The 72,089-nt window shown below is 38.3% G+C and overlaps 2 long non-coding RNA genes across 3 annotated transcripts in view; both read left to right on the forward strand.

Moving 5' to 3' along the window:
- Positions 1-31,179: 31,179 nt before the first annotated feature.
- LOC109258881 (uncharacterized) lies at positions 31,180-39,408 on the forward strand. Of its 2 annotated transcripts, XR_008424157.1 has the most exons (4): positions 31,180-31,414; positions 31,721-31,812; positions 38,529-38,688; positions 38,951-39,408. It is a non-coding gene; the product is annotated as an uncharacterized LOC109258881 (long non-coding RNA). The 2 variants fall into 2 exon arrangements; XR_002076465.2 differs by lacking the exon at positions 38,951-39,408 and having other exon boundaries at positions 31,185-31,414; positions 38,529-38,769.
- Positions 39,409-69,610: 30,202 nt separating this feature from the next.
- Positions 69,611-72,089, forward strand: part of LOC109258882 (uncharacterized) — a 4,659-nt gene continuing 2,180 nt past the window's right edge. Inside the window, exon 1 of the long non-coding RNA XR_002076466.2 lies at positions 69,611-69,750. This is a non-coding gene — a long non-coding RNA (uncharacterized LOC109258882). The remainder of the gene's footprint in view (positions 69,751-72,089) is intronic.

Consider the following 72,089-nt stretch of genomic DNA (forward strand, 5'->3'; position numbering starts at 1 on the left):
TCCATACAAGAAGTGTATATCAGCACAAATGTAAGCAAACGTTGAAGCCTAAAGTATCACTGAAAATAAGCATCTTCATGCACTGGAGTCACTTTCCTACTGCTTTCACGCTTTCTATTATTCTTTATTTTCACATATTTGAAAATATTCTAATGGAATTTTACTCAGCCTGAATCCACATGCTTGCATTTTATGTGCACAAACTAAAGCAAAAGTGTTAATATCTAGCAAGTAAATTGTAGGACGCTTATCCTTTCTTTGTGTGTCAGCTGCCGATAGCCATGACGATACTTCATAACAAACAACCACAAAACCTCAGCAGCATATAAAAATTAATTTATTTTTGCTCATGGTTCTTTTAATTGGCTAGATATTCTGCTCATCTGAGCTGTGCATGGCACTGCTCACCTGTGGTCAGTGGCCAGCTCTGGGTTGAGTAGGCAGTGTTGCTAAACTTGGCTGGGCTCTCTCACAGGTCTGGGCTTCAGCTGCAACAACTGTGCTGACTCAACTCTAGTCCATGTCATCACCTATCAGGCTATCCCAGGCACTTTCCCATGATGAAGGCAGAAGATCAAGAGAAAGCAAGCCCAACCGTGCGCATTTCTATGCGCTGTACGTGTAGCAGCCCACTGACCAAAGCAAGTCATTGAGCCAAGCCCAGAGTCAAAGTAGGAGGGACCACAAAGATACACGACAAACAGCATGATAGAGGGAAGCTACTAATTGGGGCCAATAATACAATCTATCACACTCTGCTTCATAAATTTCAGCACTTCCTTTTCTTGGATTGAACTCCCTATCTTTCATTGTCTCATAATCACTAGGATTTTTAACCTGACAAATGTTTCTTTCTCAAAAAGAAGTACACTTGTGTCACTGAGTCACATGTATCTATTCTCAAATAATTTAAATTCCAGTATCTGTAAGTGAGAGATTTCCATTTTTCTACATTCTTACTCAGTTTTACATAAAATGGATTAGCCTATGATTAAACGTGCCACCGTCCAAATCCTAAATCATCTTGCTCCTAGAAAACCTGAGAGTATCATTCATAATCCAAAATAATCAAAGATTACATGATTTTCAGTAATTGCCCAAGTAATTAAAAGTCAATTTGGCATTTTCCTAAGGTCTAAAACTATTTCCTAATACAGTAGTCGATTTATCTGTTATCTTCATCTTAAAAGTTTCACTATAATATCTCATCAGTATGTAATTCCTTGCAATGAAATCAGAATTATTTCATTTTTATTAGCTACACTATAACATTATATATAAAGATTCTGAGGCATGCTTTTGGCACAGATAGAAAAGCTTTCCATGATTTTTTTTCTTCTTATCAGCAAATATCCATCAAGTATCCATAATGGCTAAATACTGTATAAGATACCCTAAAAACAAAAGTTAATCTAGGGCAAATCCTTATTATATTCTCTGCACTCTGAGAGGCTCTTCTAAAATAAGTCTAAATGATGAGTTAAGTAGAGAAGAGAAACAACATGATGTTGATCATAATATTTTCAAGTCTTTAATTATGGTCACAGCTTCATATGGGCAGTTTTACCTTGGAAATTTCCACTCAAGCCTGACACACTCACTCACTCAAACCACAAAGCAAGTGAGCAATGTTGTTGTAGCTGGGGAGAACATATCCATACAAATGCCAACAACCTGTGAATCAGTGGTTTCTTTAGAGTGGCAGCCAATGTTCATGTCAATTCAGTGTAATCTGCTTCTATTATGCCTTTGTTTTCTGCCCAGCACATACTGACTTCATGTGCACAAAGTTTTACTTACAAGTTTCTTAAAATTGGCAGGTACTCTCATATTCTCCCTAAAATCTCATCATCTAAATTCCTAATTCTTATTAGATTATTCATCTTAATTGAAAGACCTAATAGTCCTCTAAAGCAGCGCCTCTCAAACTTTAATGTGCATATCCATCACTGGGGGATACATTTTACGAAACAGCTTCTGGTTTAGTCAGTCTGAGAAATGACATAAAATTCTACATTTCTAATACTCTCCTAGGTGATGTTGACTCTGCAGTTCCATGAACCCCACTTTGAGTAGGAAGCAAAGGTCATAAGGGCTCTTATCCCCATAGGCATCTACTCCCCAATATGATCCAATCATCCTTCCCTCCCTCTCAAACCCTTTCACTGTGCCCTAATGTGAGATCTACAAATCCTTTCCATACTAAACTCTCACTAAGCATGTCTTTAATCTTCTTATAAAACATTTAGAACATGGGGCGCCTGGGTGGCTTAGTCGGTTAAGTGTTCGACTTTGGCTCAGGTCATGATCTCACAGTTCATGGGTTCAAGCCCCATGTTGGGCTCTGTGCTGACAGCTCAAAGCCTGGAGCCTGCTTCAGATTATGTCTCCTTCTCTCTCTGCTCCTCCCCTGCTTGCACCCTCTTTGTCTCTCAAAAATAAACATTAAAAAAAAAATCAAAAACATTTAGAACAAAGCTTGACACATCTTAACTACTCAAAAAATTTGAGTTATTGTTGTTTTATTAACTGAAACCTGGTTGTTTCCCTAAGAACACTGCTCTTGAGTAGAAACATTTTACTTTCATAACCCATATACCTTGGCCACAAGAATTGTAGTAGTAGTTGTTGTTCTTGCTCCCCATTGCCGCTTCCAAACTATTTCTCTTTTTTCCTCCATCAGAAAAAAAAATAAACAAAAACAAAAACAAAAATACCAGATATTTAAGGCCTGTACCATCTGGCTCTACCACCTACCACCTTACCTTGCAGCTGCCACCAACCCACATCTTGTCACTCCCCTGGCTCTCAACCACTACATCTGTTATCAGTTCTCAGTCACTTCAACATCCATATGGATGAACCAGGTGATACCCTGACCTCACCTAAAACATCTTCTTACCTGAAACAATATCTTCCACTCCCCTTCAGCTACCCATTCCATGAACAAACCCTAGACCTTCTCCTCACCACCTTCAAAACATCCATCTCAATCATGCTATGTCCACCATAATCCGTACTTCCACCTCACGTGCTCAAGGACCCCCCCAGATACAATTCAATGACCTTGTTGAAACCTCTAGTGCACTGAAACTTTATATATAATAAAATTACAGACACGTATACCATGAAATTCAAGTTTTTTGTACTTTTGCTTGAAATAATTCCATTTGGATCCATTGGTGCCTTCTAAATAATATAAATAATGATACAGCATCTGAAAAGTCCAAGAACAAATGTGATCTACTTGAAGTTGAAATCTGAGATCCACAGATGTGAACCACAATATCATTTATAAACAATTATATCTGTAATTACATACACTTTTGTTAAGAAAAATGATGACAGATTTCAGCTAATTCTCAAAATAGTCAGGAATGCTTACGTCAAGAATTGATGACACACTCTCCTTTTTCAGGCATAAAGAAAGGGTAATAATGTCCTCAGCAGAAAAACGGGGTGAACATGCCAGCCAGAAAGAGCTATCTGTTTAGGACACTGAAGGATGAGATTCTCTTGAAAGCAGATGTCTTCCTAAATTCATTTCCAATCCTAAATTTCACAGTACACAGGCCCATTGAATTCAATTCTTGCTGCTATATACAAAGCCCTTTACCTGGGTAAATACATGAGGCCTGAAGGAAATAAGAAAGCTGTATCTTTCTTCATCTGTTTTTTTTTCATTTGCTATCACCTCCTTTATTGCAGACATAAATGGATGCATATGAACTCTTTATGAAGATAGGGTATGCATGGCTTCTCTTTGAAACTTTGGCTTCGTTTGAAAATTAAATGGTTATAGACACTGAGAATACATTAAGTACATAGAAAGTGCAACACAATTTTGTAACAATGCAGACACATGTATAATTTATGAATCATCAATTTTGTGTCATGATTCAAAATTTTAATCATCTTATGAGCATATGTCTTGGAAAAGATTTCTAGTGATACAAACTAGAGGAATTATAGCCCTATCTTTGGTTGGTCTTGACATAATAATTCTGCTGCTATGAAAATTTAAGTTCCATGTCCATAAAATGTTTGACAGCCACTGACAGCCATCTCTTGAAATTGATTTTAAATGCATACACTTTTCTGTAACAGGTAAAACAATGTCCAGTATTTTCTGGTCTTCAGTGGACCTTTCTGTGTTTGTTTCCCCATGTTAAAAGTATGTACTATTGGGGCACCTGAGTGGCTCAGTTGGTTGGGCATCTGACTTTGGCCCAGGTCATGATCTCGAGGTTTGTGAGTTTGAGCCCCACTTTGGGCTCTGTGCTGACACTTCAGAGCCTGGAGCCTGTTTCAGGTTCTGTGTCTCCCTCTCTCTCTTCCCCTCCCCCATGTGCGCTCTCTCTCTCTCTCTCTCTCTCTCTCTCTCTCAAAAATAAACATTAAAAAAATTAAAAAGTATTTGCTATTAATTAAATAGCAAATAATTATTTAAATAATTCTAGCCAAACCATTCAGGACTTCATTTCATGTCTAAGAGGAGCCTTGAACCTTAGATATTAAGAGGAAAGTGTTTCTGTAAACAGAGATTTAAAAAAAATAAAAGTAAAAACATAAAAAAAAAACAGATGTGGTTACAGAATCCGATAGGAGAAGTTCCTTTTTTATAATAAGTGATAGGCCAATCATTTGTATATAGTACCACAGAAATTACTTTTTGCCTTCAGGAGAAATAAGACAAACCATGTTTTGCTCAATTTCTTAAACTTAAGACTAAAAAGTAAAATACACAGACTATCATATATGAGGTGTCACTGCCAAACCAAAACTTATCACACAACAGAGTTAATTGCTGGTTAGCTGATACTGTGATATTACAATTTTAGATCAAGTAAGTATGCATTCAGGTTAATTATAAAATAATACAAATGATATTTTTATTAAGTGCAAGACTTAGAAAATTTTTCCTTCCTTAGTTTTTCAAATAGTTATAATGGTGGTTAAGAGTCTGGGTTTTTGAACTGAAAGGACCTAGGTTCAAATTCTAAAGACTAGTAATGCTAATAATATGCTTAATAATGCTAATATGGGTTCTTCATATGACATTCTGCTAATTAATAGAATATATTAGCACCACACCCAAATACACACAGAATCTAACCAATACTGATACCTCTGCCATTACCATGCTGGTCACAAGCATTATCATGCCATGCCCATGTTACTGTTAATAGGCTCTGAATTTATCTCTCTCTGCCTCCACCCTTAAGTTCCTTCTGTCATTCTCCATATAACAGAGCACCAGAATGATCCCGTTAACATGTATATAAGTTAAAATTATCCAGAGGCTGCCAATCACACTTACTCTTTACAAAGGCCATCAAAGATTCTGCCACCTACTGTCCAATGGCAAAGAAAACAAGCCTCACCAAAAAGTCTACTGCTCAACCACATTTCTCAGACTCCTTAAAATTAGGTGGAGCCAAGGTATAGAAAAGTTATGGTACAATATCTATCTACTGGTCTTCTGTAACAATCAAGGAGCCCACATGTTGCAAACAGTGCTGCTATAAGATATCAGCAGTCTATCAACTTAGGTCCTTAAGAAACCATGTAGAACAGAGTCCCTGCAAACTGCAAATGGCAACAGTATGAAATAAACTTTTGTTTTGTTAATCCACTAGGATTTGAAGTTAAGAAATGTTACAGAAACTTACCTCCTTATCTGACTATGTCTCCTGCCATGATTCCACTCATTCACTCTGTGTAGCCATGGAGGCCCCCTGTATTTCTCTGAACACACCAAGTATTCTCCCCACTCAGGGTTTTGCTGTTCCCTCAAGCACAATGCTCTTTCCCTAAGTCTCAATCCCTTCACTTCCTGTAGGCTTATTCCCATTTTCTATTTCTTCTTTGGTCAGTTTCACTAGTTTATGTCTTTCTATGGTTCTCTCCATTTCATCCAGGTTACCTAATTTGTTGACTTAACATTGTTCATTGTATTCCTGTATAATCCTTAGCATCCTGTCAAATTATACATCTTTAAATGGCTAAATGGAAACATCAATGTATGTACATTTTACCATAATAAAAATAATCTGGATGGAGCTATTCTTAGTCTCATGAGCCAGCGGGAGAGTTGTTCATAGGAAGACAATTTATAAGTTCTTAATGGGAAGAGTACAGGGCTAAGAGTTAAGGATTTAAGTGACAGGAGTTCAAGGGTATCTAGTAGTTTAAATAATTTCAGGTTTAATATTCTATTTGTTCTTCCCACTCTTCCAAATTTTGAGGGTGATAAGAACTGATGCAATTAATAATTAGTCTTTTCTCTATTAAGCTACTCACATCATACATCCTTCCTTGGTTTCAGTTGTAAGGGTTAGAAGAATCAATCTAAACTCATATGAGTTGTGCTCCAATTACTTTGCCTATGTCCACAGAATCATCTTTCCATAGAAATTCTAGAACCATAGTTAATTCTGCAACTCTGTTTTGAATCACACATTATATATATTTTTTTCTGATAATATTATATATTTTTTCTGATAATATTATGTTTTTTCTGATACTATTATATATATATATATATATACATATATATATATATATATATATATATATATATATATTTAAAATCTGCAAACTTAGATCAGCTATAATTTGATTATATGGGGAAGAACTGTCTGGAACTTTTATAAAAATCCTTCTGCAGTACAATTTATCTGGAAGTTCCATTTGCAAAGTAAATCTGTACAACATGTCCATAAAGAGGGTCACGAACAAGAAAAGAGTGTTCTTCTGATAATGGTCCCAAAGCAATATTTAAAAGTTTAGTTGGGGGAAAGAATTAGGATTGAGTGGTTTCAGTACTCTAAGGGGACTAATATGGTAGTGGGAGTAATAATAACTAGAGTGGACCAAATCAACAAGAAACTATAGTGTTCTTCATCTATATTTCTAGATCCTTATGAGTTCAGGACATGGAATTGCTGGGCACTAATGTTTCCCGTGAAGTAGCATAACTGGAAAATTTTGGAGAGTGGACCTTTTGTTTCTTGAATAATACAGGACATTGGCTCTTCCAATGATGACTTTCCTTGCAAGATCTTATAGGTGTCCTAATTTATGAGCTCTCAATTCTTAGGTAATAGAAGACCTTTTGTTCTTATTTTTATTTCAGGGGCTAGTGGTTTTATCTAAAAAAACAAAACAAAAAAACAAAAAAACACTGTGCTATGTGGCTCAGTCAGTTGGGCATCCAACTCTTGATTTCAGCTCAGGTCATGATCTCACGGTTCGTGGTCTGGAGTCCCATGTCAGGCTTTGCACTGTGTCAGCACTCTCCCTCTCTCTTTCTGCTCTTCCCCCATTCATGCTGTCTCTCTCTCAAAACAAACTTAAAAACAAAAAAAGTTATTAAAAAAAATCAAACTTTGTTTTTATTTCTAGCTGGTTTGTTTTTTTGATAGTCTTTGAAATGTTTACCACATGTTAAAGATCTTCTAAATTGACAATTCCCAATTCTAATTTACTTTTTCTGACTATTTCAGCCTGAGCCCTTTTATGAAAAGAAAGGACAAGGCTTCTTTTACTTCATCTGTACAATCTACCTCAGAATCTCATTTGAAAATTTCCTTAAGTCTATTTTTTTTTCTTAAGACTATTTTAAAGTCACTAATTGATTTGTTTCTGTTTTATTTATTTATAATTTTACATTTTTAACTAATCATTACTTAAGAAAAGGGCTTATAAAATGGCCTTGTGTAATGTATGTTCTATTTTTCTTACTTTAATTATGCACCACTTGGTTACTTAAATCCTCTCCTGGGCCTTCCCTTCTTGCTTCTTTTAACCATTTTCTCCTTGATTGAGAGGCTAACAATGAATTAACTAGTTGAAGTAAATCTGTTATTCAAAATCTGATATTTAGAAGTATCTAAAAAGGGTGCCTGGGTGGTTCAGTTGGTTAAGGGTCCAACTCTTGATTTCAGCTCAGGTCATATCTCATGGTTCATGGGTTTAAGCCCCAAGTCAGGTTCCACACTGACAGAGTGGAGTCTGCTTGGGATTCTCTCTCCCGACCTCTCTCTGCCCCTTCCCTGATCATACTCATGCACGTTCTGTCTCTAAATAAATAAATAATCTTTTTAAAATGCTGAATTCTGAAATAAACACTTGCTTGTCTATATTCTTGATGTTTAGAAAAAAAAACCCTTAATTATAGCTTTAAGCCAGCTCTAAGCCAGTATTTTAAGTTCAACTTCTATATATTTGCCTTCATGTTCAGCAATGCAATTACTCCTTTCCTGAAAACAAGATAGCTATACCGGCCAGGCCCAATATTCCTCAGAAAATCAGGTGCTGATTTTAGATCAGATTTTTGAGCAGTGTGAAATTCAGGGATTGGCAGATTATCAGATGTTTAAAAAGGATGACATCATCTGTAAAAGCATGGAAGCTCAGGTGAGACCCGTGCTTAGTTGCACTCATAGTGTGTTTAATAGAATGAGTCTGTTTATGACTTGTTGATTTTCAAAAGCAAGAAGTTTGTAACAGGTTGGCTTGCAAAAGTACATTCACTGATGCAAGTTGTAATTGATCAACTCAACTGGTTTAAAACTGGTCTGATGTTATGAATAATCTTTTCCAAGTGCTGTGAAAACTCTTTTCTATTTCACCTACCAGAATATAAGCCCCATAACAGCATATATTTTCTTTGCTGTTATACCCCAAAACCAAAAAAGTATCTGTCATATAATACTACTCACAAAGTATCTGTTGAATGAATGAATGAATGAATGAATGAATCAAACCTGAGCTTAGTTATTTGTTCCATGAACTTTGGCCAAGTGCTCAATCGCTTAATCTTTAGTTTCCTCTGAACGGGGTTGATTTTATTTACTTTATATAATTATTGTAAGGATTAAATTAGGTTGTGCATATAATATAGATGAGATTAGGCACATTCAGGGTGGTATGGCCATAGACAGGTTGTGCACATAATACACTTGCTAAGGTGCCTGACAAAGATCTCAATAAGTGCAGTTTCTATTTTTCTTGTTACTGATAGATGATGGTGTAAAATACAGGAATAATGTACTTCTCTCATTGTGCTTCCCAGTGTTCTTACTTGGTACTGACTTCCCACTGTCAGAAACATACTCCAGTCGTTCCAGTACCCTTTTATGCTTATATATTCAAAATGCGTCTTTTCCATGTCCCATTCTCTTGGCGTCATAACTTAGCTCTTTGAAGAGCTAATAACAGTTGATAATGCCATCAATGGATTTCCTTCAAGGGCATATTTCCTTGCCAGCACCCAAGGAGACACTAAGGCACTTGAGAGACACTAAGGCAGCCTAGAGAAGGTTTTTAGTGTTGTCTATCATTCCTGAATTCACCTTAAGCTGCTGAATCCCATGGGAATGCAAGCTGGTGCAGCCACTCTGGAAAAACAGTATGGAGGTTCCTCAAAAAACTAAAAATAGAACTACCCTATGACCCAGTAATTGCGCGACTAGGCATTTATCCAAGGGATACAGGTATGCTGTTTCTAAGGGACACATGCACCCCAGTATTTATAGCAGCACTATCAACAACAGCCCAAGTATGGAAAGAGCCCAAATGTCCATCGATGGATGAATGGATAAAGAAGATGTGGTATATATATACAATGGAGTATTATTCGGCAATCAAAAAGAATGAAATCTTGCCATTTGCAACTATGTGGATGGAACTGGAGGGTATTATGCTAAGTGAAATTAGCCAGTCAGAGAAAGACAAAAATCATATGACTTCACTCATATGAAGACTTTAAGAGACAAAACAGATGAACATAAGGGAAAGGAAAAAAATAATATAAAAACAGGGAGGGGGACAAAACAGAAGAGACTCATAAATATGGAGAACAAACAGAGGGTTACTGGAGGGGGGATGGGAGGGGGGATGGGCTAAATGGGTAAGGGGCACTAAGGAATCTACTCCTGAAATCATTGTTGCACTATATGCTAACTAATTTGGATGTAAATTTTTAAAAAGAAAATTAAAAAATAAATAAATAAGATGCTGAATCCCAGATTCTATTCCATACTCTTCTATTCCATTTCTCCCTCATGGCGCCTCCCTCATGGTGATGCATGTATTAGATTCTCAAGATATACCAATCTGGAGCTGATGGAAGAGGTGTCTATTCATAAATACAGATTTGGAAACCAAGTAAAACAAATTCTAAAAAGTGTCCCCTGATCAGCCATCAATCACTCTCCTGAGAGCAGCTTAAATGACATAAGGATATCTGCAGAAGCTAAACTAAGTTGTTTAAGGAATCACTGAGAATTGAGAAAAAAACACTAAAGGTAAATTACTCTTTCAAAAAGTCTTTTCATGATATGGCACGATACCTTGAAAAACAGGATAAAACAAGGATGGTGGTGGTGGTGGTTGTCACTTTTGTTTTATAAAGGGAGTAGGTTAAGGTGAATTTCATGGCACATGGCTGATGACTGATTAAAAATAATAATGTTAACATAATTTGAATGCTTACTTGTCTTATCTCATTCAATTACTAGTCTAGATGTAGGTGTTATTATTATTATTATTATTCCCAATTTAGAGGCAAGGTTTAGAGAGGATGAGTTGTGCATGGTTGCTAAAATGGCTAAGTAGGAGAGCCAAGACTCCAACCCAGGCAAGCCATTTGGCTCAAGAGACCTCTCTCTGAATCACAATGGTACACTGAACTCAGGTCATCTATGTTTTCTCTTTCCTAGGATAGTGTTGAATCGTAGGACTTTAATATCTACAGCCTGTGGAGCACTTCTCTTCTATGACATCATCTAGCCACTGTTTGATGCAAATGAGACACTTGAAAAATGTCCTGAATTCATGATGCTTGTTCTGAATTTGGTCAAACCAGATTCCTTTTCACTGTAGATGTGTAGAGAGAATTCTGTGACATGTTTCTCATGTTATTTTTCAGTTACTGAAGCTAAAAGGAGAATTTTGATGTGTTAAATTTTTATGATCTATGTGGAGGAATTCCTGGTTCAATATATAATGTCTTTTTAATGATGGTATTGACCACATTAAATTTGATAATTTATTTTTAATCACTGTCATGAATAAAAATGATCACAATGGTCAGTAACCTAAGGAGCTCAGAATACAACAGATCAGCCATTCAAATATGGATTCACACACTCAACTCTCTGACAAGGTCCAGTCACTTCTGCCAATCATACACCCTAGTCGGGAGGACTTACAAGACCAGTTAAGATATGGTTAGCAAAAACTGAGGATGGAAAGAACGTTCTAAACTATGGAAAGACCAAAGCAAGGTCTTTACAACACAATTCAATATCCAAATTGAATCCACAAATTCAATATCCAAAGGCCCCACTTGCCCGCAAGGGTTGCCCCCTCTACTCTTCTCTTTTCTTTCACCTTTTAATGCTTTTTTCTCCCATCAAGTTATTCTTCCTTTTCCATTGTAGAGTGCCTTGTAAAGAAAGCATTATAAGGCTGCATTGCCAATGCACTGAATTTTTAAACCCTCTAAATAGGACATTAGTTCATAGCTTGAATGTTTTGAAATCTGATCAACATGCCGTTTCTCAATACATTAAGCAAAGCAAGCAAAATTAGTCTGCTTTATGTCAGGTGCTTAGCACAAATCCCTTAATAATGTGCTTGAGTGCAGAAACCATTAATAAATGCATAATTCCCTAAGACAGGCTTGATTAATTAAGTCATTTGTGTATCCTTCTAATTAAAAAAAAGAACATTAGGCAGATGAGTGGAAATTCTGAGTACAAAATCCAAAGGCTTCCTTTGAATGCCTTTTGCCTTTCTCTTCAAGATGAAAGGAAGGCTGCTGGTTATTGTAGCTGCCAGCAAACAGTTATAGCACGGGCACAAAGCACCCAGAACTCTGTGTCTTATTAAAAACAATTTGGTATTCATCTGCCAATTTGTAACTCAGTTCTCAATCAGGGGCCTGTCTGATTAAGTCAGGCAATTCAAATTTGAGGGGGCAGCTGGTGCTGCTATGCAAATAAACAGATGAGGAAGAAATGGGACCAATGAATCAACAAGCAGATGGTAAAAAGCCAAAGCCTGCAAAGAGTACTTGAATTTCTTTTCCTCTCCACTTCCCATCATCCTATGTCTCACAGAATTTATATTCCAAGGTATTATAAAGATTATCACTTAGTTTAATGATCAACATAGAACAGTTTCTAATGTTGATCCCTTTTAGCATTAAAGATTTACAGAAAGGAAACATTGGTCACACGATGCTACATTAAATGAGTCCTCTGCTTCAGTAATCCATTTTTTCTTCTTAATTAACTATAGGACAGAATTGAGACCCTCATATGTGCCCATCTTTATTTATGCCAAGTGCTTCCATGCAAAGCTGCATGCTCTTCAAAAAGTAGGAAAGTCTTCCTCTTAGGTCTTGGGAAGCAAAGCCCAAAGAAAGGCACTGGGTCCTGAATCTGTTCATTACCTAAGTCATACATTTCCTCATGACTAGGTCAGTGTAACATAGTCATACTAATTCTTGATCTTTTTTCTGCAACTGGTTCAGGCATTACTCATTTGTCCTTGTCTGAACTGGATCTATTTGGAAAATGCTCACAGAGTCTATCTTTATTTCAGGGCATCTCAAATTTCAGATACAACTTTTGGCAGTCCTGTTGCCTGAAGTCTCAACATAAATACCTTCACTAATTATGGCTTTTCATCTGCCAAAATCTTTTCTTTAGCTTGCTTTCTTTATCTTAACATCAAATAGACAGGGCCAAATCAAGTAGATTTTATAGGAAATATGATGAGATTAGATGCAGTTGAGAGTTGTTAAAAGACCTGAAGCAGGCATGATATTGGGATACATTTTTAAAGGATAACATACTTGTTCTTACAATGACTGTTGGAAATACAGACTGCCTTCAGCATTTTGACAGCCAAGAAAACTTTCTTTAGAATACAGTTATAATAAGTCGTTGGTTTTATTAACAGAGAGGAGAACATTCCCATTTTTATAGCAAAATATTGACACAGGACCAATTCTTGACTTGAAGCATTATTGAACTCAGGATATGTTTCTTGGTGGTAATATACAAATTACAATATTTTTTAAATACTTGTTAACGCTAAATATTTTTGACTCAGGTCTCTGGATGAGTTTCCTTTCTGCTTTCTTAAATAGAAAGTACTTTTTCATAGTCATACGTTATAGTGTTAACACACTATTTAGACTGCTTTACACCAGCTTTGTATCAGACAGTGCTGAGCCATGTTTTTGTTTTGGTTTGGTTTGGTTTGGTTTGGTTTTTGTTTTTAAGTAAGTTCTATGCCGAACATGGGGCTTGAACTCACAGCCTCAAGATCAAGAAGTGCAGCATGTTCTACAAACTAAGTCAGCCAAGCAACCCCTTAGTCATGTTATTTTTGCATCAAGTAAGGCAAAGCCAAGATTCATGCTACCTTCTCCATTATTGAATAAAGCCATGTAAGCCAATATAACCTGTGAAAGGGTCTGTAAACATCTCTCCACATCTTGAATAACAAAAATAATGAACACCAGGGAAAAAGCCAATCTCCAGAAATCTGTGACCAATGTACACATGCTTAAAATGTTGAAAATGTAAGAAGAGTCCACAAATGCAGTCACTAACAAATACACAACTCTACCACTTGTACCACTGAGTTATTTACCTTTGATGTTTCTATCATCTTCCACAGTCCTTCTTCTGTCTTCATCTATTACTTTAGCTACACTTATTCATTTCAGCTCCTTGGAAATTAAGTCCAATCTTATCTCCTGATTTGATTCCTTTTTATTTTCCAGTTTCATATCTGATTTGTCTGAGAAGTCAGCTATCAGCTTAATTATTGCTCCTTTACTCTCTTGTTCTCTGTTCATAAGACTTTTCTCTTTGTGCCTCGAGATGGATTCTTTTTATTTATGCTGCTAAAATGGTACTTCTTGAATATGAAGCTTGATGTCTAACCAGATTTGGAAATTTGTCAATCATTATCTCTTCAAATATTGCTTTTTCCAGTTTTCCTTCTCCTTTCTTTCAAGACTTCAACTATAAATATATTAGATCTTCACTATATCACTTACGTCATTTATCTGCTTTCCATATTTTCCATCTTTTGGTCATTCAGTACGTCCCTCTGAATATTTTCTTCTAATCTACTTTCCGGTTTGTGAATTCTCTCTTCATCTAGATCTAATGTGTTCAGTACCACATCCAATGAATCCATATATTTGGCTTTATAAATTTAAGATCTAGAATTTCCATTTGGTTCTTTTTTTTAATAGTTTCCTGCTTTCTGCAAAAATTCTCAATCTTGTTTTGTGTCTTCTCAAACACAACAAGAATAGTTTGGCTTTGTTTGTTTTTTTCAGAGAGCAAGAGCACAAGTGGGGCAGGGGCAGAGAAATGGGGAGAGAGAGAATCTCAAGCAGGCTCCACACCCAGTGCGAAGCCTGACACGGGGCTCTGTCTCACAACCGTGAGATCATGACCTGAGCCAAAATCAACAGTTGGACACTTAACCAACTGAGCCACCCAGGTGTCCCAAGAACAGTTATTTTTTTAAGTTTTTTAAATCTATTTTGAGAGAGGGAGAGAGAGAGAAAGAGAGAGAGGCAGGGAGTGGCACAGAGAGAGGGGGAGAGAGAGAATCCTAAGCAGGCTCTGCACTGTCAGCACAGAGCCTGACACAGGGCTAGAACTCATGAACTGCAAGATCATGACCTGAGCTGAAACTGAGAGCCAGAAGTTTAACTGACTGAGAACATCCTCAAGGCACCCCCCCAAGAACAGTTATTTTTAACTTATTTTTAATTTTTTTAATGTTTATTTATTTTTGAGAGACAGAGAAACAGAGCAAGAGTGGGTGAGGGGCAGAAAGAGAGGGAGACACAGAACCTGAAGCAGGCTCCAGGCTCTGAGCTGTCAGCACAGAGCCCAATGTGGGGCTCAAACCCACAGAATGGTGAGATCATGACCTGAGCTGAAGTCGGACGCTTAACCGACTGAGCCAACCAGGAATCACAAGAACAGTTATTTTTAAATCTCTATCTGAGAACCCCAATATCTGGAAGCTACAGTGGGTTTGTTTATATTGTCTAGGGTTATTTTCCTGCTGTTTTTGTTAACATTTTCTTTAGTTATCTAATTACTTTTTATTGTTTTCCAAGCATTGTATTTGCAAATTTGTTTTTACAAATAATTTGAAATATACAATGATGGTATTTTCCACTGGAGACGATTTAAATTCAACTTCAACATGCGGTTAGAGGAACTACCAATATGAATTCATTTCATTCTAATTTCAGAAACTGAACTGATTTACAGCTGAGCTGCAATCCCCAAAAGATATGCCTTCTGCAAGTTCCCTTTATTTAGGGTTTAGCACTTTGGATTCCTAACCCCAAAGTGTTGAGAGCTCACTACTACCTCAACTCACCCCTTGGTGACCCCAGACTCCAGTTCCTGCCCCCTCATGTGACACTGTCAAGACACTGCCAAGACGCTCAGCCACACCCTCCAGAATAAGCAAATGGCCCCAGAGGTAAAGCAGCCAAATATTCTTCCTTGGGCCTTTGAACTCTCCCATATTCTACTACAGTTGTTCTTTGCTGCTTTGTTTTTTCCTTTGCTGACATGCAGATATTTTTTAGTATTCAGTTCAATTTTTCTAGCTGTCTTAAGCTAGATTGCTGTCCAATTACAACAACTGGTCCAGTAACTCAGCCCTGCTCTAACTCTTGAATTTGTGAGTTCCTTCCAAACCACTCTTTTGGTGTCACTTATCCAGCCACAAGCCTGTGACACTACCTGACAGGCTCAGTCAAAATCAAATGATATATTATAGGTTCCTTTTTCCACAAATTCAGAAAACACACACGTACATGCACACATACCTCATAGGCCACGGTATAAGCACAGCAACTCACCATCTAAAGAAAGTGGTTGTACCAATAAAAACCAGAAATTTTAAGTTTGGGATAAAATAAAGAATGTCTAGCTCATACTAATAGCTCTAAATGAATCTAGCTCACTTGTGTGCAAATATACACTGACACATATAAAAACAAGCTATAAACAGTGGCCCATATCTCCAAAATTCACCCAGACAACCAATATTTGCCTATTCCCACGCAGTTCCTTTTTTGTATGCTGCCTCTCCCTCAAATTCACCCATTTGTATATGTGTCCTCACTCCAGTTTCTAACTAACCCCCTAATGCTTCACAACTCCACTTGGACCACACTTAAACATCAGCACCTTTTCCACTCCACCTCTGGAATGTTCCCTCTGATCCAACTCCACAGTCTCAGATAAGAATCACCTCCCAGGTAAAACTCTACTTGACTGCATTAGACAGGCTTACCAAATCCATGACCCCTATACACCAGGGAGAGTATATAAACATTTATATACAATTTCCACATTATTTAGCGCTCACATAATTTAATGTTCAACTCAAAATTACTATTTGCTACAAATTATCTAAGATGTATTCAATAGAAACATATTAAGGAGTAAAAAAGCAGGATCTAAAAATAAAAATAACAGAGAGAATTAAGAGGATTTAAGTCAAACAATTATAAAAACTTCAGATCTTATTGGTGGGGGTGGGCAGAAATTTGGTTGATTATAAGAATAAAGGATCATGGCACAAAAACAGACACATAGACCAATGAAATAGAATAGAAACCCCAGAATTAGACCCACAAAGGTATGGCCAACTCATCTTTGACAAAGCAGGAAAGAATATGCAATGGAAAAAAGACAGTCTCTTTAACAAATAGTGCTGGGAGAACTGGACAGCAACATGCAGAAGAATGAAAACAGACCACTTTCTTACACCATTCACAAAAATAAACTCAAAATGGATAAAGGACTTGAATATGAGACAGGAAACCATCAAAACCCTAGAGGAGAAAGCAGGAAAAAACCTCTGACCTCAGCTGCAGCAATTTCTTACTTGACACATCTCCAAAGGCAAGGGAATTAAAAGCAAAAATTAACTATTGGGACCTCATGAAGATAAAAAGCTTCTGCACTGCAAAGGAAACAATCAACAAAACTAAAAGGCAACCAACGGAATGGGAAAAGATATTTGCAAATGGCATATGGGACAAAGGGCTAGTATCCAAAATCTATAAAAAACTCACCAAACTCCACACCCAAAAACCAAATAATCCAGTGAAGAAATGGGCAGAGAACATGAATAGACACTTCTCTAAAGAAGACATCCAGATGGCCAACAGGCACATGAAAAGATGCTCAACGTCGCTCATCATCAGGGAAATACAAATCAAAACCACACTGAGATACCACCTCATGCCAGTCAGAGTGGCTAAAATGAACAAACCAGGAGACTATAGATGCTGGAGAGGATGTGGAGGAACAGGAACCCTCTTGCACTGTTGGTGGGAATGCAAACTGGTGCAGCCACTCTGGAAAACAGTGTGGAGGTTCCTCAAAAAATTAAAAATACACCTACCCTATGACCCAGCAATAGCACTGCTAGGAATTTACCCAAGAGATACAGGAGTGGTGATGCAGAGGGGCACTTGTACCCTAATGTTTATAGCAGCACTTTCAACAATAGCCAAATTATGGAAAGACCCTAAATGTCCATCAACTGATGAATGGATAAAGAAACTGTGGTTTATATACACTATGGAATACTACATGGCAATGAGAAAGAATGAAATATGGCCTTTTGTAGCAACGTGGATGGAACTGGAGAGTGTTAGGCTAAGTGAGATAACTCATGCAGAGAAAGACAGATACCATATGTTTTCACTCTTTTCTGGATCCTGAGAAATTTAACAGAAGACCATGGGGGAGGGAGGGAAAAAAAAAAAAAGGTTAGAGAGGGAGGGAGCCAAAACATAAGAGACTCTTAAAAACTGAGAACAGGGGCGCCTGGGTGGCTCAGTGGGTTAAGCGACTGACTTCAGCTCAGGTCATGATCTCGTGGTCTGTGGGTTCTAGCCCCATGTCGGGCTCTGTGCTGACAGCTCAGAGCCTGGAGCCTGTTTCAGATTCTGTGTCTCCCTCTCTCTGACCCTCCCCCGTTCATGCTCTGTCTCTCTCTGTCTCAAAAATAAACGTTAAAAAAAATTTTTTTTTTTTAAAAACTGAAAACAAACTGAGGGTTGATGGGGGGTGGGTAATGGGTATTGAGGAGGGCACCTGTTGGGATGAGCACTGGGTGTTGTATGGAAACCAATTTAACAATAAATTTCATATTAAAAAAAAAAGAAGAAAGGATCAGAAATATTCCCATGTCCAGCACAGATTGGGCACATTTTTTCAGTAATATATAATTTTTACCCTTAAGTTATGTAATTAAAGCTCACGCTACTGGTTTAAAAAAAATAGCTTCCCGAAATTTATTTCAAGCTTTCATTTGCTTTCCCATAATTCAGTTTGTAAATAAAGAACTTAAAAAAAAAAAAAGAAAGAAACAGAAGCAAGTAATAATGAATAACTGTCATTCTCTCTCACGAACTTGAGTGCCAAGGTTCCTCCCTCATGGAAATCTGAGTTACAAATCTCTAAAAACAGGAGTTCCTAATGGAGACAGCAACAGGGCAAAAGGCACCACTATAATTTGATAAGGACTTACTTAGTCAAGCCTATCATTTTAAATAGGGTAAAAGGTTTTAAACATACTTGTTTAAAAATGATTTATTAGACCACCACTGACACCAGTAAGATTAAAGACAGCATTCGCTAGTTATTTAGATAAAGGTCTCCATTTTCAAGGAGGTGATAAATTTCTGATACATGTCTTAACAATTGCTGCTGAGGGAAGAATTAGACCCATATTGTAACTCAATCAGCCCACCAGTAACTTCCCAGTTGCCTGGAGTGCCCTCATGGTGACTTTATACTTGCCAAAGATTCAACAATTCGATAGATAAATTCCAGGACCACCCCACTGACAATTTCCCCCTCTCCCTACTTTTTTTGAAAGTTCTTGTAATTTATCATCTCATGCTAATGTCCAGGACTCTCTGAAGAACAACTGCATAAATACCTTTAATTGTGCTGTCCTCTTAAGCATATAAACTACAACTCATCTTAAGTACATCAAGATCACTGGTTATCTCCACTAAAGTTTTAACATGATGTGGCAATCTGAAAGTTCTTCAGTTAACACACCTCAGCAATTTTAGGACTTTCAAAAGCTCTCCTGCTGTTCCTGTGAACTATATAGAGTGTACTAATCTTCCATGGGCATTTTACTTCTCCCTGTTGCCTGTGTGGTTCATTCCATGGAACAATTTGCAAATGGTATCAAAGGTATGAATTTAATTGTATGGAAGAAACTGCAGCCCAAATACTAACCCTCAGCTTTCTATATTTATACTTTCCCGTACAAGGAAATCTAGGGACGATAATACAAAATAAGAGCAATCCTTTACTACTGTGAAAATATGTAACTTCTTTCCCTCCTTCTAAAAAACAAAAAAAGTCTGTAACATGCATAGCCCATGTAAAAGAGGGCATGAAATAGACAAAGGGCAAGCTAAAAGATGACACACCTAGGACAATATTATATTTAAGTATATAAGGAGTGTAAAAAAGAATATCAGGAGATGTATATAAGGAAGTATAGACTCCATTGCTTCAGCAAAGTAGGGAAATTGTTTAATGTAGAACGTTGCTTAAGATTTTTTAACACCTTTCCTTCCAAAAACGCTAGGATATGTGTAAAATCTCTTCTACTGCCACTGCAAAGAATAAAGGTCATAGAAGGGAATAACTTGAGCTAACTAAAAATTTCAAGGTTTATGTTGAAGAGCAAATCTCACTGAATATTAGCGCTGCACTAATATGAACAGTAACACATTAAAAACAAAGATAGCCAGGGCTGGGGCGCCTGGGTGGCTCAGTTGGTTGGGCATCCGACTTTGGCTCAGGTCATGATCTCACAGTCCGTGAGTTTGAGCCCCACGTTGGGCTCTGTGCTGTCAGTTCAGAGCCTGGAGCCTGCTTCGGATTCTGTGTCTCCCTCTCTCTCTGCCCCTCCTCCACTCACGCTCTGTCTCTCTCTATCAAAAAATAAATAAACGTTAAAAACAAACAAACAAACAAACAAAAAAGATATCCAGGGCTATAGAAATACATATGAAAACTCTGTATTTGATCTATGAACTTTGGTGACTGCAAAATTAGGGACTGTGATTTTTTGTTAATTAATATAAAAACTCTGATATAAGGTTATGTTCATTCCAAAACAGGCTATTATGGAATATGTCCCACCACATCACATCAGATCAGCAGATAATACAGAACCAGTCAAAAGAAATAAAAATCTGAATGTATTTATGACAGAAATATTCCCTTACCACTAACTGGATATAATTTTATAAATTCTCTAAGGAAACAGGTGTGATATTCCATGGTACATGCAATTACTATACATATATATATATATATATATATATATATATATATATGACACACATACATACATTCACACTTAATAGTAATATTGTAAATTCATAAAGCACTGTCATTACTTAAATCCCGTAATTCTCTGGGGAGATTGGCAAACTAGGTGAAAGTAATTAAGAGGTACAAACTTTGAGTTATAAAATGAATAAGTCATAGAGATGTGAAGTACAACATAGGGAATATAGTCAATAATATTGGAATACTTTTGTATGGTGACAGGTGGTAACTACACTTATCATGGTGATCATTTTGTAATGTACATAAATGTTGAATCACTACATTATACACCTAAAACTAACATAATATTGTATGTCAAGTGTGCTTCAATTAAAATAATTAATTAGATTCTATCATTCTCATAAATGCCTTCATTGTCTACATTAAGAACTCTGCCAAATATTTTTAAATATGTAGACCCATTTGCCACTCTGATCCATTCTCTACCCATTTCTACCCTGCGATGTGGCCTGGGAGCCTGACATCCATGGATAGTAACAGCAGGCTCTCCTGTTCTCTGGCTTCCAGTTAGGTTCAGTCAATGGGAAGTAATAGCATGGAAGGCAAGAGGAAAGAGGTTTGGGGGTATTTATTCCACCAGCTACTTCCCTGCCAAGCCTTGGGTTGGCAGCAGGTTGGGTCCACTGCTGACAGTGATAATTCACGTTAATTCTTGTTGGGCACTGCTCTTCTACAGCTGTAGGACACAGAAAACTACCTTCTCCCCTCTCGCCTACAGGCCTGCGTGTGGTAAGGGCTCTCCACTGTTGCTACCCTGGGAGGGTCACCATTGCTTGCTGGCTCCCTTAACCCTCTGTGCCTAGGTGTCCACAAATAGTCCCTTCATTCATCTCTCCTCAACTTACCCATCTGAGTATGATGTAACCTGATATTTTCTCTTAAATGAATGGAACCTAATTCAGAAAGCTTCATCTTTACTGAATGAGAAGTGCTCTAATCTAGAAACCTATCTGGTCAGCAGCACATCCTGCTACAACCAAATGGGTTCTGCCAACTCTCTATAAACTGTGGTGACCGTGTTTTCTATACCAACCACTTAGACACATGGCCTCACACAGTATTTTACATTTCTGATCTATGAATTTTGTTTATATGAAAGGTCTTACAAAGATATAAAGCATGAAATAATAGGTCTACATTTCCAGGCTGGTCTTTTCTTCCCATCGCTAAATAACACGTAAGTGAGAGGAAAGGAACATACAAAGCTATAAAACCCTTGGCTTTCAAATATTTTAGGGACAGAGTAATGAGATGATCTTCCCACAGAACTCTAGCATTTTCCATATACTGGGATACCACTTGATTCATTGCTGCTTGTACCCATGGTATGAATTTCCTTTTTATATGAAAAGGACAAACCTCCTGTAAAAATATTTTGAATGTTTCTCATACAAAATCCAAAGAATACCTCCAGAGGAACTGAAACAATATCCCAATGAAAAGGGGGGGGGGGGGGGATACACAATAATGAAGGCATGAAAGTACCTTCAACAAAGAAAGACACTTCCCGAAAGGGAAAGTAAGGGCTGGCTGAGGCATTTGAACTCCCTTTATCTATATCCTAACAAATAACACCTCCTGTGCCTTAAATATTTAATGTGAAATCTGTGGATTTATATAGCTTACAAAATGCCAGGGGCTTATTATCTTTACAGTTTGCATGACAGGAATATTCATATCATTCGATTCCACAGTTTAAGACAACAGGAGCTCCTCCAGGTGCTAATGGCAGATAACTTTCATGTGGCTTCAATAATCCACTAATTATGGAACCCCTCAGGTAGAACAATGTCATTAATCTGATTAAATTATTTATATTGCTGGAAAGCTAAATCTTATTAGGTCTTCGGTATTTTATTTGGTTCTCCACATGGATATGCACAAGGGCAAGACCATCTTTTCTCCAAATGCATTTTCCTGCTGATGCAAGATCACCAACAAGGGTACCCTGAAGTCCAGAATTTTCAAGGTCCTTTTGGAACTCCATTCCTGGGAGTGAGGGCTTCCTACCATGTTTCAGTAGCAGGGCTGTAAGCCATGATAAGATTAAAGCTCTACCAGAGTCACTTACTGTTAAATGTACTGTCTAAATTAAAGTGAAGAGGCTTCATTTCTCCTGAACACATTACTGAGAAGATTATGAAAACCTTAATGCTAAACGTGCCACCCAATTACATTGAACACACACCCCCTTTCAGGTTTTTGGCAACATACTGGCCCATTTTCATATCTGTGCTGGCCAATCAGATGTTTAGTTAGAGGATTAAAGAAGTCTGGAGATTAGATTAAATCCCACTGAATTTGATGGGCTACTCAAAACAAGTACCATTTATCCAAGCACTGTGTGTGAGAGTACTAATTTGTAAAGTGCTTTACAACCCCTAATTTTGAAATGTCATAGGTGGTTCATCTATCATTTCCATTTTACAGTAAGGGACACTAACTCTAGACATACTTTTCTCAGAAAAATCCCAAGGCCAAAAGGAAAAACACATGGTTTTAAAAATGAAAATAAATATACAAAGTGTTTCGGGGAAGGTGGGTGGCTCAGTCAGTTCAGCATCCAACTCTTGATGTCGACTCAGGTCATGATCTCACAGTTTGTGGGTTTGAGCCCCACTCTCAACAGCATAGAGCCCGCTTGGGATTCTCTCTCCCCATCTCTCTGCCTCTCCCCTGCCCATGCTCTCACTCTCAAAATAAATAAATAAACTTTAAAAAAAAAAAACCTCTATAAAAAAATAAAAATACAAAGTGTTTCAAGTCTTATATTTGATCAAATCAATTAGCTGATAGTTTCTACTGAAACTTTCCTGAATCTAAGTGTCCCATGTCTACTTAAATTTCTGTTAAGTTTCTCACTTCCCAAATATTCTTTCTTCTTTCAACATTTCCAAAACACTGGGAAAAGCTGTAATAAGCCTTTCTCTTGTAGCCCAGGGCTTTCTTTTAATAGATATGTGGTCAAGACGCACAGCCAATCCAGCTTCCAGCTAAATTTAAATCATATACTAGGAATAGAATTCATGATCTTATGTTACAAAAACACCATCCTCTAATAGGGCTCGTAGGACTTCAAACAACTCTATTTTGTTCTTGGACCAGCTGCTAGAAGGCACCGGAGAAATAAGCCTCTGCTCAAATTCAGTCCCAACTAACCACAGTAACTCAGAACCAGTAAGTGCCAGCATCTACCCCACCTGCATGAGCTTTCCAATTACATTCTCAGAGACAGGCTTTTGGGCCAAGCGTGTTTTGAGAGGCTGCAGGCCACACACAGTAAATCCTAGAGCAGTAGGCCAGGGGTCTATCTGTCCCAGATTTCCCTCCATGCAAAAGTGACTGTACATGTACCTGCACCACCTAGATTCCTCTCCAGAAATGAGGGATCCAGTCCACCGGTACTGGTAATGTTAGAAGGCAGACAGCCCTTAACTGTCAGCCCCATATAAGGATTGCTTCTGCTGAAGGTGCTCAAGATCACCCCACTCCTAGGCAGCCCACATCCACTGAATAACGGATGTGGTGGTTATGAAGGCCCTGCTCCTTTTCCCAAGCCAGAATGATTCTGAGGATCAGTCCAGCTTCAGAGCTCCCCATGGGCTGGCTGAGGTTTCCACTGAAAATGAAATGCTTTTCAACTTCTCCCTCTGCCCAATCCTGCTTCCTCCTCTTCCCTTTCACGGTTTCAGACGCCTAGAGCACTCCCGAATCAACCTCATGCATGTTCATTTCCACTGAGTCTGCTTCCCAGAGCAGCTCAACCTGGAACAATGTTTCATCGCTATATTTCCTAAGAATTCTCTGGGTCAAAGAGCATTCTCTGCCTCTTCAAGTTCTTCTGGGTTAAATCAGGATGTCTAGGACTAAATTTGCTCAGACTCATATAATAAAAGATGAGAAGAAATGGGTCTAGTCCCAGAAGAAGATGGGAAGAAGAGAACCAAAGAGGCAGTATGTAAATGGGCACTAAATATATTATTTTCTTACAAGACAGACTTCTTTGGGGATAAATAAAATAGGAATGTTGAAATTAACAGGCACCAGGGGTGGCTTAGTACTTAAAAGAATACTCTGCTTCTCCTTTAGCCCTGGAGACTGACATGTTGTCAAGTACATGGTACCAACCCATTTAACGGATGGGATGGACCAGGCTGAAATCCAAAACCAGAACTGTATGGTGTAGCCCATTCCTGGGGACTGTCATTAGTACCTGGATGCATGGTAATGGGGAGGTTTGTATTCTAAGCCACCAAGAGAATTCCTCTTCTGAGGAATTCTGAAATCAGTTCATTTACAAGTGCTCCCAAATACTATGTGCTCTACATCAGGTTCCCTGGAAGCCAAGTCTGAGACGGGGTATACTGCACAAGTGATTTTATAGCAATATAGGGGACATGCTCGCAAGTAAAATCCGTAAGGGAGGGATGGAAGAAGTCAAGATGCCGGTTCTGCTGAAGTCTACCCTTTGTCTGCTCCCACAGGGAACTCTGGAACGTGAATAGCAACACAGAGTTGTCCCACCCTCAGCAAGGAGCCTAGACTTTTTCACTCCCGTATCTGTCAGTCATTGGCTACGGGCTGTCCTCGGTTGGGATGGGGATGGCAGGAAGCACACCTCCTGAGCATTTTTAGATGAGGTCGCTTCTCAGGCCTGAGTTGTCTGCAGCCCGCTCTTACAGCAGTGGCAGACAGGCACACTGGCCCCACAAAGGGAATTCTCAGTGGGGCCAGCAGCGTTGACTACATGGGGCAAATACCATGTGCAAGGTGCCACGCAGGCAAGAAATAAAACTGTAAGACTAGATCACAACAAACATTGCCTCAGTGCCCTCCTATATCCCCACATCTATTCTAGGCTAGCCATTAAGGGTTTGGCCCTGTCATGGGATATCCCTAGAGAATAAGCTCTGTTCCTGTTGGAAGGACCCTACAGGGATTCCTACAGGGTCTAAAGGAGAAGGATCAAATGAGAAAACATAAAAGAAAAGGTAGCGCTCACTCAGACATTTTTCAAGAATTATGCCTTCCCAAATTGATCATACAGAATGATCCTTTAAAAAACTGTGACTTTTATCAATAAACTTCCTTCATGGTTTATATTATTCTTATTGGTCAAGTCATTTGGAGTGTGTGATAGTAGTAAAAAGTCCTAATATTCAGAAATAAACTAAAATATCTTGATTAAATTCCAACTGCAGAGTCCTAACATTTTACTTATCTAAATCAAATGTTTAGCCTAAAATGAAGCTAACCTCACCCAATGCCTGAATGAAAGGCTCAAGAAACGATTTCCAACACCTTTACATCACTATCCAACTAATTCCAGTGCCAGGAAAGGAAGGTGTGGATCCAGTCACTAAGTCCTCATGTTGGGTTGGGCTAAACACTGACCTCAAAGTACTTTAATTTTCCACTGTTCCCTCATATTTGAGAGATTTGAACTACATGGCTCATTTATTCCAGGACTCAAACACTTGAGTACCTGAATACCTAGCATGTGCTAGACCGTGTACTAAGAGCTCAGGACAGAATGATAAACAAGAAAGACAAAGCCAGAGCCCTGGCAGAACTCAGGATCCAGGAAAGAAGACAGCATAAGTAAGTTCACAACTGTGATTGTGATAAATGTCACGAAGGAAACAAAAGGTGAGAAATTATAAAATAAAAGAACAGAGATATTTTAGATTAAATTTTTTATGGAAGGCATCTACAAAGAGGTAATACTGAAGCTGAGATCTAAAGATAGTAAGGAGCCAACCCTGTAAAGACAGAAGGAATAGACTGTGCCAAGGTTCTGGAGTAAACTCAGCATGTTTAAGAAACTTTAAGAAAGATTACAGTAGATCAGGTATAATGAGCAAGCTGTACAGAGGCACAAAATGAGCTTGGAAAGATCCAGATCATGTAAATCAGAAGAAAGGATGCAGATTTTACACCCCAAGAACACTGGGAAGCCATGGCAAGTTTTTAAACAGGAGTGGAACATTATCCACTTTACATATTGGCTCACACTAGTTGCTGCATGGAGAACTGACAGAAGGTAAGAGTAAGACACAGGAGATATGTAGGAGGCAATGTTGTAGCATAGCAAGAAACCGTGGTAGTCCAGTTAGGGTACTGGTGGTGGCAGCAGAAAGAAAACAAGTTTTGGAAGTGATGACATAATCTGATATATTGGTTATGGTTTGGATGTGAGGGAGTGCTAAAAAGGAAAGAAAATTCAAGAAGGATTTTCGTGTTTCTAACATACACAACACCAGGACGGTGATGCCATTTACTTCTGAAGACTGGTGAATAAGAAGGAAAAGCTTTGGGATGGAATCAAGAATTCACTTTGGACAAACTAAGTTGCTTAAGAGACATACTAGAAAATATGTCAAATAAGCAGCTAAATATATACATTTAGCAATCACTGGAAAGATTTTGTCCATTTATCATCATCTTATTATTATTATTAATTATGATTATGATTGTGATTATAATTAGAGAGCACTTAACCCCCTGAAGACAGTTTCTTCATGAATAAAATGAAATAATATGTGGGTAAGCACTCTGTAAACACACATTAAATGTATGGATATTGTATAAGAGACTCTTAAATACAAAGAACAAGCTAAGGTTGCTGTAAGGGTGTTGGGTGGGGGAATGGGCTAAATGGGTGATGGGCGTTAAGGAGGGAACTTGTTGGAATGAGCACTGGGGTGTTATATATAAGTGATGAATCACAGAGTTCTATTCCTGAAATCATTATTATACTATACATTAGCTAACTTGGATATAAATAAATAAATAAATAAATACATACATACATACATACATACATACATAAATATTGTATGTATGAATAATATTCAGTATTTCAATTAAAAACCCATTCTTTTTACTTAAGTCCCTCACATATGCAACACACCAGTAATACTCACACATGGCTCCCATAGATCACAGTGATTATACCAATCCATAACAGTTAAATCATTGAGAATTCTTCTTTTGGAAGTCTATAATGTGAACTGGCTCTAGATTATGATATCTACATGTCTGTTCCCAACAGATATCTGGTGTTTCCAAGGAGACTGAAGAGGCATATATAAAAAAATACTGCTGAGCATTGAGAGAGAGAAGGGAACCAAATTAATTGCCAAGCAAAGCTCACCTCCAGCACATGTCAAATATCAGTAAATATTAAGGATTCAAGGGAAAGGACTCACTTCAATGGATGATAAAAGTCTATAGAAAGATACTTTTTCTTATACTTCACCTTCCTTATCATATTAACCTACGGAATATTTTCTCCAAGTAGAAACAAAAAGTATTTTCCTGTTAGAAGTTCCTTTAGATATAAAGAACACTCCTCTGGCCTCTGAAGAACATACTTCCAGTAAGATGCAAAGTGAATGCTGAAGTTCCAGTAACTTCTGAGGGGTTAACCCTATTTATACAAGACTCTGTCTCTTTGAACAGACCTTCTGGAGTCATAACCAGACTAATTAATCCTCTCCATGGAATTGCTCTGGCAGACAGAGTCTGGTGCCAATATTAAAAAATATATAGACATAGACAAGAAAGGTACTGTAGTTTTATCACCAAGAACCCTAAACTGACAACCAGATAAAGTGATCAATGATAATAAAGCAAAACTTTTGGAAATCTGTCATGGTAGCAGGAAATGTTTATCTCAGTGACCAATTTCTACAACAGACTTGGTTAATTTGGCTCCTTTCAAGAACCAGTTAAAAGATAAAATGTATTATTGCAGCTATTGTTGGTAGCGATAGTGGCATTTTCAGAAACTTCCTCTTCTTTGTCTTTGCCGTGCACTCTGAAGACACCTTTCAGAAGCATAAATTCAAAATATCATAAAATTTATTTATTAAATTAAGCTTTTAAAATTCTTTTTACGTTTAATTAATTTAATTGTTTACTTAAAGATGGTCAAGACTAAGGTCTTACCAAAATACCAATTGCTAGAATTCATTACTGTGAAGAATTTCTGGTGTATCTCTGAAAATGTGAAGCTTATGTGACTAGAACTTGAGATAGACAAGCAAAAGGCTTTCTGAACTCAGGGTCATGTGGTGGGATAGGGGGTAGGAAAATGAATCTCTCCGGGGAGAGAGGCATTTCCCCACAAATTTTGTAGATGTATCTCCAGAGTGAAGTTCACAAAATCTTGTTTGCATTTATTTTTATTTCTTCCTTTTTATTGCTGTATATATTTAATGGTGTACATAGTACACTGGAACATCTAGTTTAAATAAATAAAGTATATTTATAGATATACATTATAAATATACATGTATAGTATAGTTACATACTTATAATAGTTTTCCGATAATACTTCTAATTTTTTCCGAATAATGATAAATGATCCACATCTTTGGAGACCCCTGCTCAGAATCCCAGGGTATGACCAGTGATGCTTTAAATACATACACAAACTGACTTGCCCTGAAACCCTTTTCATGAGTATTGTAACCACTGCAAAGACTCTGATTCAGAACCAAACTGTGACTTTCTGCAAATTCAGAAAAGGAGTCCTTTTTCCAGGTGGACCTGCTGAGCAGAGCTTTGAGAACTGAGCAGGGGCCAGATTGCAGCCCCACTCACCCCAGCAGATATTCTTATGCAGTGAACAAACTGCACAAACATCCAAATGCGTGGGCCCTGCATGTTCCACTTTCAAAGAACATGCTCAGAGCAATCACACCTCCCGCCTCCATCTGGCTAAACTTCTGGGCAGTGGCCCCAACAGCCTCACAGTTCCTTGGTGAATTTGTTTGTAGAGTCCAGAGTCTGATTCTCAGCCTTACAGCCTTAGAAAAGAGATGCTGTAAGCACTGAGGAGAGATTCATTTACTTTAACCCAAGTCACAAAGTTATCAAATTTACGATTTTGACTCAAGAAAGTATCACAGAAACCAGAATTCTCTGTACAAGCAACAATGAGCACATCTCCTTGTCATAACCAAAATTATAGGGGAAGGCAAGTTATAATCAGAAAGAAAGTACCCATCAAATGAACCAAAAGCAGATGGCATCAGGTCAAGATGGGCAGATGTCTATAGACAGTAGAAATGGTTTTACCAACAGGAACTAAAGTGCACTAGCTACAACTATTTGGATCCATCTCCATATTAGATGTGTTCTCACCAAGAGCTTTAACAATACAACCAGCAAACTGAACTGAACAGCCACTGGCTATCAGGCTTTCTTCCTATACAGTGTTTGAAAAGCCACAGCCAATGTGTACGTCTCACTGATTCTCCTAGGTACATCCCTGGATGATAAAACATCCCCTCTCTCTTTCTTTTTGTTTTCTCTTTACATATGTTATGATGCTAAATTAGGTTTCGATAAATCCGAGAGGGAAAGCCTTCCTTCACAGGATGCTGTGAAGCTTAACTGTTAGCTATTGGCTTAACGTTTAACTTTCCAAGGAAGTCCAATTGTTTTGGAACTTCTTCATGGTACCACACTGTACCCTCTCCCAACGAAGTGCCAGAAACAATGTGCTGCTCGTACTGCCTCCAGAACTGCAAGAACTTTTGACTGACAATGGTCAGTTTCTCTGCCAGGAGTCAGGCAGTCATCTACACATCTATAGAGTCTTTGGTCAACTACGGCCAGTCATGTGGCCCTCCTCATTATTAAGACATTTCTACCATGCAGTCTTCCTCATAACTAAGAACATCAGCATGGCAGACATTCTGATAAATGTATTATTATAATTTTGGCAACCAACAGTGATGTAATAAGGAGAAAGTGATGTGTTTAGACTTGTCTGAAAATAAACTCTACCAGGGGAAAAATGTGCCCATTCATGAAGCTGTTTACACTAATAGGGCCCAAGAGAAGAAACTTATTTATCTACAATCCAAAAAATTTCTCTGAATGATAAGTTTGACCTCAGTTTCATGTCAGAGTTTAGTGGAAGAATGTATCCCTATGTATTTTCATTTTCCTGTTAACATATGCTACACTTAGAGAAAATAAATAAGTAAAAACTAAGTCAAGTCAGTGAAGTCAACAAATCGATGTGAATTAGTTATTCATGTTTCAAAGTTGGCAGCAAAAAATGATTGCCAGAAAGTACAGGGCCTCATAGATAGACACCCAAAGTCAGCTGTTTTCCGTAAACATAGCTTCTAGACGGTTTATAACACATCCTTGGACCAGAGTTTTGGACCATTGCTCAGTTTTCTCATTAGATCTCCTCCACGTGCATAAAATGTCTCTTTTCATTTTAGTGAGTGTGAACTGGCTGCCTATTCCTCATAATGATCATTTTTTATCTTTGAACAAGTTGTTAAATTTGTTATTGATCATGCATGAAAATAACTATCTGGCCTGAAACCTGGAAAAATTTATCAGACTTTACTAGTAGATGCTATTTTTGAAAGTAAAATAACATCTATTACTTAGAACCATATTAAACTATTCACACCTCTTCAAGAATTGTGATTTTCAGATTCCTATTTATACAGAAAATAGCATTTAGTTTCTTTTATGCCAGAAGCACTGGACTAGACGGTGGGGAAAATAGGAAAGCAAATTAGGCCAGGTTCCTGCCTCCAGGAATCTGACACTCTACAAGCAGCAATAGGTGAGGCATGTATATACATGGCTCTACTGTGAGGCAGCATGACATTGGGGTCATGTAAAGAAGGACCAAGTACACTGAGAATTCAGAGGGAGCCTCACTTCCAGCAGCTTTGGTCAGGGAATGCTTTCACCACAGACGAGGAGGCATCTGAGTTGGGCATTAAGCCACGAGTCAGATTTCAGAAGGCACAGATGGGGGGAATGAAGCATCGCAAGCAGACGGAATGGCATGAGCAAGGACAGAAGTAGAAAAGTACAGGGAACAAACAGTGATCCAATTTGGCTGGACCATGGTGTACCACAGGGGGTGGTGGTGCTTGGGAGTAAAGGTAAGTTGAGGTTAAATTGTGAAGGGTTTTGAATACATGGTGACAGAGAATAAACTCTTTGGAGAGCAATTGAAAAAAAAGTGAATGTCTTTATTAGAATGCATTTTAGAGCACTGATCCAGCAGTGCGGTGTGGAACCGAGGGGGAGAGAGGAAGGCAGGGGAGCAGCGGTTAATGTATTTCATATATGAGATGACTAGTGGGCTTCCCAACAGACTGCAATGAACAAAGGAGTCTGAAAAGCAGCAGGAATTTCTCTGTGTGCCATCTTTCACTCAACCTATTTTCCCCCCTTTCTGGCTACAGGAGTCAGAAAAGTCAAAGTCCACAGAGGGGTTCATCAGTCCAAAATACCAGATGTGACTTCTAGGGAACTACAGTATCTGAAGAGGTCAGAGGTGAGTGCCGAAGTCAAGTTGCAGAGCTATACTTCTAGAACGAGAAAAATAAGAACAAGCACAATGCAAGGCAGTCCAGAGCAATTTGAGGGTAGGAAGAAAATCCTGCCAGATTGCCTAGAACGATTTTTTAATTTGGTGTTTTCTGATGATTAAAACATTTGTGGGGCGCCTGGATGGCTCAGTCGGTTGAGCGTCCGACTTCAGCTCAGGTCATGATCTCACGGTTTGTGGGTTCGAGCCCCACATCGGGCTCTGTGCTGGCAGCTTGCTCAGAGCCTGGAGCCTGCTTCAGATTCTGTGTTTTCTTCTCTCTCTCTGCCCCTCCCCTGCTCATGCTCTGTCCCACTCTGTCTCTCAAAAATAAATAAATGTAAAAGAATTTTAAAAATCTGTGGAAGCATATTTTGGGCCACATGGATAACCACCTTACTAATGAGTGCTTCCACTCTATTTCAATGCCTGCGCTTGCATTTTCCTATTGCATTGACATCCGGTAGTAGTATTGTAACTTGCATGTGCTAATGCAGAGAAAGCAGACCGGGAATTAATAGAAATGGCATAGTGTGCCAGTTGTAAGCCAAAGGAAATCCTGGTTAACTAAGTGAATTGTTTGACTAAAGAAATGGGAAAACTTGTCCACGATACAAAACTAGGTAGAACTTAATAAAGGCTCAGAGTCCACTGTAATCAACAACTAAGTTTTCTTAAATCAGTGTCGAATCCAGATTTCATTGGCTTGGTAATTTTCTTGATATTTAATTTGCAAATGCATTTTGATTTTATAACTGGCTATCATCTATAACCATAATGAGCTTATACTTACAGTTACATTTGCATGTATTTAAGTACCATTATTTTAAAACAAGATCAGTTAATTCGATGTGGGAAGAATGAGTGAAAGTTTTTTTATTAAAGTGGGCCTATATATTACTAATGTTGGGAAAACATGTATTTTGGCTCACAGCTTGCTTTTAGAGTAGAGGTATGGTTACTGTTTGCTTAAACTGTCATGGTAAAAAGGACACTCATATTAATATTCTTGAGAGTGAAACCTGTGCACTTCTCAAGCTGTAAGCTTCCAAATTAAAATACATAATGAAAAAGTAGTACTTAGTACCTGTTTGTGGCATTGAACTAGTTTATTTACTACGTGATTTAACAAAATAAACCCTCCTTTTGAAGCTATAGGATAAAACAACTAAACCCACATTTTTTAAATGTCTACTATAGAAGAAATTCTCCAATATTTTTCAATTTTGCTTTTATTCCATCTTAATTCCAACAGCAGATAGATCAGAGAATATAAAATAATATATATTTCATTATGGTAGATGAACAGGCAAATAAAATCAGTGTATCAGTCAGCACTAGGATTATATTATTTTTAGCCTGGCTGCTATGAAGTTAGGGTTAGTGGGATTCTCTGTTACATTAACTGGCTACCAATACTGCTAAGTGTAATTAGCACCACTATTCATATCTCAACCCACGTGTGAGTCTGGCACACCTGTTGTCCTAGCCCAGGGTATCAACTGAGCAACAACCAACTGATATCCTGAGTTACGTTAAACATAGTTAGTAGTATTTCTGACATGTTTTCAAAGTATTGAGACTTTTTTCTCATTGCTGGGATCGTGTAAAGAAATACATAATTTCCCATGAGCTTCACAAAATGTTAGCTAAGTCGTTTTTAAACTATCTCTATGAGATATTAATCCTAGTATCTATTTTATATAGTTTTGGGAACAAGAGTCAGGATGTCTGAAGCTTTAACACTCTTTGGCTCATCACATTCTTAAGGTTTCCTCTGTGAATAAAACTCTCATAGGAAACATTTCCAGCAAGTGGTGGAACATACACGACAATTTAAGACTGACCGATTTTAGAGCTGGAAAAATTAATGTGCAGTACTAGTTTTTATATGAAGATAAATATCTTAAATAAAATGCATTGTTAAATGTACTTATCTAGCATAAATACAGAATCTAAGGCATACCAAATAATCACAAATTTCTGAATTAAAAAAGTATAGGTTTCTATCCCATCTTTTGACTGCTCACAGCGCCCTCTTAGTCTCTCAGTCAATTCCCATGCTCCCAATACCACTGACAACTGGTCTAGGAGAAAAAGAGCCATAACATAGTCAAGCTTTGATACAATGTTTCTTCTTTTTTCTCAGAGCCCTCCATTTCCACTCAGCTCTGTTCTCCTTTCTAGAAGCAAACTCAAGTAACTGGTTTTTCCAGATCTCAAATTTGTTTTATACTAAACAAATCCCTGCAGTTCCCAATCAATTCATGCTGTCCTTTCATGCCAATTCTGCAAGATTCAGGAACCTGCTTTTCTAATGGGGGCAGCTTATTTTCAACCAACAATATGCACCTAGAGTCATGAAAAACAGTCCTGTAATCCACCATCTCCCTATTCAATGTAAATTAAGGCACCTCAAGCCTTTCTACTGCTCCCAAATGTCCAAATGTCTTTTCCATCCCCCTGCTTTAGTGCCAGAAATATTATCATTAGCCCTAACCTTTGGGATAAAGTATTACACTCTGAACACTCCTATTAAATTTAAAATTATGAAGGCAACATATTGATCCATTATTAAACAGATGTGTGCAACAGAATCATCTGGTGGAGATTTTCAAAATGCACATATTGAGCCTCACCTTCCAGAATATGTAGCTTAGTATGAAACGCTGAGGTTATGGCATGTTGAGACAGAAGCATTCTAGGCCACTTTGATGTTCGTCCTAGCTTTAGACACACTGAAGTAATCCCTCAGTAAGCACCCAAACACAGTAGAATTAGTCTTTGTTAAGTGCCATGAAAGAAGAAGAAAAAGAGTAAGTAAGTTTGATAGTAAGATGGCAGTTAGTGAGGAAAAAAGTGGGCCAGAACAGTCTGCTTTAAGGGGAAAAGAAAAAAAAAGCCCTAGGAATCTAAGGGACAGTATGAAGAAATTAGACCTTGGAAGAAGTGAGGGGGATTGGGATAAGTAAATGGAAGAGAAGTTTTGAAACTACTTCCTAATTTCACATAGTTTAAACAGAACTCCAGTACTGAAATTTCCAGACTTAACTTCTTTATAACTGTGATAAACAGTTGGGGGGGTCCTCAGAAAGTTAAATTATAAAATTATCAAATGAATACAGCAACTCTGTTCCTAGACACACACCCAAAAGAATTGAGAACAGGTGTTCAAATATTTGTACACAAACATTTGTAGCAGCACAATCCATAGTAGCCAAAGGGTGGAAACAAAATGCCCGTCAACCAATGAATGAATAAATAAACATAGTATATTCATACAACAGAACACCATTCAGGCCCAACAAGGCATGAAGTATGATACAAGCAAAACATAGATGGACATTTTTGAGTAAAAGAAGCCAGACGCAAAAGGCCATATATTATATGAATCTTTTTATATGAAATATCCATTAAAGCCAAATCCAGAGACAGAAATCAGGTATAGCAACTGCAAGGGGCTGGGGGTGGAGGTAGGGATAGGGAAACATGGGAATGGGAAGTGATGCTAATGTGTACAGGGTTTCCTTCTGTGGTGATGGAAAAGGTTCCAGAACTAGATGGTAGTGATGGCTACACAACAGTGTGAATGTACTTAGTGCCACTGGAATTTTGATATGTGCATTTTACCACGATTTTTTACTGAAGAATAATTGGTATACAATGCTGCATTAGTTTCAGGTGTACATCATAGTGATTTGATATTTATATACATTATAAAATGCTCCCCATGATCAGCCTAGTTACCATCTGTCACCATACAAAGTTGTTACAATATTACTGGCCATATTACCTATGCTGTATATTACATCCCTGTGTCTTATTTATTTTATAACTAGAATTCTGTACTTCTTAATTCATCTCTCTTTATTATTTCCTTTCTCCTTCTACCCCCCTCCCTTCCGACAACCATCGGTTTGTTTTCTGTATTTATGAGTCTGTTTCTGTTTTGTTTGATTTGTTCATTTGTTTGTTAGATTCCACATAGAAGTAAAATCATACAGTATTTGTCTGTCTCTGGCTGACTCATTTCACTTGGCATAATACCTCCCCCAGGTCCATTCACCACAACTTTTCGAGTGCTTTATAACTATGCTGTCTTTCATTCAAACACTGCCCCTCCTATAAGAACTCTGAAGAAATGCACTCACCAGTGAGATTCACATGGCCTTCTTTCTATGTTGAATTCACAGACAGTGCTGAACAGGTGCGAACAGGAAACACCGGACAAGTGCAGCATCTCACATTACCCTGTGCCCTGGATAAGGAGATGAGTAAAGGACAGGGATAAGAACATTTGAACAGTGTGGGTCCCTAAATGTCACTGGGGTTTACGTGATTAAACCTTGCCTACCCTCTGGAAACTTCGTGGATTGGCAGGCAATGACTATAGTATGCACCCTGCAATTTAAACTCAACCCAACGGAAAGGAGGATTCCAAAGCAGATGAAATGCCAAAGAAAATTCCCTGTGAGCAGGTACCACCTGTACCCTTATAGTGTCCCAGCAAGGATACAAAAGAGCCTGTTATGGGGCGCCTGGGTGGTCAGTCGGTTAAGCAGCCAACTTCAGCTCAGGTCACGATCTCGCGGTATGTGAGTTCGAGCCCCGCGTCGGGCTCTGTGCTGACTGCTCAGAGCCTGGAGCCTGTTTCAGATTCTGTGTCTCCCTCTCTCTGACCCTCCCGCACTCATGCTCTGTCTCTCTCTGTCTCAAAAATAAATAAAGGTTAAAAAAAATAGAGTCTAAAAAAAAATTTAAAAAACAAAAAAACAAAAGAGCCTGTTACTCCATTATGCCACCTAATGCAGCCTTATTCCACATCTACAATGCAGAAATGTGAAAAAATGAAATTATTTTCTGGGGAATTCGGAGAATTCCCTAACTACCTAATTACTGGCCTCCAAAGTATTCAGCTTTGAGACCTGAACAGCAGAGAAAAATATATCTCTCAAAAATAATCTTCTGATTATAGAAACAGTCCTTCAATTCATTTCTCTATGGCTGCTCTCTATGGATTTTCACAGTAGCCAGGTCCTCCCTTCATAGCTAGGCACAGCTGATTATCTTTGTTCTCACTTTAGATAACGTAGATAAGCAGAATGCATTGCCAGGTATACATGTGAGTGAACATAACAGGAAACAAAATTTGTAGGTAGAATTCAAGTCCTATAAATATCTTTTAAGAGCAGGTTGAATGGAAGTTCATTCAACAACATGTTTACAAAGATTGTTCTAAGGTAACAGGATTATTGGTAGTACATAGCTATTTTTTCCTTCTTTTATATATTCCAGTATGTCTGAATTTACTACAGCAAGTACCTATTCTGTTTTTTTGTTGTTATTAAGGAAAAAATATGGTATTATTTTTTTGGCTATATGTTAAGTGAAAGAACATGTAAAAAAGAGTACATGTATATGGAGGCTCAAGAAAATTGTTATTGTGACTGTTCTATTTTCTCATATCTTTACCTATCTCTGGCTGGCTTACATCTTTCTGGCTATTGCTTTCTCAATAATAGTTTCTTAACTTTTGGTATCTTTTGTTTCTTTGATTATTACCAGACTTTTTCTGGAAGATGTTGAATCAATAAAGTAGTATATAGGTCTAGAAGATAATAGTTAGGAAATGAAACAGTCCGATGAAAGAAGTCAACAGATTCTTCTTTCATAGAACTTTGTGTTGAAGTATAATATACTTAAGAGAATAATGCATAAATCAAAACTATATGTATTGGGGTGCCTCGGGTGGCTCAGTCGGCTAAGCATCTGACTTCAGCTCAGGTCATGTTCTCATGGTTTGTGTATTCAAGCCCCACATTGGGTGATCTCGAGCCCCACTTCAGGTGAGCCCAAGACCCACTATGGGTGAGTCCTGCTTCTCTCTCTCTCTCTCTCCCTTTCTCTCTCTCTCCCTTTCTCTGTCTCTCCCTCTCTCTCTGCCTCTCACTCACTTGTACCCTCTCTCTTAAAACAATAAAAAGAAAGAAAGAAAGAAAAAAAGAGGAAGTAGACATATCAATCACAAAATGAACATTAAGTGTAACTGCCACCCAAATAATGGAACAGATCATGAATAGCACCCAGAGACCCCCCCACATGCCTTCTCCATACCCTAACTCCACCCTCCTTTTCCAAGTTAACCACCATCTTGATCTCCAGCACCACAGACCAGCTTTGACTATTTTTAAACATTATATAAAGGAATCATACAGTATATACACTTACATGTCTGCCTTCTTCCATGTAACATAATGTTTGTCAAGTCTATCTGTGTTGTATGTAACAGTAGTTTCATTTTTGTTGTTTTATAATATTCTATTGTATAAATATACCACAATTTAATCATTGATCCTATTGTTGGTAGATATGTGGGTTGTTTACAGTTTGGTTATATTTAAAAAATACCACTATGAACATATTTATTTATGTTTTTTAGAGGACCATACTATGCACTTCTGTTGAGTATACACTTGAGAGTGAATTATTGGGTCATAGGGTAATTGGGTGTTCAGCCATAAGTGATATTGCCAAAGAGTATTACAAAATGGTTGTGCCAATTTGCATTCCCACCAGCTCTGTAAGATAAAGATCTATTTGCTCCACATTCTCACCAACTCTCGGAATTTTCCAAATTTTATTTATTTATTTGTTTGTTTGTTTGTTTGTTTGTTTTTGAGTAGGCTTCATGCCCAGCACAGAGCCCAACACAGGACTTGAACTCATGACCCTGAGATCAAGACCTGAAATGAGATCAAGAGTCAGATGCTTAATCGACTGAGCCACCCAGGTGCCACTCCAACTTTTTAATTTTAGCCATTCTACATATTATCAGTACTACAGGTATCAATACTACATTATTATATCTTTGTGATTTTAATTTGCATTTCTGTGATGAAATATAATGAGACTATGGACCTTTCATATGAGTCCTGGTAATTTGACTATTGTCTTTTGTGAAATGCCTGTTCAAGTATTTTGCCCACTCTTCTATTGGGTTGTCTGTATCTTTCTGTATACACACACACACACACACACACACACACACACACACACACAAGCTTTTCAACAGGGATATTTATTACAAATGTATTCTCTCTTCCAGGGGTATGCTTCTGTCAGGGTGGGGAGCAGATCATCTTAATGCATCATGGAGAAAGGTGATCAGAGCTGAAATATAGTTCCTGTGGCAGATGGTCTATTTTCACGTCATTTATTTGTAAGATTCAGCCCTTCAGAATCCCAAATGAAAGGCTTTCTTCTTGGCAGGCCCTTAATTCCAATTATTTCATCCCAGCCTCATAAAAGTGCTAAAATCTCTGTTCAGCTTCTCAGCCTCTTCATTGCTCCTTACAAATCAGCAAATGCCTCTGCTGGAAAAGTCATTTGGGACCATGTCCTTTCTGTCTGTAAGCCAAGTGGATACAGGAAAAGATACGAGAAAACAGAATGGCAAAAATAGCAATCTGTTGGAATTTCCACATACATGTACTTTTATTTAACATCAGGCCAAAACAATATGGTGCTTTTAATTTTATAATATTATAATTTTATAAATTATAATCCATTAAAAATTCTTAGAAATAATCACCATTCCAGTACCAACGAGCACTCTGACACTCAGATTGTGATTTCTAACTACCTTTTCCCACCAAAAGGAACCAACTCATTCTAAGCCTCTGGCATAAAATATTCCAGATGAACCTGGAACATTTAAATAGATAATCATTTAAATGGATAAACACTGGGACACCTGAGTGGCTCAGTCAGTTAAGCATCCAACTTCGGCTCAGGTCATGATCTCCCAGTCCATGAGTTCGAGCGCTGCATCGGGCTCTATGCTGACAGCTCAGAGCCTGGAGCCTGTTTGGATTCTAGGTGTCCCTCTCTCTCTCTCTACCCCCCCTTCTCTCTCTCAAATAAATATTAAAAATAATAATAATAAAATAAATGATAAACACTGTCAGTTGCAATGACATGGATGGAGCTAGAGTGTATTATGCTAAGTGAAATAAGTCAGTCAAAGAAAGATAAATATATAATTTCACTCATATGTGGAATTTAAGAAACAAAACAGATGCACATAGGAGAAGGGGAAAAAAAAGAAAGGGCAGAAAATCATAGAGACTCTTTTTTAATGTTTATTTATTTAAATTTTTTTTTTTTTTTTTTTTGAGAGAAAGAGACAGAGTACAAGCAGGGGAGGGGCAGAGAGAAAGAGAGACACAGACTCTGAAGCAGGCTTCAGGCTCTGAGATGTCAGCACAGAGCCTGATGCAGGGATCGAACTCACAAAAGGTGAGATCATGACCTGAGCTCAGATGCTTAACTGACTGAGCCACCCAGGTGCCCTAGAGATGCTTAACTCTAGAGAACAAACTGAAGGTTGATGGAGGGAGGTGGGTAGGAGATGGTCTAAATGGGTGATGGGTATTAAGGAAGGCACTTGTGATGAGCACTGGGTGTTGTATAGGTGATGAAACGCTAAATTCTACTCCTGAAACCAATATTACACTATATTTTAACTAGCCAGAATTTAAATAAAAATTTGAAACAAAAAAATCATAGTATAGAAGAGTTCATACTATAATTTTTATGACTTTTTCCACACTATGATTTTTTTGTTTGTTTCCAATTTTTATTTGAAAAATAAAGACTATCACAGTTGTCACAAGGGCCCAGGAGCCAATCTGAAAAGGATTACACAGCCAAAGATGAAACAATCTGAATATTAATATTAATAGTAACTACAATGGATTAAAACACATCATATATGTTTAAATGAATTGGACTGCTATGATGCTAAGATAATTACTCATTGGCTACCTTTGGAGAATGCCAGGGAATGAATTCAACATTTTAAAAACTGGCAAACAACAACAAAATCAAGAATATATCTTGCCTTTCCTATGCTAACTATACTTGAGAATAACCAAACAGTTGGTGAGGGAAAGTATTTTCTTACAGAAATATTACACCTTATAAATTAGGGAGAAATTATAGTGTTAAATTGTGATCAATGTACAAGTCCTGCTAACCTAACAAATGCAGAAAATTATCATTAATGGCTCCTCAAATCACCAAAAAAGTGATAACCAGATATGTGCTTCCTAGTGGAAGTAGATAAGATAGATAAGTGGAAGTAGATAAAAAGAAGACTCCAGATCTAACTTTCAGTTTCTAATAAATGTGGGGAATGAGGATTTTATTAAATGATAGTTTGAGGATGCAATCTCAAATCAAGATTATGGACAACTATACAGACCCAATGACCAAGTTTTTCCAATGAATGGGGAGTGGGGAGAGAGGAGAACCTATACATTACAAGAAAATTAAAAGACATATCAACCAATTGCAATATGTAAATCTTATTTGGATTCTGATTTGAACAACTGTTAAAAAAATTTTTTTTAAATAATCTGGGAAATTTGACCACTGACTAAAGCTATTTGATGATATAACAGTATTATTATTACTTTTTCAGGTATAATAATGGCTACATAATTATGTTGTCTTAAAAGAGTCCTTATCTTTTAGAGATACATACTAAAATATTATGAATAGAGTGATTCAATGTCTTGGATTTGCTTCAAAATGATCCATCTGTGGGGGGAAGTTAGATGAAACAGGATTTGCCATGAGTTAAAAATTGATCAAGAGAGGCAACAGGAATATGGATCTTTTTAGTGCTATTTCTTCTTCCATTTGTGTAAAGATAATAAAAAGTTTAAAATTCTAGAACATTTACAATTACCCCCTAAGTATGCACCTAACATTTAAAAGTATCTTCTTTCTATGGGCAAATATTAAGGCTTGGCAAAAATAAATTATTGGGACTACGTCAAATGAAAAGTTTCTGCACAGTGAAGGAAACAACAAAACTAAAGGCAAACTATGGAGTGGGAGATGATATTTGCAAATGACACACACAATAAAGGGTTAGTATCCAAAACATACAAAGAATTTATAAAACTCAACACCCAAAAACCAAATAATCCAATTAAAAAAATGGGCAGAAGACATGAACAGACACCTCTCCAAAGAAGACATACAGATAGCCAATAGACACATGAAAAGATACTAATCATTGCTTATCATCAGAGAAATGCAAATCAAAACTATAATGAGGTATTTCCTATCTCATTAGAGACTATCAGAACTATCAGAATGGCTAAAATCAACAACAGAAGAAACAACAGGTGTTGGTGAAGATGTAGAGAAAAAGGAACCCTCGTGCACTGCAGGTAAACATGCAAACTGATGTAGCCACCCACTGTGGAAAACAGAATGGAGGTTCCTCATAAAGTTAAAAATAGATCCAGGCATCACACTACTGGGTATTTACCCAAAGAAAACAAGAACACTAATTCAAAGGGATACATGCACCCCTATGTTTACTGCAGCATCTTTTATAATAGCCAAAATATGGAAGCAGTCCAAGTGTCCATAAACTGATAAATGGATAAAGAAGATGTAGAATAAATATACACTGGAATATTATTCAGCCATAAAAAAAGAATGAAATCTCATCATTTGCAAAGACAGATGGATCTGGAGAGTACAATGCTTAGCTAAATAAGTCAGAGAAAGACAAATACCATATGATTTCACTTACATGTGGAATTTAAGAAACAAGACAAGCAAAGGGGAAAAAATAAGACAGAGACAAATCAAGAAACAGACTCTAGATTATAAAGAATAAACTGATGGTTACCAGAGGGGAGGAGGACTTGGGGGGGATAGGTTAAAGAAGCGATGGGGATTAAGCACAGTCAAGATGATCACAGGGTGATATATGGAAGTGCTGAATCATTATATTGTACACCTGAAACTAATGTAACATTGTATATTAACTAACTGGAATTAAAATAAAAACTTAAAAAAATATATATTAAGGCTTGGAAAAGCCACCTATTTCAGAGCTAAATAGAAAGAAACCACAGGGCTGGAAGAAAGGCTGGCCAGGCTGAGTTCAGCAATGCTGGGCAGGCCATTAGAACTTCCTTTTCAGCCCATGTCTTTAAAAGGCTGGTTTTCAACGTTTTATGTTTCTGACCAACCTAGGGGCAGGAATATAAAGCTTTTGCCTGTTTCATCTTTCTATCTCTTAATACAAGTACCTCACAGAATTTCATAACTAACAGTTGGAAAGCAGAGGAATGTTATTTTAAAGGACCTTGGCAGAATTTCTTGTAGGAACAGAACTATCTTTTGTTAAGCAAAATATCTTGATGAGCCATTTAGGTAGAACAGAGTAAAAGAAAGAAATAAATGCCTTCTTTTGTTTTTTTATAAATGAGAAGACTTTGGATGGTGCACAGAGAGGTGAGTGGCCTCAAAAGAAGGGTGTGGGGGTAGGTGGAGAACGTACGGACAGTAAGGATACCCCAGGATACCCCAGCATCCTGAAGTAAAGTCTTTCCAAAGCAAAAAGATTACACATAAAAATTTCAGTGCTAACTATGGCTTTGGGGCTATTTAGAACAGCAATAGCTAAATTTCAATTTTGAGGTATCTGTTGTGCTATAAGGTGATATGACCCCCCACAACCTTCCACTGTTGCCAAACCATAAGTAAAAGCAACTACCCAAACAACCATATGTGAGTGGTTCTTGGAGGAGAACCAAAGAGAAGGCAGCTGCTATTCATGTTGAGTGAATGTGGGTAGAAGGAAGAGAACCACAAAAGAGATGTGTGTTCATTAGAACAGGAGCAACATAAGACTGAGGGATGTGTTCAAGCACCTAGATAGCTCAGTCATTTGAGCATCCAGACTCTTGATTTCAACTCAGGTCATGACCTCACGGTTCAGGAGTTCTAGCCCCACATGGGGCTGACAGCGCAGAGCCTACTCAGGATTCTCCCTCTTCCTCTGCCCCTCCTCCGCTTACACACACGTTCTCGCTGTCTCTCTCAAAATAAATAAATAAAATACAATAAAAAAGACTGGGGGATATGGATCTTCAAATATGAGGTAGGGGAGAAATTCAGGGATACAGGCTTGAGCCAGTTCATCAGACTATTAAAAGAATATCCAAGAAGCAACACAGAGTTAGCAAGCAATTTAGACTACCATGTTCTATAATCCTACACTATGAATTCTGGGAAAACCCCTACAGATCTTGCAGAACAGCAGTTTTGAACTTGGTCCACAAAACCTCCAGTTTCTCAAAGGTGGCTCAGGAGCTTCTTGAGAAGGGGCATGGATTTGGGACCCTAATCCTTGCTTCATCCAGAAAAGTTTAATCTACATTACGTATTAGGATTCCATATCAGATGTTATTTTTTTAAATATTTTTGCTGCTAAAACAAAGAAGGCATTGATATAATCTAACCCCCTCATGTTACAGAAAGGCAGAGGAGTTGAAAAATGCTAAGAAACTTGCCCATGATCACATAGCAGAACAGGTGTTAGAACCTAGTTCTTATGACCCCCTTGACTGAGAGGCTATCAAAGGCACCAGTGGATAGTAGATGCACACATTCCAGGCAGCTTTAGGAGTTCTCAGCATTATACAAAAGTCACCGTAGGCCAGATATCAGGAGTCTTCTTGGTGGCATCAACCAGGTGGTGGAGAGAGGTTTGCAGGCTAAGGAGACCTTTGCACTCTCTTTGCCTGCTGCAAATATCCATCCTAATTCAGTTTCAAGGACCTGAAGAAAGCCTTAAGTTTCAGAAGAAGTATCAAATTCATCCATTCACCTCCCTTGTTCCAACTCCATGAGACAGTCTGAGCTGTCTTCTCCTGCATTCCCATTTGTTTTTGGGTTTTTTTGCCCATTTTATTGAGGTATAATTGACATAAAACATTATAAAATTTAAGGTGTACAGCATAATTACTTGACACTCATGTGTCTCTAACAGAGTCAACCACCATCCCTCCACCAAATTCTATCTTCAAAGCCAAAATTTAAATTTCAGGAAAATCTCAGGCATAATGAAAAGATGACAAGGTGGAGAACCAAAAATCCTAGGTCAACAAAACAATTATGTGGCCAGAAATAAGTTAATTAACTTCACCTTCAAAATGATTCTAATAATATTTGCCTCATAGGGATATTGCATAAGGAGCAAATGAAGTAAGCCACTTAAAACATCCATCCCAGGACATGTTAGTCATTCAATAAATATTAGTTGTTGTTTCAGATTTTAATCCAACCTCACAAAGAAGCCCTACACATTTGCTTGGCATTGTACCATTGGTACTCGGCAAAGGCAAGGAAAGCAGCAGCACCCAGACAGGCCATGAACATGTATTTATCTGTGACTGCATTCTGAATGTTTTTCCTAAGATGCTGATGTGTCCATAGTAAAAGGCAAAGTTGTTTCCCTCCAGAGCATATGATCTGAAAAAAATGGCAGAGTTGTTTTGTGATCATGGTTGACCATCTCCCCAGGCCAGTCTTCCTCTGATGGTCAGGGAAAACCTTGGCATCTCAGAAAATATTTCATTCTGTTGGTCGAAGCCTATAAAGTGGACCAGCCACACAGCACCTCCTCAAGCAGGTGAATCTAGCCAACTCTAAAGGAAACTCCCCTCTCTTTTCATACAAGACATGTCAGAACAGTAGGCCTTCAGCTTCGTGTGGCAGCAGCAACTCTATCCTCTTATCCTTCCCTTTCACCAGGTCCTGTTACAGCATTTTTCCTCAACTGCACATGTTTAACTAGTTTATTTACATAATTCAAATAGCAGCTATAAATCCCTCACAGTGGAAGAACTTCCCCATCTCCCTTGTGATGGATGCCCAGTTGCTCAAATCTAGTCTGTAGCCATTCTGTAACCTTACACATAGTCCCCTGAGCTACCCTCAGATAACAACCATTCTCTCTAATCACAAACTCACTGCTCTGGGTAAACTAAAGGTAAAATTTTAATAGGTCTTCTAGAGTTTCACCTAATTTGCAACCCCCACAGCAGGGAATTCATAAGCACAATCTCAGGGGGAAAAATTTGCACAAAAGTTGATACACACTTGTATCAATCAGCAATTGTCACAAACCAACCTAAAACTCAATGATCATGCCATAACGTTCTGCTTCAGGCTGGAAGTCAGATGGGACAACTATTTCACAAGTGCTCATCCTGGTCCCTCACTAAAAGGCCCCTCCCTTATAAAGGGAAGAAGTCAGAGGCTCCCATAGATTTGTATGAACACACACAAGGCATCTAAAGGCCTAGAATCTGAGCCCACACACTGTCATTTCCTACTATATTCCATTAGCCAAACTCACAATGCCACGTCCACATCACTAGGGTGAAGAAGCATACATCTCCTGTGGAGATAGTGGGGAGAAAGTTTTCACTCTGCTTAACAATGATCTATTCCACAACACCAATGTAAATGCCATATATTTGTTCCCTATACAATCAACATTTCCCTGCATCTCAATATTGATGTCTTCCTTGCCCAGGATTGGAAGTTAGATAATATGAAAGTTCTATGAATAGAGAAGTTATCTCTCACAACTTTAACACCACTGCCTACTCAGCATTAGTTAAGAGATATGGACTAACCCTTTCTGCTAGTTGTATGTAGCAGTCACTAGAAATAAACACATGTATAAATGATGTGTCGTTTAAACTCACACACACACTCACAAACCACAGACATTTTTGCAAATTCGCCAGTGCGTGGGGAACCTTCAGCTTGTGATCTGGCCTTTTATGTGGAGTTTTGCTTGAGTATTTGCTTTGGAATTTGATAAACACAGCTATTTACAGGGCTATCACCACATGGTACGTTTGCTACCACAGAAACACAGAAGCTCTTCTACAGGCACATCCCATCCCATACCCACCCTGTAAGCAAAATTCCTGCCATTTCCTACAGGTCCAACAAAATAGCTCTATGGGCTCCTACTTCATGGAATTTGGAACTGGGGTAACACATTAATCTTGCACACTCTTCTTTTGCCTCCTTCCTCTGGCAGAATCATCTTCATTGTGTTTTATTTTTAAACTTAAAAAAAATCAAGAGGTAGGGAAAATATTGGAAGTGCATAGGGATGAAGGTACAACTAGGGCTGATCTTCTGGAACTTCTGCTTTTTCTACCAAATTACATCTTAACGTGTTGGAAGAATTAGCAGAAGGCTGGGAATTGACCTCAGAACTTATTTGCCTATTATTTAACTTTTTGCTGTAATGTTGAAGAAAATCAAACATTTGTTTCCCCTTCCTGCATGCTCAGGATTTAAGCTAAAAGAAGTTTAGCAGATCTACTGAGAAGCTAAACACCAATATGGAAGTCCCAAAGACAAGACCACACAAAGTAGCAGAAGGTGCCCGAGCTCTGTAGTCAGATAAATGAGGGTTTCAATCCAGGCTCTGCTCCTTCCTCTGTCATAGGGCAAAATTGCTTAATACAATGCTGTTTTAGTTACTCATTGCTGCATAACAAACCACCTTAAAACTCAGTGGTTTAAAACAACAACCATCTTACCACAGTCACGATTTTGTGGGTCTAGAAAGTGCACAGCAGAGGCAGATGGTCTCTGCTCCACAATGTCTGTAGCTGCAGACTAGGTAACACAGGGAGATGGGAATAAGTGGGATGACCCAACTCTGGACATATGTTGGGGCCTAGATTCTGGCTGTTAGTTAATCTTTTTGGTTCTTTTCCAAACAGTATCTAATGGAGCTGGAATGCCCAAGATAATTCCTGGGTTAAGATGGCTAGAAGAGCTGGTGCTGGCCAAGTCTCCCTCTCCTCCCATTCTGTCTGTCTGTCTCTCTCTCTCTCTCAACCCTCCTCCCTCCCTCCCTCTCTCTCTTGCCTCACGTAGCCTCTCCATATGGCTACCTTGGACTTATTCAAAGCAAGACAGTCTCCGGATACTTGAATTTCTTACATGGCAGCTGGAGCAAAAGCAAAAGCTATCAGATGTCTTCAAGATTAGACCCAGAGCATGTGATGCCACTTCTGCTACATGCTATTGATCAACCAGTATCAAGGGCCAACTCAGACTGAAGAAAAGGGAGAGAAATACCAAGCCTCTCAATGGAAGGGTGGCAAAGAATTTGCAGCCATTTTCAATCCACCACAGACTCAGTTTCCTCATCTGTCCAATAAAGGCAACAAATCCTATTTCATATGACTGTTCTGAAGATTAGATAAAATGTTTGCAAAATATTTGATACTTACATGGCATTTTTTTTAACGTTTATTTATTTTTGAGACAGAGAGAGACAGAGCATGAACAGGGGAGGGGCAGAGAGAGAGGGAGAAACAGAATCTGAAACAGGCTCCAGGCTCTGAGCGGTCAGCACAGAGCCCGACGTGGGGCTCGAACTCACGGACCGTGAGATCATGACCTGAGCCAAAGTCGGACGCTTAACTGACCGAGCCACCCAGGCGCCCCTACATGGCATTTTAAATGGTAGCCTCCATTCCTGAGAAAGTGTGAACAAGAGAACATGTAAAATTCCCATGTTCAGATCTTGGTCTTACTGATATGAAAGGAATAACAGGACAAAACTTTCCAGAGATGTCAACATATGGTTGACAAGACAATTCAAGAAAGAATATAATGTAAATAAATGTCCCTATTCTATGGTTCTCTGTTCATTTGTTCTTGTTATTATTAGTCTTGTATTGTTTTCATGGCTCAGATAAATCTAATATCCATTTCTTATGGTAGAACAGGCTATAATTATGGTGGAACTGTACTACCTATCTGTGTGTGGGGGGGGGCGGGGGGGAGGGGAATGACAAATGTCCTAGTGGTAGGAGAAGATGCTTAGAAAAAATTCTTCTTGTTGAAAATGGCCTGTATATGCCACACTTTCTTCTACAGACACACAAAGGACAAAGAGAAGAACTGAACTTCTGCAGAGATAGACCATTCCCTGGGCGGTGAACATGGCACTGTAGACCAGACAACAGAGTCTTAGGTCAGAGAACTTGAGTTGAAATCCCAGCGCTGAAACTTTCTACATAAGACAAGTTCCTTACCTCTCTGCACCTCTGCTTCCTTAACAGAGGGCTTTATGGAATGTGGTATGGCACATGGGAGATACTCAAAGGCCCTTCTTTTAGGACCTTGCTGGGTCAAGGGTCACAATTACTCAGTGTCCCAGATTTTGCATCCACTCGTCACTTTAAACTTCCTGTTCCCTTAAATACATACATAACAAAAGCACACATGACCTTAATTTTGGATTAGAGAGTTAACTAACTTATCCTGGAAAACAACTTGAGAAATTTGAGCCTCCATAAGGGAAGGAGCCTCCAGGAACCAAGGACCCTGTGAGGAAGCAGGGAGCTTTCCTGTTGCTACAAAAAGCCTGTCCAGAAATGCCTCTCCTGAACTGTACATTCAGATTCCTGCCTCTCCCAGGTGACAGGACAATCTCACGAGAAGTTGATGTCTACTTCTCCCTCTTCATTGCCTCAAAATATTCTCATCTGGCTTTTATCCCCATGAATCCATCAGAACAGCACTCTCTAATGCCACCAATGACACACATGTCCACAAAAACAATAGACGTTTTTGTCCTCATCCCACTTGACCCTGTGCAGCATTTGACACTGTCGACTTTTCCTTCCTTTTGAAACACTCTTTCCTTGGCTTTAAGTGACATAAAATACATTTGTTTTTCTTCATACCAACTGTTCTAACTCAATCTCTCTTCACAGATTTATCATCCTCTACCTGACAATTAAATTCTGGAGCTCCTTGGTCCTGTGTCTTCTCCTCTTTCACTCCATACTCCACGTCTCCTGGCATTCTTTTTTTTTTTTTTTTTTTTTTTTTTGAGAGAGATAGAGAGAGAGAGAGAGATAAAGAGGGGCAGGGTGGTGGTGCAGAGAGACAGAGGAAGACAGAGGATCCAAAGCATGCTCTGCGCTGACACAAGGGCTCAATGCAGGGCAGGAACTCACGAACCGCAAGATCATGACCTAAGCCAAAGTCAGATGCTTAATCGAGTGAGCCACTCAGGCACCCCTCTCCTGGCACTCTTATCCATGACTCTTCTGCAATGGTGGACTAATCACACAAAAATGTATTCCAGACCCCTCCAATGGACAATGGCTGCTAGGGGTCTCAAAGACACTATAAACCCAAAATTTCCAAAGGAGGATCAAATCCATGATCCTCCCCCACAAAGCATGGTTTTCCTCCATTTATCATTTCCCCATTTATGAAGTCACCATCTAATACAGTTTCTCAAGCCAGAAAACAAAGTCACCCTTGGAAGACCTTGTTCCTTCTTTGCTATCTTATCAAATTTATCTCCCACTTTTTTAGTCTATCAGGGTGCCTGGGTGGCTCAGTTGGTTAAGTGGCTGACTTCGGCTCAGGTCATGATCCCACAGTCCATGATTTCGAGCCCAGCATTGGGCTCTGTGCTGGTAGCTTGGAGCCTGGAGCCTGCTTCAGATTCTGTGTCTCCTTCTATCTCTCTGCCCCTCCCCCCTCTCAAAAGTAAATAAACATAAATATATATATTTATACATAAATGTAAATATTCATATATAATATTGATACATAAATATAAATTTATACATAAATTTATACATAATATACCTTTATACATAATAAATTTAAACATAATAAATGTATACATAAATTTATACATAAATATATAAATATATATTTATACATATATATTTTTTTTAGTCTATCAACTTTTATCTGTATCAACCTCTTACTGAGCCTAATATAGTAAACTGGTAGCTATTATACCTCAATCAGTATTTTTAACTGGTAACAATAAACAAGTAAATATTAAACATAGTGGATGGTAACTAGTACTTTTTCTAATGAAATAGGCTCTTCTAGCCAAAATAGAAAAGAAAATATAAAAGCTCATCACTCATAAAGAAGGCAGGTCTTCTCTTGACACTTTAATTTCGTGTATGTTATACACTGGGTCATGAAGTAATATGTACTAAGAAATGTATTAAGAAATTAACAAAGGGGGCACCTGGGTGGCTCAGTTGTTTAAGTGTCCAACTCTTGATCTCAGCTCAGGTCATGATCTCATGGTTTGTGGGATCAAGCCCCACATCTGTGCTATCAGCAAGGAGCCTGCCTGGGATTCTGTCTCTCCCTCTCTCTCTGCCCTCCCCCACTCACGCTCTCTCTCTCTCAAAATAAATAAAATAAATAAAGATAATAAATAAATAAATAAAATACAAATTTAAAAAAAAAAAAGAAAAGAAATTAACAAAGGACCATCTGCAAAAAAAAAAAAAATGTCTGACAGCCACTGACAATCTTTTCTGGCCATCCTGTAAAATATTATCTACAAAGGCAACCAGAGTGATTCTTTCAATACATAGATCTGATGTCATTTGTCACAGTGTCTCCTACCAACAGCCACCAAGGAAGGTCACCTCTCCAGCCCCAACCCAGTCTGGAACACATTCACCCTCTTTTTCTGTGCTCCTGATTTCCATATTCCTTCCTATCATAGGAAAATTTTATAGGCTGTTCCCTTTGCCTGTTTCCTTCCCTTAATTGCCTAGTTAGCACCTACAATGCATCTTGCTTTACACACTAGAACACATTTGTATTTTTACTTGTTTTATGAAACGTGGTTAATTTTTATCTTCTCCATTAAACTAAAAGGTCAATGAAGTCAAGGACTATATTTTTATTCATCATTATATCACCAGCACCTATCTCATTCCTTGGCACTAATAGGGGCTTCGTTAATATCAGTTAGATAAATCTGAATGTGAATCCCAGGTCTGACACTTATTAGTTATGGAAGCTCAAGGTTTTATCCTTACTGAGCTTCAGTTTCTTAAATCTGTAAAATAGGAGTGATAACACCTCTCTGGGTTACTGAGACAAATATATCTAAAGTACCTTGCATGTAATAACATTTAAATTATTTTTTGATGAATGAATACACAATGTAGTTTCCCAAAGGATCCAGTTTTCCTAGTACTAAGATAATCAGTCTCAGTATTCTCCAGTTTCTATCTCTGATTTTAACCTATCTCTTCAACTTTTGCTCATTCGGCTGAGTTTTTTCCGTGTTCCTTTTAAATAGGGCAGCCAAATCCAACAGACCCATTTGCTTGGCTAGCTCAACAGCCCAAACTTTTACAAACTTCATAACCAACACAACACAATTTAACACTTATTTGATCTTTACTTATATCATTTTTCCTCCTCAGACCATATGTTCTGGAGAGCAAGGTCCAGAGACTCCATTCTGTACATATTTTACAATTTTCCTAGCAGGGAGATGAAAGGCAGCCTGGTATTTTATAAAAAGCACAAGGTTTGGACTGAAATGACCCCTTCATTTTAGCCACTTGTTAACTGGGTGACCCTCAGCTAATCTCTTAAACCTCTCTAAGCCAGTGATTCCCAAACACGGCTGCACACTGGAATCACCTGTCATTTTTGCTAATATTTTTTAAAAATACTAATGCCTGGATTCTATCCCCAGGCATTCTGATGTAATAGGTATGGGTTGCTGCCTTGGCCCTGGGATTCTTGAAAGCCCTCCAAGGGATTCTACAGTTAAGTTGGAAGCCATTGCTCCAAACAACAAATTCCCTCGTCTATAAAACAGTGGTGAAAATAGTCGCAGTTATAAACAGCTAATGAAATACTTGAACAAGATCACAAACAGTACAGGGTTTGGCACACCGAACATGATTAGACAATAAGAGTTAACACTACTAGTTGGTGATGGTGGAGGTAGTGATACACAGTCCTGAGGGATAAAATGATGATGATGCATGAGGACTTGCACAGCCTACCCGGCTACGGAGCTGACTTTAAATGTCAGCCTGATTTCTATTTCTATACATCTGGAACTTTTCTGGACTTGTAGAAAGCACCTTACTGCGGAGTCATGTTTAACTTGGGCTTACCTGCAAGTGACATGGACACCTACCTTTGTTACATCATGTAGCAAAGGTACAACACACCCTGTATCTAATAACTAACGAAGACAACTTTTGCAGAGCCTTCAAATTTTACAGGGCTAACTTAAACACGTGAGGATAAAATTTTGATATCAAGTTGCATCTGAGCCTTGGAAACTATTTTGGGTCAGCTACACAGCAGAAGTTTGGGCCTGGCAGAAAGCCGTAAAACTGAGCCAAAAATAAACCAAGGACCATTATAAAAATGTTGTAAGTGCCAAATGCATGAGATGTTAAAATTACAACATAATGGAGTAAAAATTTATAAAAGAGGCTTTCCAATGGTGGCACTAAGTGTCCCAACCCGGAGGAAGAAAGTTCAGGGGGAGAAATATGGAGAGTTGAACCTATCCCTGGAAATTACCCTTTCAGACAGCGATGAATGCCCCCCATCCAAGGCTATTTACAATTTACTACCCACCAGGAATCAAGAGCATTGATTTTTTTTTCCCCCTCTGTTGGAGAGTACAGGCTGGATAGCCAGAGTACAAGGAAGAGTTTTCATAAAAATTAATTGGGCTACTCAGCTTTTCACTGTATTCAGCAAATGCTGCTCAATTTGCCCTTCTCCTGGCCTGGACATGCTCTTCCTGCTCTTCTCTCAATATCTAGCCATTCCACAATGCACTCGGGTGCATCTATTCGTTATTTATGGCCTTATTTTCCTGAGCTCCAGAAAAGGTGGTGATTTATTTCTGGTGCAGTCCCGTGGTAGAGGCTTTCAGGAAGGGCGGCAGCAAGCTCTGGGCTTCTTGCTGCCTGCTCTGCCCGCCTGCCAGTCTCTGCCCAGTCCATTCCCACCCTCCTTTTCCTCAATTAGGAACTGCTACCAATTGCACATGGACAGATTTATGCATGGCTGGGGACCAGCCAGTCTCCCACTGATTGTCTAAAAGAAGAGTATGTTCTGTGTCAAAAATCCTTTGCACGGAGTCCAACTGTTTTCTTGGAAATAGCTTCTTTGACCCAGGCCCATAATTTTTTTTAGGTTCGAATTTTATGGGCCTGATGCACAGTCTGTCAACATTTTCTTTGTGAGACTTATTCAGGGTACAGCATATTTCTGAAGTGTGCAAAGGTTTGGGGATATTTCTATCATCCGGTGCCAAGAGAATGTCCTAGAAAAGAAGAGAGTGGGAAAGGCAGAGAAGCAGGCTTAATGACCACTTACTAAGGGATTTCTGAACACCAAGACAGAAAGGATATTCTATCAACATTTCTGAAGTAGCTAGATATTAAAACAGCAGATTCAATTATGCTAACCTGCTCAGTGAAGCCACTAGGACTACTGAGATCCAGAGAATGGCTTAATTATCCCAGAGTCATGCCATTTCTTACCCCTGGCTGAAAAGATCAAATGGAGAAAGGGTCAGCAATGTTGTTGTGCCTCAGACCACAACCTCAATTTCCCTAAAGATTTGCCCTTCTCACATAGTTATGATATACCTTTGGGTAAGCTAACAATAGGGCAGGCAGTGGGCTTCAGATGGATAAAGGCTATCTCGATCTATTCACACAACTTGGAATGTAGAGTCTTGAGGCTCATGTGATACCCCTTAAGCAGAAATTCAAATGAAGTGATTTGCTCTCTGAAAATGGGATTTTGATGATCATGGATAGGAAACAAAATATGAAAAACATAAGGGATGCTCAAATTTTCCTTCCTTAAACCATACTGAGTGTTTCATCAATGTCTAATATTTAAGAAAAACTCAGGGTGTCTGGGTGGCTCAGTCGGTTAAGCACCAGACTTTGACTCAGGTCATGATCTCGTGGTTCGTGGGTTCAAGACCTGCGTCGGGCTCTGTGCTGACAGCTCAGAGCCTGGAGCCTGCTTCGGATTCTGTGTCTCCCTCTCTCTCTGCCCCTCCTCCACTCGTGCTCTCTCTCTCGCTCTCTCTCTCTCTCTCAAAAATAAATAAACATTTTTTAAAAATTATAAAAAAAAAAAAGTTCAAACATGTCACCCAGGCCCCAATCTCCTTGATGTTACCAGCAGAGACCCAAGAGTCTATGAAATGAAATGGTGAGGGAGAGGAGTTTTTCCTTCCATGTCCCATCCCCTCTCCACTTTCCTTCTTCCCACTGTTGGACCTACCTTCTAGTGTTACTACAAGATTTAAATGGTGATGAAGTGATGGGGAAAGGATAAGCTCCCCTGCAAGCGTAAGGAATTATTCGCTTTATGACTACCTTTGACACTTCATTCTCATTCTTCTTTTCATGTCGCCTACCCTACTGTACCCTAACTGGGGTGCTGAGATTGGTTCCTGGCCTTCTGTGCCTTCCCTGAGATGCCCCAGTCTTTCCCTCTCCAGGCCCTTCCTGACCCCGATGCCACTTCATCAAAGCACGTCACTCCCAACTACTGGTTTTAAGTTGTTGGAATCAGAGTAACTTCATTAAGATCAGAGGCGTGTGTATGCTTTGTATATATGCGTGTGTTTATGCATGTATGAGAACATAACATTCTGTTGTTTGAATATGCAATAACACTTTAGTTTCAAATTCCACATGTAAAGAGTTGGACTCACCACTCCACCCTAACAGCAAGTAAAAGACTGAAGAGAAAGAAAAATCTATCACTCTTCTTGGATCCATAAGAAAGGGGAAGACACAGGGCAAACCACTGCCCTCAAGAGCAGAAAAACAGGTGAAAACAGTGCCAGAACCTAATCTAGATGGTTTAAATATAGTAACTCATTTAATTTCTCAGACATAACAAAACGAGTATTATTATCCCCAATTTGGAGATGGGGAAACTGAGACACAGAGGGATTCCAGTAACTCGCCTGTAGTAACACAACTAGTTAAGTGGATGAGTCAGGTTTAGAAATCACACAGTCTAGCTCCAGAGCCTACATCTTACCTGTTATATACTTGACTACCTCTCTAGAGTCTATGACAATTTCCAAGCTAGTACACAAAGCATTGAGGATACATGTGGAGACACTTCAAACCACACCATTTAGCAGATGCACATTATGCAATACTGACTTTGGTATGCTTCAGCTTGAGTATACAGGCAGTTCTTTTTGGTCACTTTTGGTACTTTGAACTACAGAATCCATTGTCAAATAGGGGGCATAAACCTCTTAAACGGTATCTCAAAATGAGGTATTGCTCACCTGGTGGGGTTAAACGATTCACATAACCCTGAGAGCAGGAGCAGCAGTAGTAGTACCATGATAAACAGAAATACTACCACTAACAATCATAACAATAGTAATTAGCCATAATAGCACCATGTTGATCAATTATTTACCAAGCATCATGCCTAACGTTTTCATATTCGTTATATTCTTCAATCCTCACCAAACCCTCCAAAGCAGGCATTATTATCCTCATTTAACAGCTGAATTAAGACCTAGAAAGAGGCTTAATAAATTCTCGAAGGTCACAGACTAGTAAGAAGATGAGATTTGAGCCCAGGTCTTAGCCCAAGGCTGCAAGACATTCTGTTGCCAAGTCAACCTTCTGACAAGTTTGCCTACAAGTAAAATAAAGGGAGTTGAGTTCCAACATGCCGTCTAGCTCCACAGTGAAAGAAATGAATACCACTGAAGAGAGAAAAGGGTATCTCATTAGAAAAGGAAGTAGAAATGGGATGATTTATTAGACAAAGATAAAATTAAAGATAATCCAGTTTCATAGAGAGGTTTTAAAGCATTTCTGTCCACAGAACCTCATCCCTAGACACACAGGTACTAAGAAGCCAAGGTGACAAAAGGCCAGAACAGTCAGACCCTAAATCAGAGAACAGATTCTGAGAGTTGGATATAAAGGAAAAGCATGGGTTTGGAAGTTAATATTTACCAAATACTTGGGATCTGTATCAATATTTACACAAAATTTCTTCTTTAAGTAAGTTTATTTTGATAAAACAGATGACTAAGAGTAAAGAAAAATATTGTGTAAAATATATTTAAAATAACATACAGATATAGCCGAAAACATAAAGCCATTACAATGCAACTGAATTTATATAAGAACACTGCTTGTCTACAACGCACTCTGATACACATGAAATGTAAGGCTCTCCAAGCTTCAATTCCCCTCATCTATAAAATATGAGAACGAAGCCGGACATTCTTAAATACCTCTCACAACTCTGTTGCAGCTTCACTTTTAAAAGCTGTTCATGAACAAATTTTAAAAGTACAGCACTATAATGAGCAGTCTCTTAGCTATCAAAGTATGGTACAGTTTTAAGAAATTAAAATCTTTTGAAAATCTTTTAAATTTAACTTGAACATAAATGTAACTAATCTATATGACTTCTCCAAATGAGATTATTCCAAAAGAAAAAAAAATACCTAATATTTCCTTATACCCTTCATTAATTTAAGTTATGCTAGGCTATTTCAGAATTAGCCAACAGATCATATTTAGATGAAAAATTATATGACCTACTTTATTGAGTACCTCTAATTCTTAATGGTTACCTCTCTGTCTGAAGTAGTTTAGAAAAATGATTCTGAATTTCCCTCTCAATCCCGTGTTAAATTCACAAAACTAATTTCAAAAGTGAATGATGCAGAGACTTCCAATTTTTAATTGGCAAAAACAAGATGTCTCTACCCTCTATTCTTCTTTGAAATTACCAAAAACACCAAGGCATTTGAGAGGCAGAAAGGTAAACCTCAACTTGGATGAAACCTGGATACATCTATAATTGAGAATCAAACTATATGAGAAAGAGTTCCCAAATTTTGTGAATATCAGACAGGAGCACGGAACAGTGCTGTGCACTGAGAGGTCACAGACCCAAAGCAGGAGGTGTCCTCAACGGTAGAAGCCACAGGACAAGACATGTAGTGATGGTGAGAACTTCCCTGGACCATTTTTAGCAGTGAGAAATAACAAGAGAGGCCAAGATAGAAAAAGAAACACATAGACTTGCCATCATTCCTTCAAATAATATGTTGCTAATACAGGAGAGAGAAGGGATACTGAAGTTTGGGATAATGTTAAAACTCTGTCAGCCTCAGAGATGAAAGTGTCAACTAGCTGACACTCAAAACCTTAAATCACAAGGAGTTTCACTGTGACTGTGTACCAGCAAGGCCTTCTGCTAGTTCAGAATACTGACAACACAAACCACCTCCAGATATCTGGCTCTTCATTCAAATATTGGAATGATATAAAGGAAGTGGAAAAAAAAATCTAGTCAAAGATACTATAGTAAAAGACAAAAGAAGTGGAAAAAACAATGGCAAAAAAAAAAAAAGAACATCATAAAAAATACTACAGTGAAGCAGGGAAATATCAAACACATATCTAAGATTTCAGAGAATTAAATAAATGTCATTTTAAAACAAGAGCACAAAAAAAAGATACGAACATTCAACGGGGTGGAAATGGGGAGACATAAGAAAAGAGATTAAATTTGAAGCATCCAGTGCTTAGGGAGGAAGTGAAGAGAAAAATGAAATGATCACAGAAATTAAAGCTAGTATGGAAACATCAAAAAGAACACAGTAGAAAACATAGGACTGAGATAAAGGGAATAAAATTAATATGAATAAAGAGTTTTATAGGATTAAAGAGGAAACAAAACATTCAGGTATAAAACAAACAAAAATCCTAAATTCAAATAATTTTTGTTCCTGAAAAAAGAGAATCAGGTGAAGAAAAGAAGAAAAAAATCAGAGATATGATTCAAGATAGCTATCCTGAATAAAATCAGATTTAAAACTACAGATTGTAAGTTTATACCGCATCCCATGAAGCAAAGAATCAGACACATAAACATCTCTCTAGATGTTAACTTCAGGAAAGTCATTAAATCTAAAGTTAAAGAAATAGTTTTTTTAATAAGAAGTAACAAGTGGTGATGAGGATGTGAAGAAAAGAACCCTCATGTAGTGTTGCTGGGAATGAAAACTGGTGTAGCCACTGTGGAAAACAGTATAGAGGTTCCTCAAAAAATTAAAAATAGAGGGACACCTGGGTGGCTCAGTCGGTTAAGCGTCCGACTTTGGCGCAGGTCATGATCTTGTGGTTTGAGTTCGAGCCCTGTGTCTGGCTCTGTGCTGACAGCTTGGAGCCTGGAGACTGGAGCCTGCTTTGTATTCGGTGTCTCTCTGCCTCTCCCATGCTCATGCTCTGTCTCTCAATAATAAATAAACATTAAAAAAATTTTTTTAATAAAAAAAATTTTTTTAATTAAAAAAAAATTAAAAATAGAACTACGCTATGATCCAGCAATCACACTACTGGGTATTTACACTACTGGATAAAACAAAACCACTCATTTGAAAATATACATGCACCCCTATGTTTATTTCAGGATTATTTTACAACAGCCAAGATATGGAAGAAACTCAAGTATCCATCAATAGATGAATGGATAAAGAATATGTAGTATATGGACACACACACACGCGCGCGCACACACACACACACACACACACACACACTGGTATAAAAAAAGCATAAAAAAAGAATGAAATCTTACCATTTGCAAGAACATGGATGGACCTAGTGTGTATTATGCCAAGTGAAGTAAGTCAGACAAAGACAAATACCATATGACTTCACTTATATGTGGAATCTAAAAAACCAACCAACCAACCAAACAGACTCTTAAATACAGAAAACAAACCCATGGTTACCATAAGGGAGGTGGGTGGGGAGATGGTGAAATAGATGAAGGGGATTAAGAGATACAAACTTCCAGTTACAAAATAAGTAAGTCACAGAGGTGAAAAGTACAGACAAGAATATTGTAATAACACTGTATGGTGACAGATGGTAACTACACTTACTGTGGCACTGAAGCACTGAATAATGTATAGAATTGTCAGATCACTATGTTGTACATCTGAAACTAATTTAACATTATATGCCAACTATACTACACTAATAAATAAAAATAAATAAAATTTAAAAAATGAAACCTGCCTTTTTTGGTCAAAAAAGAAAAGAAATAGTTCTCTGCGTAGTCATTCAATAATATCAACCATGAAACAGCCAATATTCTGTCATTTTAACCCATAAAAAATGTCAATTATTGGCAAAATTAGACTGTATTAAACTGATGAATCCAGTAACAGAATTATAAGTGTATTGAAAAGTTTAAAGTAAAACACTTCCTAGGAAAACAGAAAAAGATAATACAATCAGCTAAAATCAAAGGGGGAAAGAAGAAGAAAGGTATAGAAAAAAAATCTCAGGAAAAGTTATTTTTCACTGCTCACACTAGTGAGGATTAAAAACATTATTATAACACTAAGAGTAATTATGATATAAAGAAAAATAATATAAAACTTCCAAATTATCATCCAATGAATATATACCAAGCAAAGAACAAACAGACCAGAAAATAAATGAGAAACAAAAATCAAAGAAAACTTTAACATTTCATAACATATAATGCCATAAGAAATTCAAAAAATTTTCATTAATAATTATAAATGGAATAATCACATATATTCAAGATATACTCAGTTGCTCATAATAAGACAAAACCCAATTACAAGCATTATACAAGACTCACCCCTAAAACACAGTGATTCCAAACTGGTAAAAGCAAAGCTAGAAAATGAAAACAGAAAGAAAGAGACAGGTGGCAAAAAGAAGAAAGAGAAGAAAGAAAAGGAGAGGGGAGGAGGGAGGGAGGAGATGAGGAAGGAAAAGAAGAGGCTATGATGTCAATATTTTTAAAAATGGACTTAAAACATTAAATTAAATTAAAAATGGATTCACAGCATTATAAAGTTTCTCATTGTACAGGTTACAATACATAAAGGTCTGCCAGGTACAATATCGACACAAAGTGACACAGTGTTGTTCAAACTCCTAAGTAAGGGATTGATAAGACTGAAGCACAGGGAGGCAGCAGCATGGGTTTTGGATCTCTCAGAATCCACACATAAAAGGAAAGGAACTAGATTACAAACCAAACACTCAAGGGCAACAATTAAAACAAATGATGAACACCAAAATATAAATGGGTAGGGACAAACCACCAATAGCCACAAAATCTGTCCAAGCAAAAGGCATCTGAAGACCTGAGAACAGAAGAACGCCAGAACAGCCCACAAGTATTCACTGTAAAGTGAGCTGCTCAGTCTGGGAAGAGCAGGTAAAACTGAGAAGAGTTTTGCTCAAGCACTTGACAGGCGGTACAAAGGCCGCGTGAGGTCTTCAAGTTCTGGGAAGCAGAGTTTAGCTCCCGCCACCACCCTCCCTTAAGGGGCTGTGGGGAGAGACATGGTGACTCACTTCCCAAGAATAGAATAGGGAAAGGGGGAAATGTGCAATGGAGACACCTGGTAGACACTACCTTAACCAAATGGTAAAGATCCACATTCCTAGTGATGTTATAGGAATATCATAAACGCCTTGATAAAATATGACAAGAAAGGCATTTCTCCTTATGCTCTTCTTTCCAAAATCCCGTAACTACCACCTAATCATGGGGAAAACATGAGACAAAACCAGATTGGGAAAGATTCTACAGGATATCTCAGTACTCCTCAAGACTGAGAAGATCATGAGAAACAAGGAAAAACTGAGAAGTTGTCAGAGACCAGAGGAGACTAGAGAGACAGGATAATCATATGCAATGTAGCACTCGGTATGGGGTCCTGGAACAGAAAGAGGGCATTAATGGAAAAACTGGTGAAATCCAAATAAAGTCAGCTATTTAACTAGTAGTAATGTGCCAGTGTGGATTTCTTAGTTTTGGCAAATATAGCATAGAAGGGTAAGATGTTAACAATGGGAGCTAGTGAGTATAGGGTATGCAAGGTCTCTGCACTCTCTCTGCCACTTCTCTGTAAATGTAAATTTTTAAATTAAAAGTTTACTTTTTTAAACCCAGTATATACCTACTTTAAAAAAAAAAAGTAAAAAAGGGACAAAAAGAGAAAGCAACAGTCTTGTTAATTTATATTTTTTCAAGAAAACCATTTATTTTGTTAGGCTTTCAAATTAATTTTCACAGAACTTGATGTGGGTATTCATTTATTCTATAATATTTCTAGCAAACACAAAAGTATAAAAATTTTAGAATAAACTCCCATATACTCATCCCCCCCCCCACCAGCTATTTTCATCATTTTTGCCAGTCTTGCTTCATTTAATACTTTTTAAAAAATCAACACAGAAGGAAGAAATAATCCAGCTGAAAACAGCAACCAATGACTTAGATATCAGAAAAAGAAAGGTACTACTACTAATTACATTCAAGATTTGGTTCTTTGAACAAACAAACAAAATACATAAACCAGTAACTGGTCTATTTTTTTAAGGTAAAAAACACAAAGTGACAAAAAAAAACATGAAAAGATAGTTCGAGAAAAAGGAAATAAAAAAATGACTTTCAAATGTTTGAAAGATATTAAATATCATTAATAATAAAAGAAATACAAATAAAAACTGTAGCAAGATTCCATGGTTTAGCTCTCATATTGGCAAAGATCAAAACACTCAGTAACATCTAGTATGGGCAAAAGGAGTGAGAAAACAGGCATCCCACGTAGAGTAGACAAAGTGTAAACTGGCACATTCTTAATGAAAGATGGTTTGACAACATTTTTCCAAATTAAAACATTCACATAAAATGCTTGACCCAGCAATTCCACTTCCAAGAAGTTATGCAACAAATACACTTACAAATGTACACAAAGATGCATGCACAAAAATTTATTTAAAGCATTCTCCCAAAAAGGTCATATTTGCATATTAGAAGGAATCCAAACATTCAATAACAGAAGATTATGTTCTAAATTATTATAGTATATCAAAATAGTGAAATATTATATAGCACCACTGAAAAGACCAAGGCAGCTCTATCTAGAATATTACAAAACAGCCTCCAAAATATAATAATGAGTTTAAAAGCAGAGTTTGGAACAGTTCATACAGCACAGTAAATCTTGTGTATAAAATGAGGGACAAAGGAATCCCATGTCATTTCATGGAACTAGCAGAGTTGTACATGTCTGCTCTTGTTAGCAGCTGAATAGATTTTACTGTGCACAGATATCCCTTTGTACCTGAGCATGAATTTCTTCATGCTTTGGTAAATCCCTCCTCTCTTCTGCCTTCCTTTTTGAAGGAATCTAGTACCTAATGTAATAATCATCTTCTTCATTCACCATGACTAGATATGTTCCTCATCCTATCACCAATAACTGCACGGTTGGTTGCAGGCGTGTGCTAAGTGTATGATAAGAGTTTTTCTGAGTGTCGCCCAAGACTAGGAAGGAGATAGACACTATTATTATAACAAAGTTTAGGAGGTATCCTAGTGGTACATAAATCTTCAGAGTGCAAGATACCTGACTGCTGTTATTATCAGATATCCACTGCCAAGCCAGACCCCATGAAGGCTTCTTCCATCCCTCTAACTGTTCCCTACTCTCCCAGCAAAACCAGAGAAAACAGGGGGAAAAAAAGAATAAAAAGGAGAATCTCTCTGTTCCACACATGATCAAAAGATCAACTGTCAGACCATAATGAATTTTTTTCACGGATTCTCCTACCAGTCAAAAGCACCAGCCCTCCACCTCCATTGCTAGGCCCTGCCCTCAGGCTCCAACCATAGTTAAGTAAAGACCTAGACTCTGGAGGCCACCCAGATGACAGATATGACACTATTTGGATATGCAAGCTCTGATGTCATCCCTGGCTGCTCTTGTTAGGAGAAGACTGAAGACACTACAGAGTAAAGGAAGAGAAAGAGGACCCAGGGAGGACATCCAAGCGGGATACTCTCCACCAGAATCAGAGGTATCCCAAAGCCACTTACTCATCCCCATCAGTGCTCATGACAAAGAAACTACTGTTCTAGTCTCTGGTGGCGCTCTTGCAGTATGTACCATCAGAGTTTATCTGATTTGACACAGTACTGATATTTTTGCTTGTGTGGTGGTGGTATTTAACATTTTACCATTCTTCCTTTGCCTCTAGGGGATAATTTACTAAGCCAAGAGATCTATGATCAGAAGGAGATAATTCTTTTCAACTTTAAATTGGCCCAACCACCTCTCCCACGGTTTCTAGAGCCAATCAGGGTGAGCAAGGAAATGGGTTACTCTGAAATTACCTGAAGTGCCAAAGGTAAGTAATGACCTTCCTAATTTAGGGAATTACATTGGCTTCTGTGACTTCTGTGAGGAAACAGAAGTCCTTACAAAGGGTCAAGATGAAGTCACCTGAAGACTTTTCTCACATCTGAACCAAGAAAACCAGAGTCTTGGTTCCTCCTTTTAACTGTTCAAATTATAGTAACACCTCCTCAATTTGGAATATTCTATTTTTTTAATTTTTTTAACATTTATTTATTTTTGAGAGACAGAGAGAGAGAGCGCATGAGTGAGGTAGGGGCAGAGAGAGAGGAAGACACAAAATCTGAAGCAGGCTCCAGGCTCTGAGCTGTCAGCACAGAGCCCAACATGGGACTTGAACCCACAAACTAACTGTGAGATCATGACCTGAGCTGAAGTCAGACGCATAACCAACTGAGCCATCCAGGCGCCCCTTGGAAAATTTTAATTTCAACATCCGTAATGATTTAAATACACAAGACTAATGTTTGCCCTTTTTATTACATACCAAGTAGAAGAAAAATAAACTATCAAGTATCACTTACTAAAGAAAGTCATCTGTTCCCAATCATTCTTACAATTTTTGTGTTCATATGCATACAGATAATACCCTAATTACAACTGTTACATATATAATCACTAAAACAGATCCAAGAGAACCTTTACTTGACAAACTTTAGTATGTATTTGCACCAAGAACGACATACTTTAAAACATGTAAGTACATGTGCATATGCAAGATTAAAAATGTTTTTATTAATTTAGACTGTCTTTCCTCATTTCTTTTTTTTTAAGTTTATTTATTTATTTTGAGAGGAGACAGAGACAGCATGAGTGGGGGACAAGCAGAGAGAGAAGGAGAGACAGAGAATCCCAAGCAGGCTTCACATTGCTAGCACAGAGCCCAACGGGGGGCTCAAACTCACAAAACTGTGAGATCATGACCTGAGCAAAAATCAAGAGTCCAGCACTTAACCAACTGAGCCACCTAGGCCCCCCTCATTCCTTTTTTTTTTTTAAGTTTTTAAAAATTTGTTTATTTTGAGAGAGAGAGACTGCGAGTGGGAGAAAGACAGAGAGATAGAGGGAAAGAGAATCCCAAGGAGGCTCCTCACTGTCAGTGAGGAGCCCAACGTGGGGCCTGAACTCACCAACTGTGAGATCATGACCCGAGGCGATTGGATGCTTAACTGACTGAGCCAGCCGGGTGCCCTTGTCTTTCCTCATTTCTTATTATTCCAAACAAGCAAAGGTATCCTACACATAATATTTCTGCTGATTTTATGCCTTTCTCATCCACAAGTCATTGAGGCTGAACAAAACATTTAAGAGAAAGACTGGAATCTGAAAAGTAAGTGAGGTACCATGGCTTCCAAAATATTTGTAAAACTATTAATGTTTCTTGAGCAAATTTCTTAATATCTGTGAAAAAGTGTATGCATCAAGGGCAGGATGGGGATAAGGGCAAGAGAACTAGATGTTCATCCTGATTCTCTAAAATGATATGTTTTCAATAATTACAACTATAAAAATATAGAAGAGGGGGCAGAATGAAATAGAATTTCCCTTCATTAATCCATTCAACAAATGCATGTGGCAGGCATTATTATCAGGCCTGGGAACAAAAGGGTGAATAAAAGGGTCCCTGCCCACTGGGACCTTCTGTTCTAGTGGAAGACAACATTCTGCATGATTAAACGGGAAGAAAATGAAGCAGGGTAAGGAGAGAGAGGTAGAAGGAATATGCTCTCTAGACAGGGTGGTCAGTAAAGGCTTCACTAATAAAGTGGCATTTGCACAGAAACCTGAGTGCAGTGAAGGAGTAAACAATGAAAATATCTTCAAAGAGTACCCCAGGCTGAGAAAATAACAAGTCCAAAGGCTCTCAGGCCAGATCTAATAGGGCTTGATAGACTACTGTAAGGACTTTCTATTTCATTCCAACCAACTTTATGTTTTAAAAGAATCATTCTAGCTGCTATGCAGTGACCAATCTATAAGTCACAAGTGGAAAAGAGAGTCTAGTAGAAGCTGTCGGCACAGTGCATGCCAGAGACTATAGCCACGTGGACTAGAGTGGTAGCAGTGGAGAAGATGATAGATAGTCACTACATGGTTTTAAGGTAAAAACAACAGATTTCCTGACACAATGGACGTGAAGTACAAAGGTGGGGAAAAGAGCCAGGAATGACCCCTCAGTTTGTGGCCTGAGCAAAAGCAGAAGGACCACTTACTGAAATGGGAATACTACAGTCACAAAAGATTGGGGTATGGAACTCAAGATTTCAGTTTTACACTCTTTAAGGAAGAGTTGCAATCCACTGTCCAAGAGAAGTTGCCCACAGAGGCAGACAGACATGAGATGGAAAGTCAAAGAGAAAATCTGGACTGCAGATACAAATTTGAGAATCATTACCTTATAAATGGTACTTACAGGTATGGACTAGATGTAATCACATCTAATGGTACAGAGAGAAGAGGAAAGAAATGGACAGGCTGAACCCTTGGACACACTGACATGTAGAAGTCTGGAAGATGAAGGGTAACTCACAAGAGAGACTGAAAAACAGGGGATAATCAAGAGAAAAGAAAGTGGTGTCCCTGGAAACCAGATGAAGAAAGTGCTTCAAGGAGGAAGTGAACAATGGTGTCAAATACTCTAAGAGGACAGTGAGATGAAGACTGAGAATTAACTACTGGACCTGGTTGATGAGGGAGCATAAGGCAAGTTGACAGGCCACAAACACCCCCCACCCCCAGGTGGGATGTATGTGATACTCCTGGGCACTCCTGGCTGCCCAAGAACAAAGGAAAGGGGAAAAACAAAGGGTTAACTGATAGAGATCATAATCCAGCATCACCCCTCCATAGTGATGTGGGAAACAAAGGCAGAAGGAAATGGCAGATAGAACTAAATTTCCTTATAATCTGCAGCCCATTGACAAATACCTGAGGCTGGCCATGTAAAACGTTTTTCCAAGGAGCTCCCTGAGGTCTTAAGCTACTGCTTTACTAGAGGGAAAACAACCTTAGCTTGACACTAGCTAGGCCTCCAGTGTCCTGTGAGTCTTCTTTAGCACATGAAAATCTCACTGGAATCTTCCCCTGGACTTTACCTCTCCCCAGTTCCATAGCATATAACCAGTCTCTCCTCATGGTCCCATGGCAGCTCTTCCTGCCCAGGGGTCCTGTCCGCATGCTTCAATAAAACCACCTTGTTACACCAAAGATGTCTTCAAGAATTCTTTCTTGGCGATCAGCTCTGGACCCCACAAACCCCACTGTCACCCCAAAAACTTCATCACTGGCAATACACGGTTGACAAGTGACTTAACCAGAAGGATTACAGTAGAGCAATGGAGAGGAAAACCTGATCTGAATGGATCAGAGAGGGCACACGTGCACACGCACATGCACACACACACACACACACACACACACACACACACACTCCCATCCCTGCTTACAGGCTCCTTCTCCCTGATGTTAGAACCTAATCCAACATATAGGGTCATTAACTGCAGTGGAAAACTTTACATAGCTACATTTTTATTTGACACTTTGGAATACGTTCTTAATAAAGGGTGTCAGACGATAAAGAGACTCAAGGCAACTAGGAAATAACTGTTTATATAGAGGATGATGTTTCCACTAAAAATAACTGCTCCATTCAGTATGGCATGAAGATGACCTCAAAGACCTAGTGTCATTACTCTGTTGACTTTGCTAATAAGGGTAAACAAATTTTTTTTTGACAGGCAGAAGCCACAGAAACCTCCTTCTTTAGTCACCAAAGAGAGAGACAAGCTGTGTAGGCTGGAGTAAGCTTGGACCTGCCTAAACATGGACGTGATGTATTCACTGCTCTGTGTCTAACAAGAGCCAACAAAATAGAAAAGGACACATAAGTGGACTCTCCTGTTGTTACCAAATGGGCTGTTTAATGTGCTGTCCTTTACATAGGGTTTCTGAGCTCCACAAAGGGTGCACACATTGCCTTTCAGCATTGAGGATAAAAGAATAAAAAATATAATTCATCACTTTACCAAGAGGGATAAGTACTGTTTCAATTAATGTGCTAATCTCTAATGAAGACAGCAGCCATTAGTTAAACAAGCAAACCATTAGGGTAGGAACAGAAATGCCAGTACATTCACAGGTCTACTGATGGCTGCTAGATATTAGTCACAACCTACAAATCCTTAAAAGAGATGAGTAAAGTGTAGTCTATTTCTAAGACTGAAAACTCTACTACTGTTAAATGAAACAGGAATGAACTGGGCCTATTAGCATGGCTGGATCTCAAAAGCATAATGCTGAAGGGAGAGGAGAAATGCTCAGAATATAATTTGATACCATTTATGTACATTTCAGAAAGCACTCACAAAATAATATTCCATATTGGTTACAGATATGGAGAGAGATATAATGACACATATTAAACTACGGATGGTGGTTGCCTTTGGTGGTGTTGGGAAAGGAAATGAGCTGGAAATGATGATGTAATCATAACTGTTAATAGGATATTAACAGTTAATTCTGGGTGATAGGAATAATGGGTATTTGTTATGTTCTCTTTTATACTTTACTTTTTTAATCAAAAAAATTAATAAAATAACATACTGAGAACCTACATCATGAAGTTCTCTGGGTAGGAAGGGATTGTGCAGACCTATAAACCATATGAAGAGAGGGTCCATTAGTGGCCGCCACATCATCTGTCACATGGACTTGCCTGTGCATTGCTCTTAGGTCCCTCTGTGCCTTGACTACTGCCATGCAGTCTAGCTATCATTTCACAATTCACTTTTCCTGGGATGATGTGGTCAGAGAGTTCACAACAGAGTAAGATTTTAACTGTAAAGAACTACTGATGGTCCAAGGAGTTTACAGATCTCAGCCCAGGCTATCTTTCAGGAGCAGCTTCTCAGCCAATCACTTAACAACTCATCAGAACGCATCCAGCCACACCAGGGAACAGACCACTCTGACTCCTCATTAAACAAGGTTTGCAGGGAAGTCCAGGAAACTTAGCAAGGTGAAGACTTTTTAGCAGAACCCAGCAGCAGTCAATGAGTAAAAGCTAAGTAGCAGAGAAACAGCAAAGCTTGTGGATAAATCAGACTCAGGAAGAAGAGTAAAGTATCAATTATGTTAAAATCCAAATTATCATTTTGGTGAGTGCAATTTGGCATCCAGATGGACCACACTAAACAATTCAATTCTATTCAATTATTTAAATATCATTTTGCAAATCACTTACTCGGCAAGTAGAGCTGTTTAAAATCTAATGTTTTAGAGGAACCACATTACAGTTTTGCTCCCATAAAGGAAGACTTTCAGTAGTCTTTACATCATTTACAGTAGATAACTCTAAAGTTTCAATACCCTGCATGTTCCAGCAAGGATGAAGGGAACTAATATTCACTGTGCTCCTTATATGTACCAGGCCCAGGGCTACAATGTTTTACCCATGTTACCTCAATTCATCCTCACAACCATGTAAGATCAATATCATCTAGAGATGATACTCTAAAGATTTATTCTAGAATCTACAGTTCCTAGAGACGAAAAAACTAGGCTTTGACTGTTGAAGTAATTTGCTTAAGGTCAGATGGTTGGGAGGTGGCAGATCCAGACTCAAAGCCTTTCTTCTAGAGATAGCTCATTTAAAATAATAATAAAGTAATATAGATTTTAGTAGGAAACATTATATGTAGTCATCACTGTAAATGAAAATTCTGTGATACATCTGAAGAGGTTCTATGAGAGAACCTGCAAGAAACAGAAATTCTTTGGCTGATATGCCCCTGACCCCCAATATTGTGTGGACTATGGAAACCTCCCTGAGATTCAGTAATCCATGATTAAACTTTAATGAACACATGAATCCCCTGGGGATCTTGTTAAAAGGCAGATTCAGATTCAGCAGGTCTAGGATGGAGGTAAGATTGTGTAGGTCTAACAAACTCCCCATGATAATGATCTTGTTGGTCCATAGAACACAGTTTGAGTAACAAGGATCTCATCTTACAAAATTACTTTTTTTGAAGACCTTAGGTTTATATCTTGCAGAACATACCGTAAAGGATGATTTATCTACAAAAGGCACTTCTCTCAACATCCCTAAACTACAGATCTGTTATTTCACACAATATCTACCTAAATTCTGTGGTCTCTTTTTCAATACATTGCATACACTGATTTCTCAGTTAAACATAAAGCATAAGGAATAAGCTAGTTTCAAGATGGACTTTTTACCAGTGACCATTAGTATATTTTGCCTCATGTAACAAAGAAACTGGTTAAAAATAGCAGAACATACTGAACAATTCTAAGCATTTTTAATAAAATATGTCTCTATGGGGGTGGCTGGGTGGCTCAGTTAAGTGTCCAACTCTTGATTTCAGCTCAGGTCATGATCTCATGGTTCATGGGTTCAAGTCCAGCATCGGGCTTTGTGCTGGTGGCACAGAGCCTGCTTGGTATCCTCTCTCTCCCTCCCTCTCTGCCCCTCCCTTGCTCATGCTCTCTCTCTCTCTTCTCTCTAAAAATAATTTTTTTAAAAAAACCACTATTTTAAACAGCAAGAAAATACAGTCACTTGTTTTTTTTTAATTTACACCTGAGCAATTTGTTGCAAATTTTAGATCCATGCCATCCTGCAATTTAAAAAAAGAATGGCTGTCATTCATATCCATACAGGGAATATAATCCTCTCCCACACAGGGAATATAATATAATTCCCTCCCATACAGGGAATATTATAAAGAACATAAACATATTGGTCAATTATAATAAGGTAGAAGTATTAACCTTAATTAAACCAAATATCATAGTTTTTGGCTAACACGTCTCTGCCATGAGATGGATAATGATAAACAATTCTGCTCCTTGGGCTCACTCATTTGATTAACTGGAGTGTATTATGTGGCTAAGGTAATCCTGATCTCTCAGAATGCCTGTCTCATCAAATTTTTAATGTTTACTTTATAGAATTCAAAAATCTTACTCTCAAAATCTTTCCAGAATAGTGAATGTTGTGTTTTCCCACAAAATAATCCACTGCCTCAATTTTGTTGACTACTCAGCTCTCTCTAGATAGAGACAGAGACAGAGACAGAGACAGAGATAGAGATTGGTACATAATCACACCTTTGAGGCCAATGTGTTTGGAGGAAGCCAACTCCACCCCTAGCCAGTCAGCCCTAAGCCAGGCAGAGTATCCTTTTCCCTGGGCAGAGTAATTGGTTCAGGGATGGACTCCTCATCCAACTGGAATCAATACAACATGGGAAAAGGTTTGTTGTCACAATCCAGGAAAGAAGCTTCCTGACTCCTCAGAGGAATGATTCTGAAGCAACCCTCTGCCTGCTCCTGGCAAGTATTAATGAAGCCACATTTTAACCACAAGGGGGAGCCAACCTTTATGATGAAGCTGGCACCAAGGCAGGGAGCAAAAAATAGAAACAAACCACAGGTTGTCCCATAGGAACTACCCTTCATACACTCTTTCGATCTTCTACGCAACCAATATTCCTCTAATTGATCTATGAAGACATTCTGAAAGCCCCCTTCAAATGCCTTGCTTTAGTTCAAAAGTACACTCTGCCACATTTCCCCTGGCACCATAGTCCAATATATCTGTCAAAGAAGGAAATGAGGTTACTGTAATGATGACCCAAACACTTCCTCTTCTTGGAACTCCAGGAAATAAAATAAAGCTCATAATTCAATAGTTTGCAGAATCTCTCTTCCTCTTTTTGAAAAGTGGAATGGCAAAATGGCATTCTCCCATATCTGATCTTCCAGCATACCTCATGGTTGCCAGGATTACTCAACAGTCTCATTTACCAGTTTTTCTTAAACTTCTTGAAATAGAATTTAAAGAAAAACATGCGTTTATAGCAAGGGGGTGCTTAGCTCTCTTTACAATCTTGTTGCCCATTTTAGCTTTTTCTTCCCCTTTGACCACAATTTTAATTAAGGAAGGATTGTCATCATTTTCTCTCCTGTGTTACATTTGATAGAAGCGTATTTGTCTCAAAAAAGAAATCCAGAGGTAGCTAGACCATGGTAGGTGTGGCCACTTCATAGTCACCAAGGACTTGGGTTTCTTTTCTTTTACAGCTCAGCAAACTTTAGCAGGTACCTCACAGTCCAAACTAATTTAGAGCATCAACCTTTTTATCCATATTCCAAGCAGCACAAAGGAGAAAGGGAAAAAAGGAAACAGAAGAATATGTCCCTTTCTGTAAAGGACTGCACTGATTGATTTACGCTA

Source organism: Panthera pardus, unplaced genomic scaffold (genome assembly GCF_024362965.1).
Source record: "Panthera pardus isolate Hobbes unplaced genomic scaffold, ASM2436296v1 HiC_scaffold_20, whole genome shotgun sequence".
NCBI classification, from domain to species: Eukaryota; Metazoa; Chordata; class Mammalia; order Carnivora; family Felidae; genus Panthera; species Panthera pardus.